This window comes from Panthera tigris, chromosome B2, assembly GCF_018350195.1.
Source record: "Panthera tigris isolate Pti1 chromosome B2, P.tigris_Pti1_mat1.1, whole genome shotgun sequence".
NCBI classification, from domain to species: domain Eukaryota; kingdom Metazoa; phylum Chordata; class Mammalia; order Carnivora; family Felidae; genus Panthera; species Panthera tigris.
The window spans coordinates 55,154,660-55,226,748 of NC_056664.1; the positions used below are offsets into that span (position 1 = coordinate 55,154,660).

Sequence of the window (72,089 nt, forward strand, 5' to 3'; positions counted from 1 at the left end):
GGGGAAAAACTCAGGGTTCCCCCTGAGATCAGGAACACGACAGGGATGTCCACACTCATTGCTGTTGTTTAACATAGTGTTGGAAGTGCTAGCGTCAGCTATCAGACAACAAAAGGAAATCAAAGCCATCAAAATTGGCAAAGATGAAGTTTTCACTTTTTGCAGATGACATGATAATATACATGGAAAATCCAATAGACTCCACCAAAAGTCTGCTAGAACTGATACATGAATTCAGCAAAGTCACAGGATACAAAATCAATGTACAGAAATCAGTTGCATTCTTATACACTAATAATGAAGCAACAGAAAGACAAATAAAGAAACTGATCCCATTCACAATTGCACCAAGAAGCATAAAATACCTAGGAATAAATCTAACCAAAGATGTACAAGATCTGTATGCTCGAAACTACAGAAAGCTTATGAAGGAAATTGAAGAAGATACAAAGAAATGGAAAAACATTCTGTGCTCATGGGTTGGAAGAATAAATATTGTTAAAATGTCAATACTTCCCAAAGCTAACTACACATTCATTGCAATCCCAATCAAAATTGCACCAGCATTCTTCTCGAAGCTAGAAGAAGCAATCCTAAAATTCATATGGAACCACAAAAGGCCCTGAATAGCCAAAGTAATTTTGAAGAAGACCAAAGCAGGAGGCATCCCAATTCCAGACTTTAGCCTCTACTACAAAGCTGTAATCATCAAGACAGCATGGTATTGGCACAAAAACAGACACATAGACCAATGGAATAGAATAGAAACCCCAGAAATAGACCCACAAAAGTATGGCCAACTCATCTTTGACAAAGCAGGAAAGAATATCCAATGGAAAAAAGACAGTCTCTTTAACAAATGGTGCTGGGAGAACTGGATAGCAACATGCAGAAGACTTAAACTAGACCCCTTTCTTACACCATTCACAAAAATAAACTCAAAATGGATAAAGGACCTGAATGTGAGACAGGAAACCATCAAAACCTTAGAGGAGAAAGCAGGAAAAGACCTCTCTGACCTCAGCCACAGCAATTTCCTACTTGACACATCCCAAAAGGCAAGGGAATTAAAAGCAAAAATGAACTAATGGGACCTCATGAAGATAAAAAGCTTCTGCACAGTAAAGGAAACAATCAACAAAAGTAAAAGGTAACCAACGGAATGGGAAAAGATATTTGCAAATGACATATCGGACAAAGGGCTAGTATCCAAAATCTATAAAGAGCTGACCAAACTCCACACCCAAAAAACAAATAATCCAGTGAAGAAATTGGTGGAAAAAACAAATAGACACTTCTCTAAAGAAGACATCCAGATGGCCAACAGGCACATGAAAAGATGCTCAACATCGCTCCTCATCAGGGAAATACAAATCAAAACCACACTCAGATATCACCTCACACCAGTCAGAGTGGCCAAAATGAACAAATCAGGAGACTATAGATGCTGGAGAGGATGTGGAGAAACGGGAACCCTCTTGCACTGTTGGTGGGAATGCAAACTGGTGCAGCCACTCTGGAAAACAGTGTGGAGGTTCCTCAAAAAATTAAAAATAGACCTACCCTATGACCCAGCAGTAGCACTGCTAGGAAATTACCCAAGGGATACAGGAATACTGATGCATAGGGGCACTTGTACCTCAATGTTTATAGTAGCACTCTCAACAATAGCCAAATTGTGGAAAAAGCCTAAATGTCCATCAACTGATGAATGGATAAAGAAATTGTGGTTTATATACACAATGGAGTACTATGCGGCAATGAGAAAGAATGAAATATGGCCCTTTGTAGCAACGTGGATGGAACTGGAGAGTGTGATGCTAAGTGAAATAAGTCATACAGAGAAAGACAGATACCATATGGTTTCACTCTTATGTGGATCCTGAGAAACTTAACAGAAACCCATGGGGGAGGGGAAGGAAAAAAAAAAAAAAAAAGAGGTTAGAGTGGGAGAGAGCCAAAGCATAAGAGACTCTTAAAAACTGAGAACAAACTGAGGGGTTGATGGGGGGTGGGAGGGAGGGGGGTAGGTGATGGGCATTGAAGAGGGCATCTTTTGGGATGAGCACTGGGTGTTGTATGGAAACAAATTTTACAATAAATTTCCTGTATTAAAAAAAATAAAAAATAAAACATTAAAAATTATTAAAAAATTAAAATAATAAAAAGGGGGTAATAATACTATTTATGTCATACAATTATTGAGGGGAAGAAATGATCTCATAAATATAAAGGACTTGGTACGGTGAGTGGCACATAATAAATAAAAAGTTGTAGCAACTGCTCTTATTAGGAGGCTTTTCAGATTATTTATGATCTTTATTTAGTTTTCATCACAGACAGAAACAAAAGAATGAAAAATTTTTGTAGAGTATTATGCCAAATATACAAATATAGTGAATGTTCTACAAAACTAACACAGATTCTCAGAGATAGACAATTTTAGGGAAAACATTATTTTGAAATTCACCACTAAAGCATTATTATAAACTTCAATGAAAGATTATCCGCCCTATTAAAACATTTTTCAGTATTCTCCCCACTCTGATAGCCATGGATGGAGAAGTGTTAATGGCATATTGTATGACCTTTTCTTATATTCAGATATAGTTTATTCCTGGGAAAATATTAACTGTTTAGGCAAATTCAGCAAAAGCTAGTGACTAGAGGGAATAAAACTAATGCATACATTAAATAGAATATCCTAGTATTTCCTTGATTCGTTCAAATGGGAGAAACCATGTAATTTTTTTGAAAAGTTCAATTTATATGAAAATGTAATTTCTAGACATTCAGCAGCCCATTTTCAGGGTAAAAAACTGTTGTCATAAATCCCCCAAAAAATGCAATTTTACATTTTTGTGACTATTTATCAAAATGAAATATTTTTCTGTAGGCACGATAGGCAACTTATTATTATACATTTGGGATTTTAAAGATTCATATTTTGTTTTCCAAAAGACTATTATTTCCGACTGCTTTGGGTTTTAAAGCCAATATTGTCATTAGCAAAGAAGCATACCAGGTTACATAAGCAAAAACAAAAATCAAGCCATATTTGAACAGCACCTCAGTAGTTTCTCAAGAAGTCATTTAAGTAATTTAAAATGTATTTTTTTCTCTGATGCTCTGATATTCTACATATAGATAAAGTTTAATTGCCCTTGGTTTATTATTTTTAAAAGAATCTCAAAGCTAAATCTTAATCCCTTAATTTGTAAGAACCTCACATTGTGCCCCTTGTGATCATCTGGTTTACCTTCTCTTTGCTAATGAATCCTAGAGAAGTTCTTCTAAGTATTCCTATGTATTTCATATACAAGTATCTGCTATTGATGGTATATTGAAAGAACCATTGTATAGTTATAGGGGCCACATGCCTCACCCACAATTTTTTCTTTGAAAAATCTTCCTCCTCTATGTGATTGAACACTTAACAGCCATTTTTTATCACATGATCCCCACCCTCTGAATCAAGGTTCCGCTAATAAGATTCTCTTTCCAATTATTTGAGTTTCTGAGCCAGTAGCCAGTTGCAGGCTTCATTGGCTGAGTGTTTCATTTTGGGGAAGCACTGGTCTATAACATCCTTAAAAAGAGATATTTTTCAGAGAGAGAGAAACAGTGGACAGATTATGCAGAGAGAAGCAAGCTCAAGTTCATGACGTCCCTATAAATCAAAGAGAAGTAATTTTGTTTTCTAATACTTTTCAGTTGCTAGTTCCAGACCCTCATGAGAACCACTTATCAAGGAGTTTCGTAAGATTTTCTTGTGTCCTTATAAAAATTTTTACTTTGTTGAAGTAGTTTGTGTGAGCTTTTGTTATTTGCAACCAAAGGACCTCTACTCTACTAAGGAGGTAATTCCAATCTGTGGCCTTGTGTAGGGAAAAAAGTGATGGTCATGGTGGTGGAATTCTTTTCCTATGAAATTGTACAAGTCTGAATATATACACCTTGTTAAAGCATTGAAAATCATCAGCAGCATAAGATATGAAAAGCGTGTGTAATTTTAGGAATTCTTATCCATTGACAAAAAGTAAAACATGATTACTTCCTAGGCCAGGAATGCTTCTTCAGCATCTTTGAGGAATAATTTATAAACCATGAATCAAAAACTACCCAGGGATTTCCAAGAGTAATTTTTACAGTCAGGAATTTTTGCCTCTGATTTACACTCTTACTCCATCCACTGTACGTATTATCAGAGAAAATTTAGTAATTCTCCTAAAGTCATAGTAGATGTATGTCAGAACTGAGATCAGTTCCAAGACAAATGTTCTCAGCTACTCTGCTGTTCTGCTTCCTGAGGTGATGCTAAAATTCAGAGGTGCCAAGCTTAACTCTTCCAGGAAGTACATTTTGCAACTAGTGAGATGTACAAAACAAAATCATACTCCTTATCTACATCCCTTACTCCTTCTAGATGTTCATCTTCTACCTAGCTCTGCCCATTTTCCGGCCCAAGCCCACAAGAGAGGTTAAAATGCTTGGATATTACTATTATTTAGTAGCATGCACCCACCAATAACCCATCTTTACTGCCCCTGCCTGGATTTTTCTTGTGATTTTGTAGGATTAGGAGTCATATTTGAGATCTTATAATGCAGGATATTGGCATGGAGAATCTTCCAAAGAAAATAGGCCTCCACTGGAAGATATTTGCTTCTTTATATTCTAAGTAATGGCTTTAAGTATTACTGTAGGTGAATGACCACCTCGGTCAGCTATCACAATTTAAAATTGGGCCCTAAAGACCCAATAGTTCTTATTACTTTGAATAAAGCTGATAGCATCAGATGATTCTAGTATAATTTTATTTTAAGTGTGTTTAGGTGGCTATCTATAGTTGACAGTGACAAATGAGTATAGCTTAAGGCTCTTTTCATATGCATTGATCCATGCTAAAAAGACCAATACAGCTCTTACTGCAATATGTTGTGAGTCTGAGAAACAATAGACAAATTTATGATGAGTCAGTTACCTAACTATAGCAAAATACATTAGCCCTTTTTTTGTGATGAATGTAACAATAAACACTATAGCTCCTATAATGACTAAAAACATCTCTGATAGAATTACTGTAATTTTCTTCACCTAGAGAAATCCCATGCCATGTGAGTTTGGGGTTATACTTATAGTGCCAGAGATTGGTTTAGGTGGAGAGATAACAAGCAAGTTGCTTAAGTTATTATTGCTCCTACAAGTTTAGCAGCAAAAAGGAAAAACATTAAGAATAATTGATAGTGAAGGGATGAGGGAGATAAAAAGAGATGGACTGGGAAGAATTTAATGACTCTTTGTGGCTTTACATCTGTCACAGTTTTTGTGCTACATTAAAGTTTCATTATTTTCACATTTCGTGTTTTCATATTTTTCTGTCCCCTTCTTTCTGCTAAATTTACCAAGTAATACAATGTAGATAATGGAGAACTATTTCTACAAATGTCATTGAATGTGTTACTGAAAATGAATAAAGTGTTTCACTGATGCATTTCCTTCAAAATACATTTTCAATTAGTAGCAGAGGATTTGTGTACAAAACATGCTCTTTTAAAAATTACATAAAAAATAAACCATCATATGAAAAAAATGAAAGCCTAAAATCATGAATATTTGTATTTTTGTTCAATTTTAGTGGGCCAAATGGTTGTGTCAACTTGCTATTACAAACTTCACTTTCTTATAATATTTTGTGTTTACATAGAAATGCACTGTACCTCTCAGTTACTTGACCTTTCGCTTACCATAGGATACATTTTAAAAGTAATTTCTGTTAATTTTACCGATGAGTTAAACATATTTTATATGCAAATATCTGAGAGCATTGATTGAAATGATTTTCCTAATCCTGTATTAGCATAATAATTTTTTAAAGTAATTCTTCACTCAGAGTTAAGTAAGAAACCATGGCTGTATTCCCTCTCCATGACTGAATCATCATGTGACCTCTTGCAAGAACTTGTATTTTTGGTGCTTTAATTGAGCACCAAATTAATTAAAAGTGAAAAGACTTTTAATACTTGCCCTAAGCATATACATTCCATGGATGTGTGGAGGAGGGCTATAACTCAAGATGCCACTATTTCAACCTGACACTGAACTTCTGTATCAGTGTTGCAGAAAGACAGGACAAAGGATCATGTTTTCATTCACCATATATTTCTTTCACTCCCTATTTTGCCATGAACACAACTAAGCTTAACTTTGGAAATCATATAAGATAGTGTCTTCAGGTGATTATAGTCATTCTTCATGAATCTTCATTCTCCCCTCCTGGCTGGCATAGGGAATGTGCTTGTCAATGCTTGTTAAATGTGTTTTGAACACCACATGTCTTGAATTCAAATCTCTTTGCTTGTCTTCATGCAAGAAATTCTAAAAGAGCACCAGCCACACAGTGTGCATGTTGTTGTTGCTAGTAACAATGTAAGAATCCCCCTGATTCCACTGCCATTTTTATTACTGAACTAGATCAATATCTCTTCCTTACTTATCCATGTTTTGTGGAATGAGAGATGGAGATAGAGTCTTATGGAATTGATGGAAAAAGCTATGGCATTCTTATTGGGGGTTGAATTTGTCCTCAGCAGGAAATATCGCTGAATTAACATCATCACTCTTAGTATATTGTTCTATTTTGGGGTCACTTTTCATTTAGAGATCATTCTTTTATTTTTTTTGACTGCAATAATGTTTTGTAATAAGCAGTATTGATTGTTAGCACCAAGTCAGCCTCCTTTAGGAAAACTAAGTTGTACACAATGCATTTATGGTTATATGTGGGCAAGTTAGAGAACAGTTAAGAATAGAAATGTTTTCATTGACATCTATTTGGAGTTTCATGTTGCATGATGTGAGAAAGAATGTTATATAATATCAAGACAGTTTGCTGTATTCATATACTTTAGTTCATTCAGTAAAAACTTATTATAACATTTCTTTGTGCTGCTTAAGTTTTGTGTAAGATGATAAAACCATGGCTAGAGCTGCCAAAGTTTAAGTGTGCCCTGTGGCTACCACCTTCATGTACATGGTCACAATCATGTGTACCTGTGCTTGAACTTTCTAGGCAGTTCTTGTTAATGATGAGGAGATGTAGGCTTAGAGCTAGGAAACTTGAGTTCAAATCTAGGCTTTGACTCTTTATGGCTTTATAGTTTTGATTAATCTCATTTTCTTTCCTGAGCCTTAATTTCTCCTTATGTCAAAAATAGGCAAATTGTGTGAGATAATGCATGAAAGCATTTGTAAACTCTAGAGAGGCTCCTAAATTTAAAATGTTGGAATTATTATAAAATATGTAGGCAGGTATTACTACAGAGCAAATGAAAAGCACTTTCAATGAAAATGTCATGCCAGCAGGGACTTTGCCAGAATATCTTTACCCAGGGCTTCTTTGAAAGCTGGACTCAGATCCTTGATTGGCAGTAGCATGCTTGGAGCACTACATGGCCCTGCTTCAGTGCTCCCACTGTGTTTTCACAAAGCTTGCTCATTGTTAATTAAACTGAGCCAAGAGTGTCAGCATTTATTAGGCTAGACTCTGGACAAGCATGGAACTGTGAAAGCAAAAAAGAATTTAAAATTTGAGAAAGGTTATTGAAACTATATAGGTTTTAGATTTACATTCCTTGCCTTCTTGTATATTATAATTTAAAATAGGCATCTGTACCCAAACAAGGAAAATGCAAAAGAAATGTCCAGCTTTGCTAATGCTGATGAACGTCTGGATCTTTTAGTGCCATTGAAGCATTTAGATTTTTATCCTCAAGAGGTCTGCAGTCTTCACTCAGCTGGAACAAGTGGAAAAGGATCTCAGAGATAACAATGTTATATCTAGAATGTCTAGAGTCATTTTCATCTGGATGATGCATTTTACCTTCTACATCTTTAAAATAGAAAGAAAAAAGAGCCTCGTTCTTTTTTTTTCTTTCTTTCTTTCTTTCTTTTTTTTTTTTTTTGTAACTGAGTAGCATAGCTCACATCTTGAAAAGCTATTGACAGACTCCAATTTCTCTGATATATTTAACCAGAAGGAGCTCTTGATGATGAGCGATCATTTACAGGTACTTTTAAAGGCAGGAGATAATGGAAGTGAGAATAAAGGGAGAAATTATTCCTATTCTTTACTGTGTCTTCCAGTTAAAAGATTTTTAGTCTTGTCGGAAGGAAACCTGCCACATTCACCTGCCTGGTGATTATCGATGAATACTGACTTACATCTTTACCACACCAGCATTAACGTGTCCTGTTTTTTCTTTATCTTGAGAATACTTCCTTCTTTGAGTCATTAAAGTCAGATCTAAAAGGGTTTTCTCCCACTCTACTTTAAATAAGAGCATAGTCGATTTTGAGGAGTGTGTGTAGAAATAAATTGTACTTTGGTGTTTCTCTACTAACCAAAAGAAAAAAATGGGACAGTGTCCTTGGAATTAAAGAGAGATGTGCTCACATTTACCAATATTTATATGGAACCAAATGATTCTTAAATAGATTAATACTAGTCAGTGACCTATAAGCATATCCACTTTATCTGAAATCATGGCCAGGTACTCCTGTCTGTGTCACTGTGTGAAGGCATTACTATCAGTTACACAATTTTGCCTGTCAGCAGCTCCGATTTGTACAAATTTTTATGCATATTTATCAGAAGACTTGATGAATATATAAAATGTATTTTTTTAATATATGAAATTTATTGTCAAATTGGTTTCCATACAACACCCAGTGCTCATCCCAAAAGATGCCCTCTTCAATGCCCATCACCTACCCTTTCCTCACTCCCACCCCCCCATCAACCCTCAGTTTGTCCTCAGTTTTTAAGAGTCTCTTGTGCTTTGTCTCTCTCCCACTCTAACCTCATAAAATGTATTTTTTAACATATTAGATTGTTGCTTACTACAAGTAAAAAATTATAATGAGTGAATTGGTACACGTTAAAAGAAATTTAAAATAATCTCCTTTAAAAATAGAAACAAACACTACATAATTGTTTTACAGTTTTTGCTTAATTTTGTCATAAATTAATTTGAGATAATTCTCTTACATTTGTTTTCCTGCCTTACATAGACCAGACAGGAGATCAGTTCTTTTCAGTGTTTCTAAATTTCAAAGTGGTTAAAATTTCATATTTCAGTGTAATGATTTTTAACTACTCAACCTATTTATAATAATCAATGAGAGAAATAAAATGAATCTAATGAAGAAACAATCATTAATGAGCAAGTATATGGGGATTAGAAAAGTCTGCCTGAATCACAAGGCAGAGATGGCATTTAGTATCCAAGTCCACTTCTAGACAGAATTAGCAAAGGCTGCAGTGAAGTTAAAGCCTGCTGGTTGCAAAATTGGAAATTGGTTTCCTGGGGCTCTCTGTAAACTCTTCATTACTTTACTCAATCATGGTTCATTAGCAAGTTAACAGACAGAAGACCAGTGTACATTGGGATATATGTAGAGCCAATCCTTCCATCTCCTTGAGCATCACTTAAAACTTGAATGTCACAGCAGATTAGACATTGCATCAAGCTGTATTTTCATACAATGCTGTACATGGTCAGCCCACAGATCATATCCATTTAATCTCTAAATATTGTTAAGTGTTTTTGGTTTATCACACATTCATAGGGCAGCAAAGGTTTTAATTCAAAGTGACTCTGGTGGAACAAAAAAAAATCTCAAAAGACATCTGAAAAAGAAACAGCTTGAAGAAACTCAGTTAAGAGATTTGACTAAAGTAGATTTAATGGTTCCCATTAACTTGGATCTAATTCACTGGAGGGGAAAAAAATCCATAGGGACATTAGGGCATTTAAATGTGCTTCTGAAAATGGTTGGACAAACTGTCTCTTGGCTCATGAAATAGTTTTGCTCAACCTAAGCAAATGGCTTTGACTTTTAGCCCAAAAATAATTCATTTTATGAAGTTCATATTGCAAGGAGGTATTTTTGTAGTGTTGTGACTCTTGAAAAACACTAAGTAGAGAATGTACATAACTCCCTAGGACCCACTAGAAGTTATGGTATATTTCTGTTTTGGTCTCAGAAGCATTTGTTTGTGTTACTCAGAGGATCTGTTGTTAGTTGCTGTCTAGACTGTCCATTACTCAAATACTGTGTGTATTTTCATATTCTGAGAGTATTTCATATTCAGGGAGTAGGCCTATCAGATGAGTTAAAGTGGGATGGATATTCAGTTTAAGAAGGATTGGATTTATAAGACACAAATGCCCACTCTCACCACTGTTACTCAACATAGAACTGGAAGTCCTAGCCAGAACAATTAGGCAAGAAAAAGAATAAAAGACATCCAAATTGGAAAGAAAGAAGTGAAAATGTTCTATCTGCAGATGATACGGTATTATATATAGAAAACCCTACAAACTCTGCCAAAACACTGTTAGAACTAATAAATTCAGTAAAGTTGCAGGATACAAAATTAATGTACCAAGGTCAGTTGAATTTCTATACACCAATAATGAAGCAGCAGAAAGAGAAATTAATAAAAACTCATTTATAATTACATCAAAAAGAATAAAATATTTAGGAATAAATTTAACCAAAGAGATAGAAGACCTCTACACTTAAAACTATAAGACATTGTCAAAAGAAATGGAAGAAGAGTCAAAAAATGGAAACATTTCATACCCATGGATTGGAAGAATTACCGTTGTTAAAATGTCCATTCTACCCAAAGAAGTTTACAGATTCAGTGCAATCCCTTTAGAACTTTCAACATCATTTTTCAAGAAATAAACAATTCTAAAATTTGTATGGAACCACAAAAGACCCCAAGTAGCCAAAGCAATCTAAGAAAAAACAAAGCTGGAGGCATCATGCTTCCTGATTTCAAAGTCTACTACAAAGCTATAGTAGTTAAATCAGCTAGTATCTGCATAAAAACAGACATACAGATCAATAGAACAGAATAGAATGCCCGTAAGTAAACCTAATTAATTTATAACAAAAGAACCAAACAAATACAATAGGGAAGGGATAGTCTCTTCAAAAAAGAATGTTGGGAAAACTGGACAACCACACACAAAAGAATAAAACCAGACCACTACCTAACACCTTGCACAAAACACAACTCCAAATGGATTAAAGACTTTAGTGTAAGACCTGAAACCTTAAAATTCCTAGAAGAAAACTTGAGTAGTAAGCTCATTGATAATGATCTTGGTGGTGATTTTTTTTGGAGTGACCTTAAAAGCAAAGCAACAAAAACAAATATAAACAAATGGGACTACATCAAACTAAAAACCTTCTGCACAGCAAAGGAAACAGATGAAATGAAAAGGCACCCTAACTGAATAGCAGAAGATATTTACAAATCATTTGTCTCATAAGGGGTTAATATCCAAAATATATAGAGAACTGCTATAATTCCGTAACACACACACACACCCAAAACAAACAAACAAACAAACAAACAGAAACAATCCAGTTAAAAAATGGACAGAGGATCTGAATAGACACTTTTCCAAAGAAGTTGTACAAATGGCTAACTGGTACATGAAAAGATATGCAATATTACTACTCATCAGAGAAATGCAAATCAAAACCACAATGAGATAATCACCTCATACCTGTTAGAACAGCTATCATCAAAAAGACGAGAGACAACAAGTGTTATGAGGATATGGAGAGGAAAGCCTTGTGTGTACCATCAGGGGCAACGGAAATTGGTGCATCCATTATGGAAAAGAGTATGGAGGTTTCTCAAAAAATTAAAACTAGAACTACTATATTATTCAGCAGTCTTACTTCTGGGGATATATCTAAAGGAAATGAAAAGGGGATTTTGAAGGAATTCTGCACTCCCATGTTCATTGTAGCATTATTCACAGTAGCCAAACTATAAAAACAACCTAAGTGTCCATCAGTAGATGAATGGATAAAGAAGATGTGATACACACACACACACACACACACACACACACACACACACAGGAATATTATTTAGCCATGACAAAGAAGGAAATCCTGCCATTTGCAACAACATGAATGGACCTGGAGGGCATTATGCTAAGTGAAATGAGTCAGAGAAAAACAAATACTGCATGGTATCAATTATATGTGGAATCTGAAAAACAATGTTCAGTAGAAACAGAGTAGAAAAGTGGCTGCCAGAGACTGGGGGTGAGTGGGTAAAAGAGAGAGGTTGGTAAAGATATTGGTAATATTCAGCTATAAAATGAATAAGGTCTGAAGATTTAATGTAAAATGCAGTTAACACTGTGTTGTATAATTGAAATTTGCTTAAAGAATACAACTTAAATTCTGTTTCACAAAAATAAAAGATAAAATATGTGAGGTAGAGGATGTTAATCAACCAAATAGTGGGAATTCTTTTACATGTATGTATGTATCAAATCATTACAATGTACAATTTAAATACTTTGCATTTGTAAAAAGGAAAAAAAAAGGATTGGATTTGCTAGAAAGAAAATAAAAACCTAAGGGTGGCTTGTATATTTGTTAAAAGGTCATTCTTGAAAAAAGTTCATTCTTCAGCCACAAGTAACAAAGCAAAAGTGGTATTTTATTTTCTTTAATACTTTATACAGGAAGAAAAAAGAGGACATTGATATATCTTGGCTTAAATTTTGTCCTTTTCAGTAGAGGAGTTTCCATTTTTTTCCATTTTCTTTTCAGTTTTAGGTTTCTTGCATTTATTTAACAATTTCTAGGTCAGCCTTCCTAACATTGTGTTCTTATTTGTTTTCATATAAAAGTAGACTTTTATGAAATGCAGCCTGTATGCTGACAGGTGAGGGCCCAGTTATCTGATCATCACAGTTTAGTGCTGCCTGATAGATGCAGATGTATTGACTGGAACGAGAGGTTCATCATAATTTTTAAAATCCTAGTAAAGTTTGATTTAATAAAAAGCAATTAAGTATATGTTTATATTCAGGCTACAAAATTTCATTGTCTTTTATTCTTTCTTGATACTAAAATATGGATAAAACAAGTCCCTCTGTAGAAATTTATAGAGAAACCTTATTGTAAGGTAAAAATTGCTCTGTCCTTGGCCTCCAGAAAATTAGACTGATTTTGGTTTAAATTACAGAGAGCAGATCTGGCTCAGAAGGAGTCCATATTTGTGAGATATTTGGGAGTCTGAGAATATATGGACCAGTTTGGGCTGTTAGACCTCTTCTGGTTTATGCCTCGTGGGACACATGGGGATTTTATACTGGCCTCACATTTTAGCCTCAGTTCTAAGAGTATGATACAGGTTCAGGAGGGAGAAAGTTTTGAATTGGCCTCAAGGCCTGCATTCTTGAATGTATTTGCCTTATTTTGTTAGGCCTTAACTCTAAGAAAGATACAGTATCATGATTGACTTTCTGTCCTTTTCTTTTTTTGGAATCTTATCGGTGTATAACTTGTTATTCCCAATTGTCCTCTCCTTTACACTCTCTTTCCCTAAGGGCATTCAATAGCACTGTATTGTGACTTGAAAATATTCCCAAATAGTAAACTAACAAAACTATTACAAAAAAATCTCCCTTGCAAAAATCAGACTTTTTAAAGTTTATGCCTTTGGTGCTATTATTTTAGATCATAAACACTTTGCAAGCAAGGGTGGTGTAAGGTTTGGTTAACTTTTGTCAAGTGCCATGTGATTAAACCTTAATATATGTTGACTATTTTTACTCATTAACATAATTTTGTTTACTCAGATGCATTATTTTCTTTTTAATTTCCTTAATATATCAGATTATGTATAATAGGAAACAAGTAGGATTCAATAGGAAAACATTTTTTCTTGCACTTAATTTTTGGAGAATTCTGATTTTATCAGTATTTGCCCTCTCTTTTTTCATTCTTAGGCAAAGACAAATATTTTCTCCAGTAGCAAGGACACTGCTTCATTTTCTTCAGCAGAATTCTCTCTCAGGTTGCCTTTTGGTTGTTAGCTGCTTTGTTTACAGTCATCTCAAGAAATACCATTCCTCTCCTTCAGGAGTGCACAGTCCTTACCTTACAACTCAGTGCCTGAGAGAATTGAAGAATATGAATACCGTTGCCCTGAAATTTCATAACATAATAAGTTTATCAGTGTGTATATCCCATTTGTGGGGCTGTGCCACACTTTGATGAAGTTTGTTCTGATTTCTTCAGTGGCGACCAATTTTCAGAGAAATATTTTTGTTCTTTTTCTTTGAGTGCAGCTACCTAATGAAACATTTAATCACCTTTCCAATCAAATGCAAAACTTTCAATTAACAAGGCTGAAGAAATAGAAGTTATAGGTGCTATATCCTGAGTAGGAAAGTGAGTGAGGTATAGATGTAGTCAAACTCATTGCGTAGGCATTGGTGATAATAATGTTTCAAAGAGAGGAATCAAGCTGGCATTCAGAGTAAAGGCTGGACTTGAATCATCAGGGTGGAATGGAGAATAGTGTGAGAAGTTTTTCATATACAGCTTTTCCTGTGTGGGATGCAGAAAGGGATGAGAAATTCTATATATATTGCATCCTTTCTTTGTTTTAAGAGAGCCTGTGGTCTCAAGATGCAATGGTCTAAAACACTAAATTTTATCATAATTCCTGAACTTTCTGGGACCTATAAGTGCTTTTTTTCTCATTATTAGTAGGTGGACATCTGTTACTTGTTTCAGCTCCCCAATGACAGGAGAGCACTCTCCAGTGTGTCTGTCTGTAGAGTTCTCGTAGAGTCAGGTAGGGGAACTGAAGGCTAAGAGACAGAAATAGGATAGAGGAAGTGCAAGTCTTGGTAAAGAAGGTGGCTTGGGGAGGTAGAGGATTGGAGGTGGGAGTGGGTCACAGATAAAAGGTCAGTTTCAGACACAAGAGTAGAAGCAAGAATCATGGACTATAGACTTGTACTAGGGTGAGCACTGTAGGATTTCAGAAGGTGCACTGGACTGGGACCCAAGGACCTAGTTCTGGGCTTGGTCTTGTGACAAATTATTTATATGACTTTAGGTATATCTTTTAACTTTACTGGTTTTCCATTTTGTCATCTGTAAAATGAATGGAAGTACCATGTAGTTTCTAAGTTCCATCACAATTGTAAAATCTGTGATTCTATGGTATTTCTTATTCTGAGCCATAATACTGTCAAAAAGGAATGAAGCTGCTCAGAGAACATTAGAATTAAGTTGAAAATGAGCACTCTAGATCAATCCATTTGACACTGATGGTTAGTTAGCAATTTAACAACCATAGTTAGCAAATGAATTCGTGAAAAAGATAAAGAGAACATTCACCAAATACTCTCTATTAAGAAACACTTTCTGTTTTATGTGCTGACAGTAACAATAGATTAGAAAAGTTACTTAAAGAAGTAACTCGTGTATTTAAAAAAAGTTATTTAACAGAGGAATGCACTGATTATAGATTTCATTTCCTTGCTATTATTAAAAAGCTATGCTTGCACATAAACAAAAATGCTTAGAACAAAAGCACTAAAAACTTTAAATTTTACTTTTACCTGCAGAAGAAATTATGTTGAAATCATATTGAAATTCTATTGAATGTGAATATGGTACTTGTATACCATCTCTGAAGGCATGCATTGGAATGCAGACTATCTAGACACAAATCTCCTAGGTATTTAAGCAAAATATGAATACAGAGAAAACAGGAATTACTCAGAGGAAAAACTGAAAGACAACTTGTACTATATAGCACTGAGATAGCAGAAACAGCTGCACACCAGCTTAATCCTTGTGACAAGCCCAGAACTCTACAATAATGGCTGGCACTGTCTGATGAAATTGCCAAGGAGCCAGATGCCACAGCTGGGAACATTATCCTCGCATTTCTGATGAAAGTGATACAGCAAATGGTACTCCATTTTTAACTCCTTGCAATCCGTATGATTTTTCTACAAGGAATTGAGATCTCTTATAAAGGGTAAGTTCTAAAGGGTAATGAGGAGGATGAATGACAAGGATAATAATTTTATTAGAAAAAGAAACTGAAGAAGAGACTGCAAATATTGCTCCAAGCAGAAAAAGTAGAAAACAAGAAGTGATTTTTAAATGGCAAACTATAGAGAGTTGTGACAATATCAGATTGACAAGTGCTGTAACAATTACAGGACTATTTACATTTTCTCTAATGTCAATAGTATTTTTGCCAGAGACGATGAGAAAAACAATGGGGAATATTTGACCTAAAAAGATGATGAAGAATTTTTTCATGATAACATGCTAAATAATAGATAAATGTTAACGTTCACAACGTTCTTGACTCTGTGTTAATAACTACATAGACCTCAAAGAGTCTATAGTAGAGAATAGTATACTCTACGGTATAGTCTGTATACAATGTATGATGTAATAGGTTTTGTACAAAGTATAAGACCCATGGATTACTGGATGGCTTGAGTCTATGGTATACTCTCATCTATAAATATACTATGTTTTATGTGATAGAATGATAACACCCATGTCCTCACTATAGTAAATTAAAACTCTAATTCCTGGAACATAGGAATATATTACCTTACATTGCAAAAGGGACTTTGTAGATGTGATTAAGAGTATGAAATTTGAGATGGGGAGCTATCCCAAATTATTTGGGTGGGCCCAATCTAATTAAATCTGTACTTAAAAGGAGAAAACTTCTGTGGTTGGATCAGAGAGATGAGATAGAAGGAGAGTTTGAAGCATGAGAGAGATTCAACTCATCATGGCTGGTTTGAAGATGGAGTAAGGAGGGTGAGTCAAGGAATGTAGGTGGCCTCTAGAAATGGAGAATGGGCTTCACCTGAAAGATAGCAAGGATTTCAGTCCCACAACCATGAGGAAATGAATTCTGTCAACCAACTTAATGAACGAGGAAATAGGTTCTTCTCTATACTGTACACAAGAGAATGCAGCCCTGGTAACACTTTGATTTTTGCCTTATGAGACCTGTGTAATACTTCTGAATAATAGGACTATAAAATAATAAATTTGTGTTGTTTTAAGCTGTAAAGTTTATAATGATTTGTTATTGAAGCCATGAAAAACAAATGTAATCTGTGTTATTAAATGCATAGTAAGTTATAAATACAAAGGTAAAGTAGCAATTTGAATAGCAATATGTTCAAATGATCAAGTCTCTGATTATCCACTGAGTAATTAAAAAGAACACATTTTTTTTTTGAGATCATGTAGATCTTGGATGGAGGAGATTTTGTAGGAAACAGATTAAAACAGAATTAAAAGGATATGTAGACTTCATTGAAAATAAAACGAAGTCTATAAATGTGTGGGAGAATGACGAAGAAAATTTTTATTTGTAGGAAAAATATGAGATGTATTTGGAAGAAACGGGTGAGTGTCTTGGTTGTTTATATATAAGAATCATACAACAGTAGGGAAAGTGGATTTGCGAAAGATGGTAGAAGATATTTGGGTCTTATAATGCCAAAGTGAAGTTTGCGTATGTATGTATGTACGTACGTACGTATGTATGTATGTATGTATGTATGTATGTATGTATGTATGTATGTATCCAGTAGTGGATTACATCCTAAATGTATCCTGCGACCTTACTGAATTCATTTATCAGTTCTAATACTTTTCTGGTGGAGCCTTTAGGTTTTTTTATATATAGTATCATGTCAACTACAAATGGTGAGAGTTTTACTTCTTCCTGACCAATTTGGATGCCCTTTCTTTCTTTTTGTTGTCTGATAGCTGTGGTTAGGACTTCTAGTAGTATCTTGAATAAAATTGGTGAGAGTGGAAATCCTTGTCTTATTCCTGACCTTTGGGGAAAAGCTCTCAGTTTTCATCATTAAGTATGCTATTAACTGTAGATTTTTTATATATGGTCTTTACTATGTTAAGATATGTCCTTGTAAAATTACTTTCTTTAAGCGTTTTTATTATGAATGGATGATGTACTTTGTCAAATACGTTTTCTTCATCTATTGAAATGATCATGTGGTTTTCATCTTTCTCTTGTTGATGTATCACTTTGATTTGTGAATACTGAACCACCCTTGTATCCCAGGAATAAATGCCACTTGATTGTGATGAATGATTTTTTAAGTATGTTGTTGGATTCAGCTTGCTAATATTTTGTTGATGATTTTTGCACTTATGTTCATCAGAGATATTGGCCTGTAGTTCTTGTTTTTTGTAGTGTCTTTATCTTGTTTTATCATGGTAATGCTGACCTTATAGAATAAATTTGGAAGTATTCCTTCCTCTTCTATTTTTTGGAATAGTTTGATAAGCATAGGTCTTAATTCTTCTTTAAATGTTTGGTAGAATTTACCTGTGAATCCATCTGGTCATGGACTTTTGCTTCTTGGGAATTTTTTGATTATTGATTAAATTTCATTGCTGATAACCAGTGTGTTCAAAATTTCTATTTTTTCCTGGTTCACTTTTGGGAGGTTATGTTTCTAGGAATTTATCCATTTCTCCTAGGTTGTCCAGTTTGTTGGCATATAATTTTTCATAGTATTCCCTTATGATCCTTTATATTTCTGTGGTGTGGTTGTGATTTATTCTCTTTCATTTCTAATTTTATTTGAGTCCTCATTCTTTCTCTTTTTCTCTGTATGTCTCTCTCTCTCTCTCTCTCTCTCTGTCTCTTTACTGATGATCTGGCTAAAGTGTTACCAATTTTGTTGATCTTTTCAAAGAACCAGCTCCTGGTTTCATTGATCTGTTCTGTTGTTTCTTTTAGATTCTATTTCATTTATTTCTATTCTTATCTTTATTATTTTCTTTCTTCTACTGCTTTTGGGTTTCATTTGTTCTCTTTCCAACTCCTCTAGGTTTAAGTTTAGGTGGTTTTTGAAGATGTTTCTTGCTTCTTGAGGTAAGCCTGCATTGCTATAAACTTCCCTCTTAGAACAGTTTTTGCTGCAGGATGCAGTTTTTGCTGCATCCTGAAAATTTTGGTTTGTTGTGTTTTCATTTTCATTGGTCTCTGTGTATTTTTTCATTTCGTCTTTGATTTCTTCATTGACTCATTCATTGTTTAGTAGCATATATTTAAACTCCATTTATTTGTGGTCTTTCCAGATTTTTTCTTATTTGATTTCTACTTTCATAGCATTGTAGTTGGAAAAGACGCATGGTATGACTTCAGTCTTTTTTAATTAGTTAAGACTTGTTTTGTGACCTAACATGTGATCTGTTCTGGAGAATTTTCCATGTGCACTTGGAAAGAATATGTAGCCATTTGCAAAACAACATGGATGGAATTAGAGGGAATTATGCTAAGTGAAATTAGAGAAAGACAAATATCATGACTTCACTCATATGTGGAATTTAAGATACAAAACAGATGAAAAGAGGGGAAGGGAAGCAAAAATAATATAAAAACAGGGAGGGGCCAAACATAAGAGACTCTTCCCTTCCCCCCCCCCCCCCCCGCCAATCTGTGTCTGTTTGTATGTGTTAGGCAAGTCAGCTATGACTCCTGCTCTGAAAAGTAGTGGCATTATGAAGAAGAGGTCCTATAATAACCTGCAGTGCAGTGTCCCCTGTTCATCAAAACCTGGTGCTTTAGGAATGTCTCCTATGTGTGTTGCATGCACCCTGCTGTTGTCACTGAGCCACATTTACCTTCAGTCCTGTCATCTGCAATGGCTCCTTTGCCTGCTGTGGCCAGAGTTTTTGGTTCCTGTCTTGTTGGTGAGCCAGTCTTGGACCACTTTTGGCTTGTATTCGGCCAGACCAGGAATTTGCCACAGCTGTGGTAGCACCAAATTATAGAGTTCTTTCCTTGTGTTCTCCTCTGAAAAGCTTTTGTTGTTGTATGGGACCTGCAGTCAGACCAGATTTCTGTCCTCAGCCCACTGCTGAGGCCACAATTGGATGGGTGTGTGTGATTTTCTTTTCCCAGAGGCCAGAGTCACTTTGGAGTGGTGCTGACCTCTGTCAGAGCTACTTGAACACTGCCAAACTTGTGACTGCCACTTTGGCTTGACTCCTGTGAAGGCCGGTTGGAGGTAGTGGGTTTAGCGGGACAATGCCTGGGTGAGGTATGAGATGTTCACAAGCGAGGTGGAACACTCTTGCTGAGTATCAGGTGGAGTGCGAGCTCTGCAGAAGGGCACATGGGTAGCAAGCTAGATGGAGAGTGTTGGTGCTGTGCTGGTTCCAATAGGTGTCTATGTATCTATGTTGGGAGGCAGGGGAGGGAAATGGTACCATTTATCTCTTCTGGTCTGGGAGAAGTCTCCCAAAGATACTTGCCCCTCAAGCACATGTACTGAGATTAGTAAATAGATCTTTCCATACACCCCAGGTGGTTTTCAAACTGCTGCTTCTGTTTCTCATTGGGGTTGTTTCTTTAGGGGCAGGGACTTGGTTTTCTATTGCCCTTCAGCTCTCCCAGAGCCAATGCTGATTTTTAAATTTCTAGGTATTTAGCCCTACTGATTGTAAGAACTCACAAAGTTAGGCCCTCTGGTTTTCAAACCAAATGTTACAGGGATTCATCTTCCCAGTGTGGGTTCCTCCATGCCTGGGGTAACTGGTATGGGGTCTGCTTTTCTTCCTCTTCTCACCTGCAGTGTCCTTCATTCATATGACAGTCTTGGCGTCTATTTGGCTCCTGACTGTGTCTCTACCCTTCCTACCGTCTTTGATGTGGCCTCTTCTGTACTATTAGCTCTGGAGAGTCTCTTTTCCCAGTCTTTGTGTCATGTTCTGAGTTTTTTACACTGATATGGGTGTTATCTAGGTGTCTATGAGATGCAGTGAACCTAGGATCCTCCTACTCTGCCATCTTCCCCAGAAGTCAAAAGCTTTTTATTTTTGAGGATATACATGTAAGTGTATCTGTGTCTCATAAAATATAGAATTATGCATTTTAACTATACCATAGAGGTTCAGCATTACTATGAAATAGATATATAATAGCGTAATTTTTGCTGGTATTAAATTATCATTAAGGCATAGGAAGACTTTTACATTCTTTATTTTATCTTAGTATCTGTCATGCCTACTTCTGGATTGCTGTTTCTTTCTCATGCTCTTGGGAACTCTTTTGATATGTAACCTTTTCTGTAAGGCTCCCAATTTTGTGTTTCTGATCTATGTTGTATATGCCTATATTACAGCTCTTACTATTGCCACATTTTAATTACTTGTTAGTGTCAATCTTCCTAACTCATCTCTATTTTCCTTAGAGTTTAACAAAGGTACAATAATAGTTGTTATTATTTAAACATTTGTTAGGATAAGGTATTTTACACATATTTAATCTTTACAACTCTATGTAGCTGAGGTTTTTAAAGAATTTATTTTTATGTACACCTGAAACTAAAGTAACATTGTATGTCAACCATACTCAAATTAAAAAAAAGACAATTTTTTAGAGCAGTTTTAGGTTATAGAAAAATTAAGCAGATACAAAGATTTCTGATATATTCTCTGTGCCCTCACAAGTATGGCTTTAATGAACATCCTCCGCCACAGTGGTACATTTGTCACAATTGATGAACCTATTTTGACACATTGCAATCTTCCAAAGCCCATAGTTTATATTAGGGTTCACTCTTAGTGTTGTACATTCTATGGATTTGGACAAATGTGTAATGACACATAACTCTCATTATAGTAGCATGCAGAGTTTTTCACAGGTCCTAAAAATTCACTGTGCTATGAGTGGAATCATATAGTAATTAACCATTTCAGCAATTGCACTCCCTAATATTTACCCAAAGGTGTTGAAAACTAATGTACACCTGCACATGGATGTTTATAGCAGCTTTATTCACAATTGCTAAAACTTAGAGGCAACCAAGTTGTCCTACAACGGGCAAATGTATAAACTGTGGTACATCTAGGTGATGGAATATTATTTAGTGTTAAAAAGAAATGATCTATCAAGCCATGAGAATACATGGACAAATCTTAAATTCATATTACTAAGTGAAAGAATCAAAGTTTTCAATTTTTCATTCTCTTATATCAAAGTAATAATGAATATTGTAGGAATAATTTTGAATCCAATGTAAGTTATACTGAAATGGGACAGTCCTCCAACCTGCTTATGTACCCTGCAGCTCTATGCTCAGAAGGCACTTTTTGAACTATTTTGCTTTTAGGTTCTTAGGTTGTTGACTTCATATAGCTTAATAATGTGCCTTGAAGTCCATGTATTGATTAATCAAGCTTAGGCTTTATTTATTGGTCATATACTGTGAAAGATGCAGATTGTTAACTTCCCAATTTTAAATCATTTGCTTATACAGTAAAACCTTGGATTGTGAGTTTCTTCTGAGAGTGTTCCATAAGACAAGAAAACATTTCTAATAAGTTTTAACTTGGTAATTGCAATATGAGTTTTGCAATGTCTTGCAATATGACTAATACATGATGCTGAATGTCACATGATCACAACTGAGCCAATGGTTCTTTTCTGTCTCTCGCTGTGGGATTATGGGTGATCGTCTCCCACACTCAGTCTCAGGCTGCAGTGTTTGGCAGAAATAAGTGATTTTTCAGAACATTAGAAGGTGCCCACAACTGGTACTAGTGTATTTTTTGTCACTTCAAAGCACCTCTGGACAGTCCTTCGCTTTTCCATACAAGAGTAAGCTTAGGAATGCTTTGTTTCATTCTAGGTCAGGCTGCCTGCAGATATAGACCCTTTACTCTGCTGCTGTATTGCCAATTACATTAAATCCAGTATATGACAAGAGTTTATTAATACTGTACTGTAGTCAACATCTGTGTGAGTGTATACAATGGCCCCCATGCAGAAAAAGATTCCATTGAGCTAGTAGATCACAGTGATTCCATTAGTGATAGTGAAAGTCATCTACACAACAACCCTCCTCTCTTGTTTCCCTCATACCAGCCGTGAAGGTTTTCAAAGGTGAATTCAGGTTCATTTGTTTACTTTTCTTTCTTTTTTGTATTTTATTTATTATTTTGTATTACATTACAGTGTTGTAATCATTTTTATATGAATATTTTGGGGTTGTAGAATGAATCATCTGAGTTTCCATTATTTCTTATGGGGAAATTCACTTTGATGTACAAGTGCTTTGGATTACAAGCATGTTTCTGGAACAAATTATGCTCACAAACCAAGGTTTTACTGTACTTCTATTTTCTGTTCCAATATATGTAGGCAAATATTCCATACCCTTTTAGAAGAGATGAGAATCTGAGTGTCACAACCTTCCCTCTACCTTATCTCTCCACTTTCACCTTCCAGCTTGTTAGCTACATTTTTACTTTGTCAATGAACTCTCCTCTGTCTTTTAGGAATTGAAAAAATATAATTGAGTAGAAACAGTTCAGGGCCTGCTTGGGATTCTCTCTCTCTCCCTCTCTGCTCCTCCCCTGCTTGTGTGCACATTCTCACTTTCTCTCTCAAAATAAATAAATAAAACTTAAAAAAGAAAACAGTTCATTTGAAGGGCTGGGCAGTGAGGTTGGAAGAATTCCCCCAGAAAGTAGAGCAAAAAGACAGCGACAATAAAAGTGAAACAAAACAGATCACACAGTGGCTGATCCAGGCAGTCTTTTATCTATCCAGTAGGAATCTAAAAGAGATAATGTTGAAAATAAGTCTACTACACTTTACTCATAGACTTATTTTTAAAAGCTGATAACAGTAAACAGTTACTACAGTATGTAGACAGTAAATATCGTTTACTGGAGAACTATTTTTTTTCTTAAAGTGACTCATGTCCTAACCCTTGAAGAATAACATTGCTAGCATGGAGGTGAAATGAGCCTTCATTATATTCTCAAAGACTTTTATTTTATTTATTTAGATTTTTCATTGTTTTATAAACTTTACTGAGTAATAATTGACAAATATAATTTTGTATATTTAAAGTATATAGGGAGATGTTTCGATACCTGTTTATATTGTACAATGATTACTGAGATCAAGGTAATTAACACATCTGTCACCTCACATAATTAACATAGTTTATTCTTTTTTTTCAAGTTTATTGATTCATGTTGAAGTGGTGGGGGCTCAGAGAGAGGAGAGAGAGAATCTCAAGCTCAAACTGACAAACTGTTAGATCATGACCTGAGCCAAAGTGCATAGTGAGATGCTTAACTGACTGAGCCACCCAGGTGCCCCCATAGTTAACTCCTTTTGTGTTTGTGTGTGGTAATGCCTGTGTCTACTCAGCAACTTTCAAGTATATTTAAACCCTAGTCTTTTAACCATTTCAGTCATACTGGCAATTGCAAGGATTCCCCTTTTGATTTTTGCAGACGCCTCACCAGGACCTTTTAATCTCATGCTCAGTCTGTGTGGTTCCCCGGCTTCTGGTCGTTCAGAACTTCTGCTTGCTACTCCCAGCATTGAGTTTACTCTTTCCTGAATTCCACTTCTACTGTTTTTTTTGCTTTACTCCTTCCTTGGCTTCTAAAGACTTCAAGTAGTTGCCTAAGAAAGGACGAGGATGGGGATTAGAGGAGAAGGTTAACATTCTGGAGTTTATAAATACTTGAAATGTTTTTATTTTTCACTTAATTTTCATGGATATACCTGCATATTGAATTTTAGGTTCCAATATATTTTCTCTCAGAAGTTGAAAACTATCTTTCCATTGCTTTATGAGATGCAGTTTACTGAGATACATTATGTTAAAATGATGCCCATTTCTTTGTCACAGCTTTTTTTTTTCCTTCTTGAAAACATTTAGAACTTTATCTTTGAGGTTCAAAATTGTTATAAGGGCTAGATATGGTCATATCTAGTCATATAAGGTCATTAATTGCTCTGGAGATTTTTGAGTCTAAAACTTGTAGATGGCAGGTCTTTAACTCTTTTATCATCTCTTCCTTTAGCCTTTTCCTATTTTTTCCTTTTATTCTATTTACTATCTGGATACCTATTGGTGAAAAGTTGAATGATCCCTAGAGTAAAACTCAAAAACAGTAAAAAAAAAAAAAAATTGTAAGAGTAAAAGTAAAGACAGGCAAAGATAGAAAATCAAACAAACAAACAAAAAAGCAATTGTGATACTATTAATTTCAAACAAAATAGAGTTAAAATATAATATTTAGGAAGAGCATAATACATAATAAAGCCATGATCATGTATTTATATGCACAGGAAAAGGTGCATATGTCTAAAATATATATATAAAAGGAGAAATAGAAAACACAGTTTTCTATTTCTACAGTTGTGGAAAACAACATGTAGCTTTTTTGATTGTACAACTATAGTCCAGGCTAAGAGTTTTATATGCGTTAATATTTAATCCTACAACAATGCTGAGGCAGATACTATTTTCCCTCATTTTATATGGAAGCAAACGATGTTAGATATTTTAAGTAATGTGCCAGAGGTTAAATAACTAGGAAGTATGTAGTAGAATTAGATTTCAAATGCAGGTTTATCTGATTCTGGTGTCTGGGGTTCTAATATTCTGCATTTTGCCTTCTTTCACTCCCTTTTATAGAGGAAGCAAAAAAACTCAATAACATAGGGATTGTGAATGATGTTTGTTTGATTTGAAAGATACATGTGTCAAACTTCCAGCTCAGTGAAGTGCTAATGCAGCTAGATTCTTTTGTTACAGTTATTCTTTGTACTGTAAAGTTCTAGGTTTGATAAACAGTGTCATGTATCCCTCACTATAGTACCATACACAAAAGTTTTGTAGCCCTAAAAAGTCCCCCGTGCTTCACCTGTTTAACTTCCCACCTCCTCAAGCCATGACAAGCACTGATATGTTTTCTGCCTTCATACTTTTGTCTTTGTCAGAATTTCATGCGTCATATAGTATATATCTTTCTGAAACTTCCTGCTTTCTTTTAGACAGCATCTGTTTAAGCAATAGCATATAACATTTATTCATGTTATCACGTAGATTAACAATTTATTCCATAGTAACAATATTCCATAGTATGAATGTGCCACAGTATGTTTATTCATTTGTCCATTGAAGGCCATCTTGGTTGCTTAGTTTTGGGTGTATCCTGATTTTGAAAGGTTAATAGTGAATATTCACATTTATAGGTGCTAAGTTGAAGATATGACAGGACTTGTCGTAATATACTATCTATCACTGGGTGTATTTAATATTTTAAATTATAAATGAAAAATGACTCAGGTCATTTAGTATGCATTTTAAAGATGCAATAAATCATCCTTTGTTACTAAATAAGGAAGTATGAAAATAAATGAACTGAACACTCAGGTAAAGAAATTAGAAATAGAGAAATACACAAGCCAATAGAAAGATGAAAAAAAGGGATGATAAAAACAAAGATAGACATTAATAAGTTGGGAAATACAAAATAGTAGAAATAATAAATAATTTAAAGATATTTTTACTTGGAGTAAATCCTATTACATACAACTTTAATATGTTTGATCAAGAAAAAGGACAAAATTTTAAATGATATTATAAAAAATTATAGAATATTAGAATGAAAAAGATGTATGCCATGTAAGTGGTTTCAGAGTATAAACAAGTCTATAAGTTATCCAGATACATTTTATAAAGACAAAAGAATACTAATACTAATATCTCCTATAGACCTTCCCCCAACTATATAATAATCTATGTTTGCAAAGAAGACTAAAAGCTTACTAGCAAATTAACTTCAACTAGCTATTAAAAGAAATGGACACAACTTAGTATGTTTTGTCCCAGGAATGCAAGTACTAAAAAATATGTATTTGAATATGTTAAAAGAAATAAAAATTATAATTTTGAAAGGTTTTCTTGAAGATATTAATAATAATTACTAGCCTTATTAAGTTATAATAATTTCTAAATATTGAATGCTTAAATTGCCACCACTGTTCCAAGTTCTCTGTACACCTTACCTCACTGAATTCTCAAACCTACAAAAAAATAAGAACTGTTATCTCATTTTACCAGTTTGACAAAAAAGAAAATCAAGGCATAGATACTTTAAATAACTTACCCAAGACTGCACAACTAAGAAATAGCAAAACCAGAACATGAACCCGGGAGATACGACTCTAGAACTGTGCTCTTATCCACTGGCATACAGATTCATAGAACTTATTTCTGATTAAAAACAACTATGAAAACCATAAAACAACAACCATTACCAATGAATCCCACCACCACTCACTACGTACCACAACATAAAATTCAGAGTAGAAATTTAACATATTTTTTTTTAATTTTTTTTCAACGTTTTTAATTTATTTTTGGGACAGAGAGAGGCAGAGCATGAACGGTGGAGGAGCAGAGAGAGAGGGAGACACAGAATCGGAAGCAGGCTCCAGGCTCCGAGCCATCAGCCCAGAGCCTGACGCGGGGCTTGAACTCACGGACCGTGAGATCGTGACCTGGCTGAAGTCGGACGCTTAACCGACTGCGCCACCCAGGCGCCCCGAAATTTAACATATTTAAGAGGATCTCTTTCAACCTAAAAGTGAACATTTTGGTAAGCGATGAAACACCAAAAGAAGGGCAAGTAATGCCTCTACTCATATTATTTTACACACTTCCATAAATTCTAGGCAATTGAATAAGAAATGAAACCATTACACAAAGAAGTATATCTTTTGGAAAAGAAACATTTAATTGTCATAATTTTCATATGATTAAATAATCTATCTAGGAAACCCAAGAGAATTATTGGAAAACCTGTTAGAAGTAATAAGAAAGATGAATACATTACCCAGATAGGAAAAAACTCAAAAAGTTCAATTTGTTATTTGGCAATTTTAATGGAAGAAAAAAAGCTATCCCAATAGGTAATAAATTATAAACTACCTAAGAATAATATATAAGGTCAAAATAAATTCAGCTACACAACTCTGCTGGTATTTTTAAAAAGGAAGATATAAAATACATAATATTGGATGGCATGACTAAATATCATAAATTATTCCAGTGGTACACTGGCAAATTGACTTTTTGTGAAGTCAGAGTGTGGGAGCCATGATTTGTAGCATTTGCTGATTTCCATGGTGTAAAAAACCCCACCATGGCTGATTTCAAGATACCAAGAGTTTAAAACCACCTGGAAAAATTCTTAAATTATTAAATAATTGGCTTTTCCCAAGTTGATAAGAGTTGGTTCTAAAACACAACTGAATTACTACCAATTTAATTTGTATGTTTAATGTAATTACACTATGAGCTTCATTAGTATGTTTTTTGAAGCTAGAAAAAAGTAATGAGCAGGATGCAGTATTATATAGGAAAGTATGTTATAAAACTACAGTAAGAAATGACGTGTGTAGGCACAAAAATCAACAGATTCACGGCTCACAATAGGCAAGGAACAGATTCTAGCATATGTAAAAAATCACTGTGTGATAATATCTAGCTACTTTTAGTTGTAGAACTACAAACTCATACAATGAGGTATGACTTTTATAACTGATGTTAAGAGATGATGTGGTAAAATGAGCACTTCTACATTATATATGGTTATAATTTTTTTAACCTTCCTGGAAATCCATTTATTAATAGATATCAAGAACTTTAAAGAATATATACACTTAATGTATAGTCCATCCTCATTCATATATACACACACACACACACACACACACACACACACACACACATATACATTACATACATTTTTAGGTGAGTGAAAAATTAGAAACAACCTAAATATCTCTTCTCATTTTGGGTCATTTTGCTTCATGCATCTTAAACCCACTGCAGCTAGCTGAAGAAATGGGGGAACGTGATTTGAACAGGCATTCACAGATATTTTATGGACCTAAGAGTAGGAAGTGCAACTGCTTCCATGAAAGCCCAAACAGAAAACTAAAAAAAAAAAAAAAAAAAAAAAAAAAGCCATCAGTATCCAGGACAGCTATGTTCTTTATTTTGGTCTTTGATGCTTCATGATCTCTTGTCTATGCTTGGTTTTTGTGGGGCTGTAACGAAAATATTTTTTGTGTTTCTACAATTAAGGATTTTTCTGAACAAATTTTACTGAAAGCTGGGACCTGGCTAAAAAAGTGGATGGTAACCTGGGACCTGGCTACAAAAGTAGAAGGTAATTTAAAACTGTGAGAACTTCAGAGAGATTTACCTACCTCAAAGATATGCATTTGGATTTCAGGGCATGAGGAGAGATCTGGAATGTGGAGACATCCTTAGATTGTAAAGCTGAGGACAATGGTTTTTATCTTTCCTCTAAATAAATGTATTTGCATTCCAGAACTTTAGAATGGGAACCCAGGATCCTTCCCAAGAAGCAAGTCTTCTTTTTCTACTGAAGGGAAAGGGATAGTATGTTTTAACACTTGGACTCATTTTTTTTTGGCTTTCTTGCCTATGATACATACCTCATGTTTGTGTTGGATGATGTCTAGCTTCTATTGCATTGCTCTAAGAAATTGAAGCACAAAGAATCACAAGGTTATTTGTTGTAAAGTAAATGATAATTTTACTACTCTGCTCCTCAAACATGTATGTGTATTCAAAGTAATATCAATAAATATGGATATTAAAAACTTAAGACCTTTTTTGATCCATTCTCCAGGTTCTCTCTGCACCTTTGCTTATCAGCACATGGAGCTCTAAAATGGCTGCTCCCTAGGCTCCTGAAAGGCCTAGCAACCAAGGTAAGTAATTTATTTTTCCTAGTCTCTCAGTTACAAATTCCCTGGAGAGAGGATCAAATTGGGATCTGCCTTACTACACAAGGAGTACATAGACTTCTGAACGGAAAAGAAGAGGAAATGAGTGACGTCTTTAGGACAAGACGTCAATAGTTTCCTCCAATAGTAGGAAAAAGGATTAAGGTATACCTAATATAATAGATTATTATGCAGTTACTAAAACTGAACTTTTGAAGAATGTTTAATGATTCTGGAATATGTTCATGATACATGTTTTTTTCTCTTGAGGGATAGTAGTCTATATTTTTCTTTTCTTATAATGTGTCTGGTTTTGGTATTAGAGTAATATTGACCTCAGAAAATGAATCTTACATCCACTTGTAGTTTTCGGGAAAAGAATGTAGAATTGAAGCCATTTCTTCCTTAAATATGTGGTAGAATTCACCAGTGAAGCCATCTGAGCCTAGAGTTTTATTTGATGTAAGATTTTTAACTACATATTTAATTTTTTAATAGATATATGACTATTTGTATTATGTATTTCATCTTGAGTTTTAACAATTTTGTCTTTCAAGGAATTGGTACTTTATGGATGTTTTTAAAGGGAAACAACTCTAGATAAAACTCTAGAATAAACTCTAGAATAAAATTAGGTATTATTCTTACAAATTTTTAACTTTTCCTTTAAAAGTATATTTTAATACTATATTCAATAGAATTTTCTTTTGTAAATTTTTTGTGCCTAGACTACCAAGATTCACAAAGTGTCAAAGCAGCTGATATTTTCTTATCTCTCAATTATGGCAGTGGGATTTTCAGCTAAGGAATTGTTCTTTCAGTCACTTCTTCTTTAGTTTATAAAGGTATTGTCTATTTCAGTTCTATCCCACCAGATGGGCTTCTAATGTCTTTTGCATTAGGAAGAAAGAAAAGTGAATGGGGGAGTGCATGTTGCTTCTGTGAGAGTAAAAAAACTAACAAACCACTACCACCACCAAAGTTATGTCTAATATTTCTCTTAAATACTAGTGACACAATTTTTTCACGTTATTCTTGGATGGAAGAACTCTTCTTCTTTTGCCTTTCAGTTTAGGTACTTGTTTAAATTAATTATTATGAAGTGCTTAATTAGTTGACTGGCTCCAGTGATCAAGTTTGCCTTCGTAACATTTAACAATTGACATTTTTAATCTAAATGTAAGCTAAAGTTAAGCTTTAGCTCAACATATCCCATAATCCAAAATAGAATATTTTGGTTAGAAATTTGGATTTTCAAAATCAAAGTTTAAAATATTTCCATCACACTTACTGTGAATTTAACTTTAATCTTAGTCATTTGAACAACCGGAATTGTAAGGAATTTGATGGATTTTTTAACCAAATTTTTCTTGGACGGTTTATTTCTTTTATTTTGTAAGTCAGGTTTATTGAAGTATAACTTATGAACTACAAATTCACCCTTTTTGTATACAGTTTTGTGGGTTTTGACAAACATACTTGGTTTGTGGAGTTGTCTTATTCCCATCCTTTTTCCTCCTACCTATTACCCTTCCTTACCCTACCCAACACTTTTGAGAATATTTGAAGTAAATGGATAGGTGTTCTTACAAATTTCATAGCATTATACTCAATATGAAAATAAAATGTTCCTTGGTAGACATAAAGATCCTAGCTGTGAACTTAAAACTTTATTATTAGTCTTGAATATGTGGAGCCTTTTCCTTTGGATTTGTTGGAAACAGTAGCATTTCTTCTTAATGTTTATACTATAATCCCTGAAGCTGCTATATTTTATGTGATTTAGTGACCTGTGAGTTGCAATTCAGACATAGCTACCTCAGATGCGTGTGGTTCTTATATACTGTGAATCCTAGAGTTCATCTGTCAGTAGAGGATATGGGGAAGACTTCTGTTCTTATTTTCTAATGATAGTGATATTTTCTTCTTTTCTTCTATGACTTTTTCCTTTCCTTTATAGAGACTTTCAGAATTTCTCCCCAGTGATTTTCTGAGGGCCTCTTTCAAATAGTCCTCTAAACCACACTGTCCCTCAGTAAATTTGTTTCATGGCCATGGTATGTATATGACTCCAAAGTGAAAAGAGTAACAAAGTAAAAATATATATATTGATATGTGCATTTAAAGGAGAAATTAAAAATGTGCCATATAGTGAATATTTTGTGCATGCATTGCCCTTCCTATTAAGCTAAACTCAAGCTTATCTTAAGCTAGACTTGTAGAATTGCTGGATCAAAGGGTATTAAGGTTTTTAATATATAACCTCAAATTTGTCCTCCTGAGAGACTTTGATGTAAAGTTCCCATCAGTATGGATGAGAAAAATATTTCTCAACTTTCTTTCATTTCTTTGCTTCATGTTTGAAACTTCCACACTTATATAGCTCTGATTTGCAGTAGCTAAGGATGAATGTTTGCTAAACCAAGTTGAACTAACAATATCTCTGCCAAGGACAAAGATATGTAATTTAAGCTAAGTATGCTTCCATTACTAAGTTAAAAGAATAGACAACTTCAAAATGAGATGGAGATTATCTTCCAACTGGTTACTATACTATACGATAATGAAAAAATGCTTAAAATGAAAATTTGGCATCTCATACTGTGCTGATAAAGATAATATAATTTTGAATAAAGTGATATCTATAAAATATTGAGATGATAATTCCCATACAAGAATAAGAGTCTGGCACCATTTTACAAAAATAATTGCTCAGACTCTGCCAGTCCACTTTTCTGTTCATTATCTCAGATGTCAATTCTCATTTATTTCTCTATTACATATATTTGGAGATATTTTTCTAACAACTGATATCATTGTATTATTCAGTGCATTAGTATTTCTCATAAACACACAGTCACCATAAAAGCTGTATCCTAAAAAGAAAAGATATGTAACAAAAATCATAAGGACTGTGGAACATTCTGAGAGTTTGCAGATTTTATGAGCAGTTGACTGAGGACAAATATATTTGGTCACATTGGTGTAGGTAGAAGGAAGTAGTTTCTGCAGCCTGCCTAACCTTACCTGCTAATTATACCAACTAAATGAGATTCCTGTTAAGAAAGACTGGGAAGCAAATCCATAACTGTGGAGATGACTAAATTATCTCTGATAAAATGAGGTAATTTTATCCAACGGGGAAAATCATTATAGATTTTAAAATTCAACTGTGATTCTGACTTTAGTTGCGTAATTGCATATATCATTTAAAATGAAAAATTGATCCAAATATCCTGAAAATTGGAACCCTCAAATGTTTCTTTTTAAATCACTAAGGTAAATTCATGTGAATACTGGCATTTAGTGCCAGTTTATTGGATACTTGCTTCAGTGCTTACATTGTGTACATATATACAGAAAACTAGAGTATTGTAAAGTATAATGGCTTTATTTAAAGAATGGTTTAATATGGAAAGAAGTGAAAAGGGGCTTTTGTGGAAAGTCCAGTGTTTTAAAGAAAATCTGTGTGCAGTAACTAAGGTGAAACAGATTTTAAAGTCTACTTGCTTCTGTGGCTTGAGCCAAAAAAGAATAAAAATCAGAGGTAAGAAGCATTAAGACTCCTTTTTTAATGGTCAACCAATCTTAAGTGTGGTTCTCTGTTCAGCTTGATAACGGAAATCATCTTTGCTTTTGCTTATTCCAGACACCTAGCAGGAATTTCCCTTTGGAATGCCCTAATCTCACTTTTGTGCATTCTTTTCTGTACATTGCTTGTTTGGAACAGTTATCTTTCTTCTTTGTAACCAGGTAACTTCCCTTAGGTACTTTTATAAGCATAGCTATTCTGTGAATCTATTCCAGTGACAACCCATCAGAAAAAAGACTGATGTTAAGCCAAGACTGAACAGTTTAAAAAAAAAATCAAGAAACCATGGACCCCTTGAGATATAACCTCTTTACCTCAACTATGGCTATTAAATCCATTTTATATTTTATTCAGATCCAAACTTCCAGGGGAGAAACAGCCACACTTGAAGAGTGCTTTAAAAAATAAATCGGAAATGCACAAAACATTGGCTTGTGCGTTTGTTGCTATTTTCAGCAATGTAAACAATTTTATAAATCATTTTACTTTTGTTCCTAAGAAACATTGGATCCACATAGCACATTTCACTGCCTTCATTATTTATGTTCATTCTTTTATCTAAATTAAAAAGCACATGAATGGTGTGCTTTTTAATTTTTTTTAATTTTTTAATGTTTATTTTTGAGAGAGAGAGAGCTCATGCATGCCAGCATGAGTGGGGGAGAGGCAGGCTCCAGGCTCTGAGCTGTCAGCACAGAGCCCTATGTGGGGCTCGAACTCTCCAGCTGCAAGATCATGATCTGAGCCAAAGTCAGAGGCCACCCAGGTGCACCTGTTTATTTATTTTTGAGGGAGAGAGACAGAGCATGAGTGGGGGGAGGGGCAGAGAGAGAGAGGGAGACACAGAATCCCAAGCAGTCTCCAGACTCTGAGCTGTCAGCACAGAGCCCGACATGGGGCTCAAACCCATAAACTGTGAGATCATGACCTGAGCCAAAGTCAGGTGCTTAACCGAATGAGCCACGTAGGCACCTAAATGAGACATGTAGGCTTTTTAACAGAACACAGAAGGGTTGGTTATGAACATCAGTAATTCCTGAATATACCCATTTCCACCCATTCCCATCTAGGTCTTCTCCCAAGGAGTCAAAGACTCGATTTCCCCCGTTCCCCATGTAGTTTACTCACACCATTCTTTCTTTTTTTTTTTTTTTTTTTTTAAATTTTTTTTTTAACGTTTATTTATTTTTGAGACAGAGAGAGACAGAGCATGAATGGGGGAGGGTCAGAGAGAGAGGGAGACACAGAATCGGAAGCAGGCTCCAGGCTCTGAGCTGTCAGCACAGAGCCCGACGCGGGGCTCGAACTCACGGACCGTGAGATCATGACCTGAGCCGAAGTCAGACGCTTAACCGACCGAGCCACCCAGGCGCCCCCACACCATTCTTTCTTATCAGCTGTAGACATTGTCATCTTCCCATAATAACACATTAGATTTAGTTCATTTTCCAATCCCTCCAACTTTATTTATCTACCTTGCTTAATATTGTAATGCTAGTTCCTCAGTTGTTTACCTGTGCAATCAATAATACATATAATATACACTTAACTTCAATCTTTTGTTCCATTAACTATTGACTCCTCAGTTTGTTGGAAGAGAAAATTAGTGCCTTTACCTGTACTTTGGCCTGTTTTCCTCCTTCCACTTTCCACTCCTGTCAATCTAGTTTTATTTTTAAATTGACAAGTTTGAAAACATTTGATGTTTTGGAACCACAATTAATATTTCCATGTTTTGTTGTTGGTTGCTTCTCAAAGTTGAAAGCTGGTAGTGGACATTTATCTTATTATGACTATGAGAATATTCCTCATTGCAAAACCAAGTGGTGTGCTAGGTTTCCTTTTGTTTCTTATATGGTTCTGGTATTGTGACTTCTGTTTCACTTAAAGATGATTGTTCAGATGGGTTCTTTTCCATACTCCACGCACCATTCCATGTTATAGTTTACCCAGTATGTGGACTGTGTCTACTTTTACAGTCCCTTTTGCCCTGGAAGCCTAGGCTGGGGTTTATAAGTTCTGTTCACCAAAACTTAATGCCTTCAGTTTCTTGCTCATTTTGGCTCTTGCTTAAAATCCAGGGCAATTTTATTCTTGACACACATTGATTTTCTTGGAATTTGGATTAAATGCTGCTTCATATTTCAAATGTAATTTTATAATTTTTTTTTAATGTTTATTTTTGAGACAGAGAGAGAGTGAGCTCTGGAGGGGCAGAGAGAGAAGGTGACACAGAATCAGAAGCAGGCTCCAGGCTCTGAGCTGTCAGCACAGAGCCTGACACGGGGCTGAAACTCACCGTGAGATCATAACCTGAGTGAAATCAAGAGTCATGATGTTTAACAGACTGAGCCACCCGGATGCCTCTTTCAGATGTAATTTTATTTCAGTGTTTGGTTTTCTCATAATTGAGTTTTTCCCCTAGCATTTCGTGCTTTTTAAAATATCCTTCAGTTTCCAGGTTATCATTCATACCATATAATCTCGGTTTTTCCCTTTTTGCACCTCTTCCTCCAGAGTCTTTTGCTTTCATGCCCTTGTCTGGACCATGGTGCTGCCAGCTGTCATTTCGGTTCTGTCCTTTGCTGCTCATCTAGTTTGCCTCCTCTGTTTTCTGAATCCCATATTTTCCTCTTATGTTTCACTTCCTTGTTTTGCCTGAGGGCATTCTCAAGAACTTCATCAAAAGGAATTCTGAAGTCATGTGTATTTGAAAATGTCTTTAGTTTAAGTTGCACTAAATAGATTCAGTAGCTAAAGGGATTTGAAAGCCAGAAGCATCCTCCCTCAAAATGTGGACAGAATCTCTCCATTGCTCACCCTGTCCCCGCCTCCTTTACGCTTCATCGTTTCTTTCCTCTGAATCTAAGCCCTCTGTAAGGATCTGTAGGTGAAGCTGGCTCCACCCTCCTCCCCACCCTTATCCTCTTCTTTGTGTGTTATAAATAGCCCATAGTTTCCTCTCTTCAGCTTATTCTGTCAATCTTCTTCCATTTACTTTCTATATTTAGAAACCTCAAAACTGACAACTCCCCTCTCATCTTATTTTCTCTTGGGAGTTTCAGCCTTAAAAAAAAATCATTTACTATCATTTTGGGGAGGAAAGAAGAAATAAACATATATATTTAGTCATCCATCTTGAACCCCAAATCTCTATCTAGATTTTTAAACACTTAAATTTTAAGATTTTAATATTAATATTTAATGATTAGTATATTGTTTTATATTTTTATCTTTAAACCTCAGAACAACTCTGAAATATTTTCCTCAGATATTAGATGTGGAAACTGGGGAATGGATAGGTTATATAATTTGCTCAGGTTTCTTTCTCTGGTAGTGGTGGGTGATATTTACAAATTTAGGGGTACCTGATTGTAAATACCATGCTCATTCACTCTGCCTCACAGGTTCTTATGCTGTTCTTATATTAGTAACTAAATTTGTCTCTGGGAACCCTTTAAGAAATATATGTTGCATCAGCACGGATTTCTCCAAGTGGAAAAGAGAAAGCAAAGCAAAAACCCTTAATCACCTTCACACAAATTTCAATTCCTCAGGTAGATTAAAGACAGTTAGAATATAGTTGGATGCATTGTTGCATCACTATGGTTTAGAATTATTTTTTTAGTTTTTATTTTTTTTAAATATTTATTTATTTTGAGAGAGAAAGAGAGCACGAGAGCACATGCGTGCTTGGGGGAGGAGCAGAGAGAGAAGGAGGGAGACAATCCTAAGCAGGCTCCATGCTCGGCACAGAGCTGGACACAGGGCTTGATCTCACAACTGTGAAATGACCTCGGCCAAAATCAAGAGTTAGAAGCTTAACCAACTGAGCCACCCTGGTTTAGAGTTATTTTAGATTTCGAGATGACTGTCCAGATCCCCTCAAAATATAAATATTGTTGCAGATGCTCTAATTAATCAGTATGTATCAAATACTTCCTAAGGGTGAAACATTATACCAGGTGCTATACTAAGTACAAAGATGAGCAAGATATAATCTTTGTCATTTTTTAAAAGAAAGATAAATATAAAAATAATCATAATGGAAAAAAGATACAAGCAGTATAAGAAAAGCATAATATGCTATGGAAATTAAAGAAGGAGGGGATAAGCAAGGGTCACCAAAGGATAGGATGGAGAATAGAAGAAGAATATTTATGAAAGGCTTTGTAGAGAAGATTTTGAAATAAGCTTTTTTAGATGGATAGGTTTTTTTTTTTTAAATATATGAAGTTTATTGTCAAATTGGTTTCCATACAACGCCCAGTGCTCATCCCAAAAGGTGCCCTCCTCAATACCCATCACCCACCCTTCCCTCCCTCCCACCCCCCATCAGCCCTCAGTTCTCAGTTGTTTTTTTTTTTTTTTTAATTTTTTTTTTCAACGTTTTTTTTTTTTTTATTTTTGGGACAGAGAGAGACAGAGCATGAACGGGGGAGGGGCAGAGAGAGAGGGAGACACAGAATCGGAAACAGGCTCCAGGCTCCGAGCTGTCAGCACAGAGCCTGATGCGGGGCTCGAACTCACGGACCGCGAGATCGTGACCTGGCTGAAGTCGGACGCTTAACCGACTGCGCCACCCAGGCGCCCCTAGTTCTCAGTTTTTAAGAGCCTCTTATGCTTTGGCTCTCTCCCACTCTAACCTCCTGTTTTTTTTTTTTCTTCCCCTCCCCCATGGGTTTCTGTTAAGTTTCTCAGGATCCACATAAGAGTGAAAACATATGGTATCTATCTTTCTCTGTACGGCTTATTTCACTTAGCATCACACTCTCCAGTTCCATCCACGTTGCTACAAAAGGCCATATTTCATTCTTTCTCATTGCCACGTAGTACTCCATTGTGTATGTAAACCACAATTTCTTTATCTGTTCATCAGTTGATGGACATAGATGGATAGGTTTTTAACAGAAGGTAGTGTATTCCATGGGGCGCCTGGGTGGCTCAGTTGGTTGAGCGGCCGACTTTGGCTCAGGTCACAATCTTGCGGTCTGTGAGTTTGAGCCCGCGTCGGGCTCTGTGCTGACAGCCTGGAGCCTGTTTCGGATTCTGTGTCTCCCTCTCTCTGACCCTCCCCCGTTCATGCTCTGTCTCTCTCTGTCTCAAAAATAAATAAATGTTAAAAAAAAAAAAAGAAGGTAGTGTATTCCAGTCTGAGGGAAAAATAAAAGCAGTAGTAAACCATGAACGTATTCAGGAAAGAGAGGGATATCCAGGTTTCTTGATCACTTGGAAAATGCACAACATAAAAAAATCAGTGTGTCTTGCATAGAGTAGGCAATCATTCGGTAAGGAATTATTTAGTCCCTACCGTGTAGAAGAATTGATGGATGTAACAGTGAATCGAAATAACATGGTCACTGCTCTTACCGAACTCACTATCACACAAAGTACACCAAAGGAGTAAACACACAAAATGAGTGCACTTTGTACCACATGCTCTGGGAAGGAATAATGCTGATCTTATAGAGTTGTTGTGTAGATTATATGTGCCAATATATGTAAAGTACCTGGTGTCCTACCATTATTACTTTCATGATCATTTAAAAAATATTATTAAGAAATAAGTAAACAAAGTGTATTACAAATAATAATAGGGACTGTCAACTTTAAATACAGGAGTTAAAAAAAAAGTTTTTCTGCTAAAGTGGTATTTATTAACTTGATATAAGATAAGAAACCAAGCCATGCAAATAATTGCTGTGGGGCAGGGGAGGGAGAGTGATTCAGTATAAAGAATCGAGGAGTAAATCCCACAAGGCAGAATGTTTTAAGGGAGATTATAGGAAATGAATATTGACTTGTTTGGCTGGAGCAATTAGGGCAGGGACTTAGGAGAGTTAAAGAGGCAGGAGAACTATACTACATATATATACAAGTATACTGCATATCTATGTAGGCCGTCATAATATTTTATCAAGATTTGTTGAATGGATGAAGAAATGAAAGTTTAAAGATTTATTGAACGTGCCACGGTAGCCATGTCTAGAGAAGCATGTGGAGGCCAAAAAACCCTGAATGCTGGTCTAGAATGAGTATCATTGGATTAATAGAAAATGAAAATGTGCTGTTCATTTTCCAAACAAGGGAGCATATGGTTAGGACTGTCTACATAATTTGTGGAGTTCACTGAAAAATAAACGTGTGTAACTCCTTGTTTATAAATTAAGAATTTCAAGAGGGTGACCGCAGAACATTAAACAAAATATAGCCCTTCTCAGCAAAATGTCCTATGCAATTGTATAGGTCTCATACCCTTCAAACTTGATCTGGACGTGGCTAATAATCTTTAAGAATTGTCTTTCAGGATACAGTGTGAAGACAGGGAGACTGTCTAATGAACAATTCAAACAGTCTTTGAACAGAGAATGGGAGGAAGCTGAATGGTGACAGTGAGAAAGACAAGAAGGGGACCAATGGAAAAACTGGCAGAAATAGGCTATATAAATAGCGATATTAGTTAGAGGGTATAGAATTAGAAAAGGAAAATTCTAAGATGATTTTCATGTTAAGCCAGTGACCAAGGGGAATGAGAACCACTGTTTGTTAAACTGTTTCCTGTATGCCAGAATCTCCTAGATACTTTACCAAAATTTAATGCCCTAAACAACATGTTTGTGACAGTTGTCATTATTACAATATTAAGGATAAAGCTGTTTAAAGAGTTTAAATGAGTTGCCTCAGGTATTTGTATATGGATTTCAAATTTAAGTCTGATTCTATAGCCTATGCTCTTTTTGCTGTATTATATGGCCTTCTTCCAGCCAGGACATAAACTATGGTGTTCCCAGTTTGAGATAACAGCAATTTAAGTGAGTATTCTCTGGATCTGATTTCATTATCTTTCATTTATTCAACACATATTTAAATTATTTTTTTTAATTTACTTTGAGAGACAAAGAGACAGACAGAGTATGTGAGCAGGGTGGAGTGCAGAAAGGGAGAGAGGATCCCAAACAGGCTCCCTACTCTCGTTGCAGAGCCCTATGCGGGGCTGGAGCCCACAAGCCGTGAGACCATGACCTGAGCTGAAATCAAGAGTTGGAAGCTTAGCCAACGGAGTCACCCAGACGCCCCTCAATATGCATTTAATGAGTGCTAACTATGTGCCCATGCTTATGCTCAATGTTGGCAATAAAAAGATGAAAGAGTATTTTTGCAATTCCTAAGTAATGAAGAACTCAATAGTGGTGTCCCTCAAAAATGTAAATCATTCTAAAATGTCTTCTCTTTAGTATGATTTTGTTTCTGGATCTTATTGATGGCGGATATATAGTACTGATCAGAATTACTAATCCTAACCTATTTTATTACTTTATACATACATATATTGATAGCAGCACAATATAATAGTTACTATTATATAGCCTAATTCTTTAGCATTTACTAGCTACATGACTGTGTGAAAATTGACTGGACTTTCCATATTTCAGTTTCCCCCAAAATGGGGATAATAAAAATGCCTACCTTGAAGGGCTGTTAAGAGGACTAATGAGTGGGGCACCTGGGTGGCTCAGTCGGTTAAGCGTCTGACTTTGACCCAGGTCACGATCCTGTGCTTTGTGGGTTCGAGTCCCGCGTCGTGCTCTGTGCTGACAGCTCAGAGCCTGGAGCTTGCTTCAGATTCTGTGTCTCCCTCTCTCTATGCCCCTTCCCAACTCTATCTCTCTGTCTCCCAAAAATAAATAGACATTAAAAAAATTATTAAGAGGACTAATGAGTAAAAACATTACCTTGAACAGTGCCTTGCACATAGTTAGTATTCAATAAAGGTTAACTCTTACCATTACCTGTGGCCCACAATCTTATTTCATATTAAGTCCTAGATTTCAAGTCAGTGAATTTTATGGCCACAATAAAGAAAAGAGTAGATGGAAAAGCACAAGAAAAAACAAGTCTGTGATTTTCTATCCATTATTGGAACTAATGCAAGGAACTTTGAATGGAGGTATGGTAAGAAAAAGTAAATCATTATTTTTAGACCAGTAAATCTTAAACAACCAATGTCTAGTTTGTTAGCAATTATTCCACTAGGCATTATCATGCTCTTATCAGTTAGTCAAATATTCTACATATATATTGTATGGGTTCACACCTGTACATGTACATAAAAGTGCAGACATATATTTGGTTACTAAGCCAGCAGTGTAGTAAGTGATGATAATGATTATACACATAATATTCTCAAGAATTTTTCACGTAAAATAAAATTTGAGAAATATTAGTAATTAAGTCATAAGCCTGTGCTTGTAAACTTTATTGGAGTCATACAATATGTACTTGGCAGTTTTATATTTTTTTGGCATTTTATCTGCCTACTCAAAATCAGACTGTTTTGGTAAGATCAAGTTAGTGGTAGCATTATATGGCTCCTAAAAGTAGTACAGTAGTATTTTTCTTTTTAGATCCCTTAAGTTGAAAAAAAAAAGGTTCATTTGCATTATGAACTTATTTCATTGATTTTATCACAAAGAATAAAAATAATTAATTACATCTTTTAACAGTATTGCTAGTGAGTCGTTTTAGAAAACAGAATATTCAGGATCTGTGGACTATTTCTTGACTAATTTTATTTTAGCTCTGATACTTTATTTTTTGATCTCTATTATTAATTCATGAATAAAGCCACCAAAACTGAGTTTCCTTACCCCATTTTCCTCTCACTGAGTCCCCTTTTCCTGGCGTGTCCTGCCCTTTCTTCTCTGTAACCTTAAACATTTCCTTAATTACTTTATTCTGAAACAGTTTATTCTTTTTTTTTTTTTTTGTACTTCCCAAATACTTTCTTTGTGTTTTTCTTGTAGCACTTATCACTTTGTATCCTGTATATGTTTTTGGTGGTAAAGGCCAAACTATATTTATATACTAGATGCTGTCAATTTTGCCTAACTGAGGGTCTACTCTAAGGCTCATGGAAGTTCTTTGCAGCCTGTAAAGCAAATCTAAGGCATGAATTGTTAATATAAGTGAGTCAGGGGATTCTTTCTAAGTTCTGTAACTTGGGGGATGAATAAAGGATAACAAAATGTCAAATAGGCTTTCATATGACAAGTACTAAACAAAGCAAAACAAAAACAACCTAGTTTCAAGATAGCAACTGTGGATCCCCCAAATGCTCTCTTCCTATTATTAAAAAAATGATATTCCCTGGCAAGATACAAATTGATACAGACCTGCTTGAAATGAGAAATTGAATAAGCTAGTGGGAAGTAAGTACTTCTGGAGCCATCATCTTGGTGAGCCTTCAGCAATGAGGAATAGGTGGAATGTGCTTGAGATTGCAGTGGTGGGCAAGGGTAACAATGCATGCAAGAGGAATGGGCCCTGACTATGGGACTATGAATGTGTCAGCACTCAACTCCACCTCCTTGCTTCTGCCTTTTAAGCAAGCTCCTGGAAGTCAGGGCCAAGAGGAGACAAATTGTGTGTCAAGGGGAGTTAGTAAGAGCACACACATCATCACCTTAAATGAGAGAACACCCATCAGTAGGGTGTTTAAACCTAAAGTTTAGGGGAGGAACAACTAGGATTATTATTTTCCCTTTTGTTTATTGCTCTCAGTTAAACAGAGCTTGCTTCATTCTCTATTGAGAGTATGATGTACTAAGAGCGCTCTTTATGAGTAACTTTAATCCTCATGGATTGATTAAATAAACTTTTTACCCCATTCTTTAAATCTTCTAATTCAGGGGCCAGATTGAACAAGTAGGAGAAGAAGGGACAGAGGGTTATTGGGTAGAGAACATCTCTAGAAACTGTGACAGAAAAGAAATAGCTGAATAAACTGGTTGTTTAATCTGGAAAAGAGAGGATTTAGGGGGTGTCTTGATAACTTTTCAAATTATAAAACCTTCATATAGGACATCTATATATTTTGTGTGTGTCAACAGAGCAAGCAGACCTAAGATTAATGAAAATCCTAAACGAGAAGGTAGATTTTAGCTTGGTGGAAGGGAAAACCAGTCAATCAGCTGCCAGCCAACAAGTAAACACAAAATTTTACCACAAGAGAAAAAAAATTGCTTTTTCATGAAGTAATGAGTTTTGGGTCATTGGAGGTGTTCAAGCAGAGATTGAATGACCACTTTTAGGGAGTAGTACAGAAAAGAGTCCAACAACTAATAATGGTTGGGTTAAATGACCTGTAAGGTTCCTCTGAAATCTAACATTTTATGTTTTTAAGAATATACCAGATTTTATGCTTTAGATATAAGGTTCAGGAAGCCATATTATTTCTAGGCAATTTCTCATGTCCCACTTAGTAAAAACTAAAGAAACAAACTAGTTCTGGAATAAGAAAGGAATAGAACTGAGACCTTATGTTTTTCTGGATAAAAGAGGCCTTCAATATATTTTGTTCTATGGAACCTAAGAAAATAATGCACTAAATTTTAACACTTTCTCTTTTTAATATTTCCTTTTGTGAAAGTTAGTTTAATTTCTTACCTTGCAAAGAAGGAGTCAGCTCTGAGGCTTACCATCTTTTATGATTGCTTTATCTCAGAGATCAAGGCAACATTTAATTCAGACTAACCTGTGGTACTTGTTTAAAATTTGGATTGCTAGGGTGCCTGGGTGGCTCAGTCGGTGTCTGACTTCGGCTCAGGTCATGATCTGATAGCTCATGTGTTCAAGCCCCATGTCAGGCTCTGTGCTGACAGCTCAGAGGCTGGAGCCTGCTTTGGATTCTGTGTTTCCCTTTTTCTATGTCCCTCCCCCACTCACGCTCTGTCTCTCTCTCTCCTTCAAAAATAAACAAACATTAAAAACAAAATGGGATTCCTAATCTTACTCTGGCATGACTGATTGGAATCTTTGGGATGTACCCTTTGAGTCCTTATATTTAACAAATACATTTACGTGATTCCTGTGCATATTAAAGTTCAAGGATGTATTCAGTAGATCTTCATGATAGGTTTTAGTACATAAACGTGGTTTATTTTCATACTATCATATATCAAACACACACACACACACACACACACACACACACCCTCCTCTTCTTGTGCAATACCTGGGGCAAAACTTTGACAAGAATACTTATCCTCTAGCAATCTTTTTCTTTTAAAATTTTTCATTTAAAAAAAAATTAAAATTTAGGTACAGTTGACATACAATGTTACATTAGTTTCAGGTTTGCAGCATAGTGATTCAAATTCTCTTTACATTATGCTATGCTCACCACAAGCCTAAGCTACCATCTGTCACCATAGAATGCTGTTACAATATCAGTGCCTATATCCCACCGCTGTGCCTTTTATTTCTGTTACTTGTTCATTCCATAACTGAAAGCCTGTGTCTCCTACTCCCTTTTACCCATTTTGCTCATTTCCTCTCCCCCTCACCTCTGGCAATTATCAGTCTGTTCTCTGTATTTATAGGTCTGATTCCACCTTTTGTTTATTCATTTGTTTTGTTTTTTAGATTTCACACATGAGTGAAATCATATGGTACTTGTCTTTCTCTGACTTATTTTACTTAACATAATACCATCAAGCTCAATCCATGTTGTTGCAAATGGCATGATCTCATCCTTTCTATGGCTGCATAATATTTCACTGTGTGTGTGTGTGTGTGTGTGTGTGTGTGTGTGTGTGTGTCTGTGTGTTTATGCCACATCTTCCTTATCCATTCATCTATTGATGGACAGTTATGTTGCTTCCTTATCTTGACAATTGTGAATAATATTGCAATAAACATAGGGGTACATATTTCTTGTCAAATTAGTGTTTTTGTTTACTTTGGGTAAATACCCAGCAATAAAATTACTGGATCATATGGTAATTCTGTTTTTAATGTACCTTGATACTGTCTTCCACAGTGGCTACACCAACTGGCATTCCTACAAATAGCACACAGCATGTCTTTTTCTCCACATCCTTGCCAATACATGTTATAAAAATACATTACTTGGGGTGCCTGGGTGATTTAGTCAGCGACGCGTCCGATTTTGGTTCAGGTCATGATCTCACAGTTCGTGGGGTCCAGCCCCACATCGGGCTCTGTGCTGACAGCTCAGAGCCTGGAGGCTGCTTTGGATTCTGTATCTCCCTCTCTCTCTCTCTGCCCCTCCCCTGCTCATGCTGTGTCTCTCTCTCTCAATGATAAAATAAACATTAGAAACATTTTTAAAAATACTTTTCTTGATGTAGCCTTCTCATTTGCTTAGTTTAATTCATAAACTTAACTGTAAGAGAAACCATAACATACTCATTTTTGCATATGTTCATATTATTTTAATATAATAGGAGAACTGTGCCAGAGGATTTCAGAAAGAAGGAAAAATTTTTCATTGTTCCTGTAAAAAAGTTGGTGGTGGATTAGCTTATTATCCACAACACCATGCTACTTAATTCAAAGATATAAGTTATTATAATAACTTATCTCCTATGTGGTGGCAAAGATGGCTAGCGTCAAATCTAAGCTTATATCATTCTTACATCTTGTAGTCCAGGAGAAAAGAAAGTGCATTTCTCTAAATTCTCTAAATTCTCCATCCAAGAAGTCCTAGGGATGACCTTCCTTGGCCCAGACTGAGTCACACTCCTATTCTTGATTTCATCACAGTGACCAGTGGGATGAAATACATGGAGTGCTCAATTTGTCAGTTCCTGGGCCATACATCCAACTTTGGAACCAAGGTTTGTATCACCCTATGGGCATGTGAAGATATGTGTTAGTCTGGGAATGGTTCCCCCAAAGGAGGTGATGCTGAGCAAAAGAAAATAGCTGATGTCCTCCAATGGGACCACTTATTAAGTCCTTCTTTCAACCGATATTTATTAATCATAAAGTATTGGAGATACAGAGGGGACCCCATGCTGATTTCCACATCTTACGCTCAGTCCAGTAGATGGGATTAATCTTTAACCATTGCTACATATAGTGGAAAGGACTATGGTGAGGAAACAGTGAAGTTCTGAGGGAGCCAAGAGGAGTGTGTAACTAAGCGGGATTCAGTTAATTAAAGAGAAAACAGTAGAGGTGGCAACTGGATCTGGAGAATGAGTGGGGGCCTTAAAGTAGATGAAGTGGGAAAGGCAGCCCAGGAAGAAGGAACTGCAGGTACAAAAGCACGTACTTTGAAAAGGAAAGTAAGAGTATCATCTCATATGATAGCTAGCATTTATATTATAATCAAAATTGACTTTCCAAACAAGCAAATTGAAAAAAAATCCTGGTTTGGTAAAATTTGAGTTGTTTGTCCATTTTGGCTGAGAGCCAGTGCAACTTACACTAGATAACTCAATTTCTGTTAAACTGAACTGTGTTTCCACTTGTAAGAAAACCCTATAGTGGAAATAAAGATTTTTTTTAGATCAAGTTGTTAAGATTAAATGTTAGAAAGCTCTTAAAGGCAATTGCAGTGAAGTTTAACACTTTACTTCTTACTGAAGGAAAAAAAATAATATGGCAGCAATTTAGAAAAGCCATGCTTAAAATTCAGTAAAATGTAGAAGCAGTAGAAGTTAAAATTGAAACTTTTAAAAAATTTTTTTTTTAACATTTATTTATTTTTGAGACAGAGAGAGACAGAGCATGAACAGGGGAGGGGCAGAGAGAGAGGGAGACACAGAATCTGAAACAGGCTCCAGGCTCTGAGCTGTCAGCACAGAGCCCGACGCGGAGCTTGAACTCACAGACCGTGAGATCATGACCTGAGCCGAAGTCGGACGCTTAACTGACCAAGCCACCCAGGTGCCCCGAAACTTTTTTTTTAATAGATTGCAGTTTTTAAGGATGACAAGTCTACCTATTGATTCTGTGTGTCATTGGTGATGATTCAAGCGTGGAATATTCTACATATAATATTAGTTCAAAAAGTAAAGATAAAAGTGATTTCAAATATTTTGACGTGGGATGGAGAAAAGAGAAGCTAGGGAAGAGAATGTAGGAAAAGGTGGCACAATAAAAAAATGATGTTTATATCCAGCTTCTCACAGTGATTCTGTAGGCATTAGGTTCAATAATATAGTCTGCTTTAGAGAGAGCAATTATATAATGATGCAGGTGCTGATAATAAGAGTACTGTTTTAAACCCTATATCTGTATTGTTGAATTTAATCCTTAAAGTGACCCTTCAATGTAGGCTCACTATCATCTCCATTTTCAAGATAAGGGAACAAGGCACAGAGAGGTTGAGTAGCATGGCCAAGGTTAGGAAGTTGGTGTTAGACCCAGGATCCTGACTCATATAGAGTGACACTGGAGTCCAACTTTGGATAGTAACAGCTAATTTTAATTTAACATCTCTGATGAGCCCAGTATTATACTTGCTTCATCTATTCTTCACAGATGTCCTAAGAATAGATACTATTTTAAACCCATTTTGCAGGTGAAGAAGAGCTTGAGATGCTGAGAAAATTATTCAAGTTAATAGATGCCCAAACCTGGACTTAAAAATGGATCTTCTGAACTTCATAGACTGTATTCCAGTCACTGCTCTATATGATCACTGTCTTGGACTGGATATGTGATCATCATGAGCAAGGAAATCCAGTTTTTCGTTATCTTTCATGAATCCATAGCAAATGCCCATTTAATGACAAGATGTTACTCTGCTGATACCTTAATAATAAAAAATCACTAAAGAATTAAATGTGGTGGTCACAAAAATAGATAATTTTAAACTAACTTGAATCTGTGCTATAAAGACTATGTATAATCATTTAGGATTTAAATTTATTTGTGAAAACTACGTTAAAATATGTTTCATATACTGATTCTTAATACTTCTTAGAATTTTTCTCTTATTTTTAAAATACTTCTTTGACTTTTGGTACTGATTTCAGTTATAAAACTGTTACATTTCTGTTAAGTATACCTGGTATATTTAAGAGGTTAGAAATTTTAGTACAGGATTATGTTTTAATATGGTAGGTTGAATATATGCTATCTATTACCTTGCTCCAAAACTCATAGTAATAGGAATAAAAATGTGGAAATAGGGAGGGAAAGTCAATGGTTTGTGAAAGTTTTATCAAATCTAATGAAAAGTAGAGAATGGGTGAAAGATACTGGTTCAAAAGGGTAGATGAAACCACAGCTTAGAAAATGCCCAAAGAGGGGTACCTTACAAACCCTGGGGGCTGCATGCAATTTGTAATCTACAGGTAGAGTAGTCAAAAGTGAGTGTAACCTTGAAAAGAAGGGGGTAAATTGTATTGGAAAGCTTATAGCTGGATAATACTTCTTACACATTTTCCTTTCCTTTGGACACAAACCTCAAAGCCAAAAATTACCTTTAAACTAAAAGTAAAAATTAAATAAAAATGGACCCAGAAAATGAAAGCAGTGGTTAACAGGGGCTTGAGAGATGGGAGGATGGGAGCTTATTGTTAATGGGTACAGAGTTTTGGTATGGGATGATGAAAAAGTTTTGTAGATGGATAGTGGTGATGGTTGTACAACAGTGTGAATGTACTTAATACTGCTGAACTGTACAGTTAGAAATGGTTAAAATTGTAAAGTTTATGGTGTGTATATTTACTATAGTAAAAAAAAGAAAGGAGATGTCTTATCTATAGAAATGAAGAAGACCAGTGAAACTAAGATAGTTTCTGTGGGAATTGGCATCCTAGAGTGAAGTCTTCAACACTTCAGCCATTCATAGTGGTTGATATGCCACTGGCTCCACATGAGATGAAATATTCAAGTTAGCACACTTGATCATCAATACAGGGTACTCAGATAGATCTTCTGTTGTCTTAACCTTAAATTCAGGCAGACAGTTGAGGAGGACCAGACAAATGAGGAATGTCAAAGAGAAAGAGCCAGATTAATAATTTGCAACAATGGCCAGAGAGGGAGTCGTTATTCCAGGTAACAGAATAACTACTATAATTTAAAATTGTCTTTTTTCCTAGTATCTTTAGAGATATTTTAGAGGATGTTACATTTATTAACTTAATAACAGTATGCTATGAAAGAAGGAACGTCATGTAACCAATGAAAAAAATCTGTATAGGGTAAAGAAAAAAAAAACAAGTAAATCTCTTGGAAATAGAATAAAAAGAATAGAAAACAGGAAAGGGAAATATAAGAATAAAAATTAAAGACATTAGGATCAATCCAAGGTTTGCTACCTAAATAGTGGAAGTTCCTGAAAGAGAAAAAAGAGGACAATATATGATCAAAGAAATAATAAAGGAGGCAACCTGTGCAAATTATGTGTCTTCATGTTGGAAGGATTTTCCATGTGCCCCTCGAAATGAAGAAAAGATAATTGTTTAGATGTGTTATTGTGGAAATTCAGAATACCAAAGATAAAAAGAAGATGCTAAAGTTTCAGAAAAGAAAACAACAAAGGTTACCTTACAATTCAACAATAAGACAACCCAAATAAAAAATGGACAAAGGATTTGTGCAAACCTCCCAAAAAGATAAACAAATGACCAACAAGAACATGAGAAGATACTCAGCGTATGTCTGTGATCAAAAAGACAGATAATAACAAGTGTTGGTGAGAATATGGATGACCTGAAACCCTCATATGTTGCTGGTGGGAATGTGGAATCGTATACCACTTTAGAAAACAGTCTGATAGTTTCTCAAAAGGTTAAACAGAGTTATCATATATATGACCCAACATTTCCACTCCTAGGTATGTAGTCAAGAGAAATGAAAAAAAATATCTACACAAAACATTTTGTATAAATGTTCATAATGATACTGTTCGTAATAACCCCAAAGTGGAAACAAACCAACTGATAAATGGATAAAATGTAGTATATGCATACAATGAAATATTATCTGGCCACAAAAAGGAATGAAGGACTGATACATGTCCCAATATGGATGAACTTTGGCAATAGCATGCTAAGTGGAAGAAGTCAGTCACAGAAGATCACATATTTGATCTTTTAGGGGCACCTAGATAATAGGTTCCTAGGTGCCTAGATAATAGGTGCCTCAGTAAATTGAGAGTCCCGACTCTTGATTTTGGCTCAGGTAATGATCTCACAGTAATGGGATCAGGCTCTGTGTCGGGCTCCATACTGCATGGTGCCTGCTTTAGATTTTCTCTCTCTCTCCTCTGTCCCTCTCTCCTGCTCGTGTGCTCTCTCTATATATAAAAAAGAAAAAAAAATCCTTTTAAATGATATAACCAGATGTGACCAGAATAAGCATATCTATAGAGATAGAAAGTAGATTAGTGGTTGCATAGGGATGTGGGGTTGGGGGAAAATGAGGAGTGACTGTTTAGTAGGTATAGGATATGAAAATATTCTACAGTTTTATGGAGATGCTTGCACTGCTCTGTGACTATACAGAGCCATCAACTTGTACACTCTAGGTGGATGAATTGTATGTTATGTGCAAATTATATCCCAATAAAGCTAATTTTTTTAAAGGCATATTGTCATCAGGCCCCTTAGCAGCATTGGATTCTAGAAGTCTGTATACAATGTGGAAAAAAACAAAGACCACCCAGATGAGAATATGCAAATAGTATTTAGACAGAGCTTTTTATAAGAAGGGAGTTAGCCACTATCACCCGGTCTTGGCAGAAACTCAAAGGCAGGCAAAGGAAAGTTCTATAGTGGAAAAAAGGAGAGGCTTTAGGTGTTCTCTGATTGGAGGCTATTGGCATAGGGAAAGTGTAGGTAGGCTAAATGGTTGGGAGTGTATATTTGGCTTTCTCTGGTTGCTACTAAACTGAAAGGGATAACAAAAATTAGAGAAGCCGTCAGTTACTAATCAAGTTTTGGCCATTCGGGGCCAATTTTTTCAGGGTTTATTGTTTGTTGGAGATTGTGATCTGACTTCCTACACGTAGATTGGCTTCTTGGAATGATTACTGTAGATAATAAGTTGGTTTCCTAGGCTGGTTGCTGCAGATTGTTGGTCAGAGTTCTATTTTTATATATGATGTGGCCATTGTCCATTTGTAGATTCAGTTTCTCAATAAAATTGCTTTCAAAATTATGAAGGAATGAAAAAATACATGAAAAAGTATACCCAAAGAATAAATTCAAGGAATCATTAACTTTACTTCCTAAGCACCTTTTCTTAGGAAGTTAAATGAAGACATATAACAAAAAATAAGGAAGAAAGGGAAAGATAGGACACCCAGAAAGAGGAGAGAGATATAACCCATAAGAGCAGAGACCTGAAGTTCCAGGTAAAGCGTGGTTTGGCACATCCAGAAAATATCTGCTCAGGGTCGAGTGCAAGTTCTAAAGATGCCAACAGGGAGTTGAATTCTGTGTCGGGAGGGGTGGGAGAGGGTTTCTAAACCCCTTGATGTGAAGGACTGTTTTCACAGGAAACAAAGGATAAGTAGGGGAAAAGGAGGCAATTTAAAAAGGTATTAGTTACTCCAGTACTCCAGGAAGAACGATAATACAGTGTGTGCAGTTTTGGCGTTTGAATTATTGTTCACAGCAGAGTCTGTAATTACAAAGCACATAATAACACAAACACTGTTGTTCCTCAGTAAACACAAAATGTAAAATAATTGATTGTAGTTATAAAACAGGACATAAATATTGTCATCCCTGATGCAGTAAAAGTATAGGTGGCAGAAGTGGTGAGATGGAAAGTGGGGAAAAGGTGAAAGGCAGGCAGCACATCATTATGAGAGATACTGTCTATAGTTGATGGAACAAGAAATAAAAGTGTCAGTTTATTACTGAGGGAAATAATGGTATTCATGTGCTTTCACACACCAGCATAGAAGTAAAAATTTTCACCTGAAATTTTCCTTAATAATATAAACATTTTCTATGGTGATAGATAACATGATATACCTTATCATTTGTAACTGCTCTGTGGTATAAATATTTTGTTATCCCATACCCACATTCATAGATTTTGCATTGTTTCTAATTATTCACTGTTATAAACGGTGCTACAACAATGTTAGTTTGTATACATTTATGCAACTTATCTATTTTTTCTTTTTAATAATTTTTTAAAAACGCAACTCTACATCTAAAGTTATCTGTATTTGAAAATTTTAATCTGTGTCCAGGTTGGTTTACAGGAATGTTTATTGACTTAAACTCTCAACTCCACAATATATGATATTTCCTGTGTCCATTCATCCTTACCAATAAATAAATAAATATAAATAAATCAAATTTTTTTATAACTGTCACCTGCTATTTGTATTTCAGTCTTTTCTTACCTTTGCATACAGGGTAATATTTCTTTTATTCATAATTAGGATTTATATATAAGAAGTTTTGAAAATTGATTTAAAGAATTTATTACAAATATTTAAAAAATTGTTTTGTTTTGATTTTAACCTTGTTCATGCTGCTTAAAATTTTGAAGTAGGCAACTCTCGTAAACATTTTTACTTAGGGTGTTTTGACGTTGGGTTCATACTTAGCAAGTCCTTTCTACTTCAGGATTATAAAGATATGCACCTACATATTATTATAGAATTGCTTTTTTTTCTTCACATTTATTTTGTTCACTTGTTATTTATTTTGATGTCAAATGAGACAATGTTTTCCAACCAACTTTTCTCGTAAATGGCTAGTTGTTTCTCACATCACCACTACATTTTTTTCACTTGTTGAACATCACTGTATCCGCTACATAAATGTTTTTTCCTAGTATTTGTTTTATCTTCTTTGATCTATATGCATGAGTACAAAGGTGTTGTGATTCCTCATATTTTATTTTCCCCTTCAGCCTCTATTGGGAAAATATCCTTTCTTGGTTCTCTTTTTCATATTATTTGTGCCTATTATTTCATAATTATACTATTTTTAATTGAAAATTCTTCAGTCAAAATTTTAAAATGACTTATAAGTTATGATTAAAATTGCAAAAAAATTAAGGACACATGGGACAGGTTTGCTCCCATCAGAGAAACACTGCTTCACAAAATTCACACAATTCTCTTGAATGTTTTCACCCTATGTTCACAAGCACAAACCTTAAATGGACGCTCCACAATGTTCAGTAACCCTACCAAGTTGTCTTTCTGAATTTCTGGAGAGCTAGTAATTTTATCAAGATATATTATATATTGGTAAATTTTCAGAAATTCTGCTCATCATGAATTCAGTTCTCTGCATGTAATTTCTACTACGTGCTGTTAATGCTGTTAAAGATTATTTCTGTCACAGTGTACGCTTCTCAGTATGTTGTCTTTCCAGTGCATTTTGTGTGTTTTATTTAATTTACTTGATAATGTAAAAGAATTGTTGTCTCAAATATTCTTTTATCATAGAGGTCAACTTTCAAATGTATATTCTTCATTTTTCTTTTGTGCTTTTTTTTCTTTTGTGTTAAGTTTGCATTATTTTGTTTTCCTTTGATTTTAAAAAATTCATCAGTCTTAGTAAAGTTGTTTTCATTTAATTATGGGAAGAATTTGCCCCAAAATGAAACAGAAGGGTTTCCCCTGCATTGTTTACCTACTTACCTCAGCACTATTCCAGAATGTTTGTTGGAACGAAAGAGTGGAGCTTTATATTTCCAGTTAGGCAGGACCGCTGCATATGGTTGGACATCTCATGCATTCACAAGGATACCCACCTGGGGGTATGAGTGGTGATGGACATTCTGCTCAATAGGCCCTGTGCCCAAGTGCCCAGTGGTGTTTTGTTAGAAGGAAAGGCTCCATCTTCTTCACACAGACAGTTCACTCACCCAGCCATGTGTCCATAGAGCAGTCTGCCTCCTGGGAAACAGGAAAAACCTTCTTCTTAATCTCACAAACACAAACCCCTACCTCTACATCTCTGTGTATCTGTCTGCCTGCCCTCTGAGCCACCTGTGCTGTACTTCTGAGGCCAGCTCTTCCAGTGTGTCCTCTAGGCCACTGCCAGATGGGGGTGAAGTGAAGAGCACATTATTCTCTGGTACTGCCCTCCAGGAAATCCCTCTCTACACTTTAAAAGCTCTCATTTCATTTTAAGAAGTCCACTGTGCTGATTGTTGCTAACAGGGTACATTTAAGGGGCTGGAGTTGGTACGAAGGATTTACTTACATTGTACTTGATCCTGCTGAAATAAATCTGCAGCTCACAATGAAAGAGGACAGAAACTGTCATGTGATGCTTCTCCTCAAGCTCATTATGGGTTTTGGATTTGTTTTGAGTATTTTTTCTTTTCCCTTTTTTCCCCTTTATGACCTTTGCGACTTTGGGATTACCCAGTGAACTCTTCACCATGAATGTAACTCTACAGACTTTGCTGCTGTTGGTGGTGGTGTGGTTATTTAATTTGTGTGACAGGGAAACAAATTCTTTTGAATAAACATAAAATAAGAAAGAAAGAAATTTTACTGAGCCAAAATACTGTGACGATTTTTGGACCTTCAAACTTCTTTGAAGCAGTGGCAGTGAGGTTCAGCAATTTCTCCCTATCTTCTGCATCATAAAATGTCCTCTCAGCTACAAGAACAATCCCATGAGCATAATTTCTTTGTCATGAGCATGCTCTGAAGGTGCACATATGAGTTGTGTCTTTCCATACTGTCAGCTTTAGTCAATCATAAAGCAAAGTTAATCACAATTATAATGCATGTTCAGGATTCCGAACTCAACGACAGACATTTCACCCTGTGAATTAAACTTGGCTTCTCACACAGCACACGGGGCAGGACTTCGGACAAACCACACAACGAACAAGATAACAGAAGGGTGTAGGAAGTTAAGGAAACAAACCCAAAGTCAGTCTGTGGGCGCACAGTTGAGATAAGGCCTTGGTCCAGTCAGCTCTCTCCGTATACTGCTTATTATGTTTAAGCAGTGAAGGATCTCAGTTCTCTTCAGAGATCAATTGGGCAGAGCCTTCGGCGGCAGATGCCTTTTTTAAGTGGCCATAGAGGGGTCATGGCTGAAGAGTCTGACGATTTCCAAAAATCCTCCCTTTTTAAAGGGATTCAGTCAGTCTGGGGCCCCTACAGACTTCCTCTGTTTCAGCTTATTATCAGCTAATGCTGGCCTTGGTGATATTTCGTGTTGCACTACCCTTAACTGTTTACGTCATTGCTTGACACAGGTTCCCTACTTGACATGGGCTCCTGCTTGACCTGAGAGACTCCATTTTGCTCCCCACATTTTTATACCTAAATAAAGGCTCTCTTCTCCCTACATGCTGCTCCATCTACTGTCCCGAGGGTTCCCTGATGTTCTTCAGATTTCTGTTCCAATTCACTTTCTCAGTAAGGCATTTTCTGACCACCTTTCTTTTAAATTGCTGTCTCCTTCTTAGCACTCTATCCCCTTCCCTAAATTAATTTTCTTCATAGCACTATAACCATCTCATATATTATAAATATTGTTTCGTTTCAACTCTTTTAAGGCATAAGCCTAGATCAAACTCTATATTGGCATTTTCTAGAGCATGCCCCCAAACCATTATTTCAGCCAGATTTAAAAGGGTTATTGTGATATGATTTATAATAAAAAATCTTTCTTTGACCTGTTCCTGGCAGAGAGCTCCAAAACCCTTGGAATTTCCTGTGATAAGAACTATAAAGGTGTCTTTTGTTATGTTAGTGAGGTGACTTTGGAAAAGCCCTTAGGTAAACTAAGGTTGGGGGGTGTAGGTTAGGGGAAGCAATTTTATGATTGGAGGGTTGGAACTTTAAGTAACACCACCCACTTCCACCCCCTCCCCTGACAACCTCAGGGGAAGGGAGAGGGGCTGGAGGTTGAATCAATAACGGTGGTGCCAATGATTGAATCAATCAGGCCTATGTAGTGAATCCTCCGTAAAACCCCAAAGGACAGGGTTCAGAGAGTTCCAGGTTGTTGAACATACGGAGGTGCTGGGAGAGTGCCACACTTGGACCACGGATACTCTAGGCCCCTTCTCCATGCCTTGCCCTCTATCTTTTTATAATAAACCAGCAATCTGGTAAGTTAACAGATTCTGAGTTCTGCCAGCTGCTCTAACAAATTAATGGACCCCAGGGAAGGGTCATGGGAACCTCTGATTTATAGCCAGTTGATCTGGAGTGGAGGTAACAACTTGGACTTGATTGAGACTAGTATCCTGAATTGGTGGGGGTCATTGGAACCTCCAGTCTGTATCCACTTGGTCAAAAGCACAGGTCAAAAGCAACAGCCTGGGCTTGTAATTGGCATCTGGAGTGGGGACTTGGAGGAGGGAGTCTTGTAGCACTGAGCACTCAACCCGTGGAATCTGATGCTGTGTCCTGGTAGATAGTGTCAGAATTGAGTTGAATCCTCAGACATTCTGCTAGGGTCTAGGAAATGCTTGGTGTTGCCAACACACTCGCAACACACATGTTGGAATTGGGTTCGGGAACCTAGTTTTCTATTACCTTGTCACAGAGTTAAATTTACCATTAGAGTATTGAAGCTTACGCTTCAGGCCCCTTCTAAAGACCAGTGAGAATATAGGAAGTTGCTGAGAGTTATGGTATTCGAGCTGGAAGGAGAAGAAAGGTTACCACCAGGAACATTTCTAAGGGAGCATTTCTGGCATATTGCCTATAGAGAGCTCAGAAGAAAAAAGGTATAAATGTCTAAGAAATTTAAAGTGATGTTTAAATAAATATATACTATGTCATTAACTTTATATTTTATTTTGTATTATTTTCATAAAGATGGCTCCCAAATTGTAAAATCTTTAGGCTCCATAGAACCTACAGTCAGCCCTGCTTAGTAAAATAAGTTTGCTAAACATAGAACTAGAGAAAATGGAAAAGGTTTCCTTGATGCAGAATTTTGGAGGTACATGCCATGCAAATCTGCAATGTAAATCTCTTAGAGAAAGTTGAGATATACCATATTTCTAAAATGTACACATCCACTGTTTCATAAAGCATCTTAAGCAATCAGTATGGTGGAAAATACTTTGGAAAGCTCTACTCTGGAAACTTGCCCACTCTCTGCTTCCTATTTCATTTCTATCAGAAAGGGTGAGCATTTCTTTAACAACTTCACTAACCCACTTTAAGTGGCTGGAATGTCACTTAATGAATTTTATATTTGAAGGAAATATGAAGTAGATCCTTTCTGAGATTGATTGAACCCTGTGTGGCTAGCATGACTCTGGATGAAATAAGAAGAAAAGTAAAAACCTTGAACACAATCTAACCTGCCTACAGTAGTCACCATCTTAACCCTGATCAGTCTCCCACTGATGAAGGAGATGGTAGCTGTTTTTCTGAAAAAAGATTACCTGTGCCATGATCATATTTTCGGATTTAATCTGCATTTCCAAATTGCACTGTCCCTCTCAAGACTGACAGGTACCTAAAATAGTAATCTGAATGATACCTGAAAGGCATTTCACTGCAATTGCCAGTTGAAAACTATTGCAACCCTCTAAGAATAGTTTTTAAATAATTTCAAAATGTTTTAAGTTTCTAAATATAGAAAAGAATCATGACTCTTCATAATAGAATTAAACTAGATGAAACTCATTCTGAACTTTAGACACTAGATTAAACAGTTTAAATAGTTCTGTGTTAGAATAAAAAGTGTCTCACATAGTGGAAATGAAATTGTACTTTATCCACACCAGATGGCATTTTAAATAATATTTCCCATGAGAAACTGAGTGATAAATGTGTATGTGAGTGTGTGCATGTGAGTGTATGTGTGTGTGAGTGTGTGTGTGTGTGTGTGTGTGTGAGAGAGAGAGAGAGAGAGAGAGAGAGAGAGAGTTTATTAGAATCTCATGCCTTCGTATTTGGCTTTCTTCTGATGTACCATCCATTTTTTCTAACTTTTCATTTGAGTTCTATCACATTTCCAGCATCTGCATTCACAAGATTACTCACTTCCGTAGCTCAGATTTCATGGCATTTAACAACTATAATTATACTTTTCAAGTGCTGTACCAATCTTCAGTATTACATTCACTGACAGGGATATTAGCTTTCAAAAATGCTGAAAAGATCATAGACATTTCATTTGTAAAGATGGGCTGTACTTAATTTTGATGACAGTTATCTTGTTCATAACCACACTAAAAAGATCAATTTCATTAAAAGTATATTACAATTGGCAAATCTAAATGTGATAGGCTAAATTCTATCATCAAATTTGTAGAAATGGTCTTAGATATGTGTTACCTGGAGTTTTAAGAGGAGGGGTGATAAAAATGAAATTTTCCTACTTTTCTGGGTAAATATTGTTCAAGATTTAAAGATAAGGGGGCACCTGGATGGCTCAGTTGGTTAAGCATCAGACTTTGCCTTAGGTCATGATCTCATAGCTTGGTGAGTTCGAGCCCACATCAGGCTCTTGGCTCTTACAGCTCAGAGCCTGGACCCTGCCTCAGGTTCTGTGTCTCCCCCTTTCTCTGCCCCCCCAAAAACATTTAAAAAAACATTTCAAAAATAATAAAAGATAGGGTAAAATACATCCTGGTTTGCCTAATATAACCCAATTTATGCCTGTTGGTTTAGCTTAATTATTACTATCATCCCCTTTCACTCTCAAAAATGTCTGGGTATAGATGATAAATGATATAGTCATCCTATTTACAAATAGTGACAATTCGAAATAATTCATTCAATTCTTTTTCCTACCTTCTTCTGATGCCTACTGTGTTACAAAGCTTGGATGGATTTAAAATAATAGTTTTTTTTTTACATGTATACAATAAGATATGAAAAGTCAATTTTTAGTTTTACTTAAGTGTGTATGTCCTTAAGATAGAATAAAGTACATAGAGTCACAAGGCAGATGACTGCATGTTATTTTTACACACTGCATCACCTTCACACATCAGATAGAATGTGTATATATCATATCTTGCTTATTATACCATCATGGATTTTAGGGCATCAGTAAAGACAAAATTTCCTGCTTTCTAAATTAAGAAAAATCTGTATAATGTAAAACTTGCTATAACTTTTTTTGCTGAGAAAAGTAAGATTGTTCAGTAAGGACAATTGAAATTTAAATCAAAACAGCTATTCTGTTGTTTTGTTGTTGCAAATTTGATGTAATGATAATGTTTCAGCAGCACTAACAGCACTAACATAGTGTGATTGCAGACTAGTAAGTGGTTTATAATTATTCTCCTTTCACAATCACTTCCTTGATTAATGATGATAGAATTCTTGGTCTCTGTGTCATAGTTTATTTTTCCATTTTTTAAAACATAGAAATATAAAAAATAATATCTAAATGGTTCATATTTCCACCAACCAGATAACTAATACCTCTTAATATTTAAATATCTCACACACATTAAAATTACATTTTTATATGTGGTATATTTGTTATTATTGTAATATAACACATTATTGCATAAAATGTTAGCAGCTTAAAACACAGACTTTTATTATTTCCCAGTTCTGGGGTCAGGAATTAAGAAGTGGCTTAGCTGGTTGGTTCTGGCTCAGGATCTCTCATAAGGTTGCAGAGAATCTATAGGCCAGAGAGCTGTGGTCATCTAAAGGCTTTACTAGGACTGTAAGACATTTTCAACATGGCTTCCTCATATGCTGTTGGGCAGACGCCTTAATTCCTTGCTGTTTGCTGGCAGTAGGCCTTTATTCCTTGCCATGGGACTTCTTAATAGGACTGGTTGAATGTCTTTAAGATGAGTAAGAGACTTTCCCTAGAGCAAGGGATCCAAGAGATCCAAGAATACTGTAAAATGCCTTGTGTTACCTAGTCTTAGAAGTTACACAACATCATTTCTGTAATATTCTATTAATTAGAAAGAACGCACTAAATCCAGCCCACACTCAGTGGCAGAGGACTTAATCTTGACCTCTTGAAGTGAGGAATATCAAAGGATTTATGGACATATTTAAAAACCACCATATATGGTAAAAATGTAGGAAGCTACTGCAAAGTGGAAACTGGATGGAAACCATGAAACATTGCTGTGAGAAATTAAAGAAGATCTAAGCAAATGGAAAGTTATACTATATTCAGAGATTGGACACTCAATACTGTTATGATTTTAATTTGAAATAGTTTTATATATCTAATGTTATCACAATAAAAACCCAGTAATCTTTCTTATAGAAATTGACAAGATGACTCCTAAATTATGATGGAAATGCAAAAGGCCTATCACAGCAAGATTAACCAAGAATAAAATTGGAAAACACAACACTAATACACTTCAAGATTTAATATGTAGTTATATTAACTAGGACAAGAGTGTTCTCAACGTAAAGAGAGAGAAATAATTCAGTAAAACAGAACACAAAGTCTAGAAAGAGACAAGTATAATATCACTTAATTTTTAGTGAAAGTGCCAAGTAATTTAATTTTTGTTTCCTGGATTCTTAACTATTATTATAAGTATTTTCCATGCTGTTACTAATTATTTAAACATATTTTATTGATGGTATAATATAATTTCATGTGAATGTTCCAAAATTTGTCAGATTCTTTTCTACCTGAAAGCATAGGTGGCTTCCAATCATGTGCTATTAGGGATAATACTGTGCAAGCCACTTGACTTATAAAGGTGTACGTGTTTGTATGTGCATTTGTGTGTATTCCTTCCCCTATTTATTATTTTGCATTGTGATTATTTCCATATTTGGTTAAAGGGATTTAGTTTTATGGTACTTATAACACATTGACAAATTGTTTTATGGATTTTTCAAATTTTCATTGCCATGGGTAATGTAAGAGAATGAGTTTCTCTTGTAACTCTTCTTAGTTTTCATCGTTCATATTTGCATGACTTAATAACGTGTGCTTGAATATTTCTTCACGTCAGTTATCAAGCTAGTTTTAAAAATATGTATTCATGACTTTAAAAAAACACACAATACAATTTTATTGATTTTAGTCACCCTGCTGAAATTAGCATTTCCATGACCCATTCATTTTACAATTGGAAGTTTGTACCTCTTGATTCCCCTCCTCCCACCCATTTTGCCTACCTCCCATCACCTTCCCCTCTGGCAATCACCAGTCTTCTCTCTGTTTCTACAGATTTGGTTTTGTTGGCTTATTTTCTTTTTTAGATTCTATGTATAAGTGAATATATGGTATTTGTCTTTCTCTGTCTGATTTATTTCGCTTTACATCATACTTTTAAGGTCCATCCATGTTGTCCCAAATAGCAGATTTCATTCTTTTTATGGCTGAATGTATACCACATCTTCTTTATTCATCCATTTATGGACTTAATTTATTATCCATTTATGGTTGCCTCCATATCTTATTTATTGTAAACAATGCTGTGGTGAACATAGGGTTCATAATTATTTTTAAATTAGTGTTTTTGTTTTCTTTGGATGAATACCTGAAAGTGGGATTTCTGGATTACATGGTATTTCTACCTTTAATTTTTTGAGGAAACTCCATACTGCTATCTATAATGGCTACATCAATTTAGATTTCAACCAATAGTGCATGAGGGTTCATTTTTCTCCACATTCTTTTCACAGATGGCTATTTCTTGTATTTTTGATGATAACCATTCTGATGGGTGTGAGGGTGATATATCACATTATGGTTTTGATTTACATTTCCTTGAGTATTTGTGATGTTGAGCATCTTTTCATGTGCCTGTTGGTCATCTGTATGTCTTCTTTAGAAAAATGTCTATTCCAATCTTCTGCCATTTTTATATTGGATTGTTTCCTTTTTTTCCTTTGATAAAGAGTTGTGGGAGTTCTTTATATGTTTTAGATATTAACCCCTAAATGTATATATGATTTTCAAATACCTTCTTTTTTGTCTTTTATTTTGTCCATGGTTTCCTTTACTGTGAAGAAGCTTTTTAGTTTGGTGTAGTTCCATTTATTTATTTTTGTTTTTATCGCCTTTGCCTTTGGAATGATATCCAAACAGTCATCACAAAGATTGATGTCAATCTATGTTTTCTTCCATGAGTTTTATGGTTTTAGGTATTACATTCAAGCACTTAATCCCCTTTAAGTAATTTTTGTGTATGGTGTCAGATAATGTTCCAGTATCCAAACAATCATCACAAAGATTGATGTCCACCTATGTTTTCTTCCATGAGTTTTATGGTTTTAGGTATTACATTCAAGCACTTAATCCTAACCTTTAAGTAATTTTTGTGTATGGTGTCAGATAATGTTCCAGTTGCATTCTTTTGTGTGTGGCTGTTCAGTTTTTCTATTAGCATTCATTGAAGACACTGTCCTTTTGCCATTTTGTAGTCTTTATTCCTTTGTCATAAATTAATACCATATATGTGTAGGAATATTTCTGGGCTTTCTGTTCTGTTCCACTGATCTATGTGTTTGTTTTTATACAGTATGATACTACTTTTATTACTATAGCTTTGTAACATAGTTAATTTTTTTAATGTTTATTTATTTTTGAGAGAGAGAGAGATTGCAAGCAGACAAGGGCAGAGAGAGAGGGAGATACAGAATCTGAAGTAGGCTCCAGGCTCTGTGTGCACATCTCAGAGCCTAACACAGGCTTGAACCCATGAACCGTGGGATCATGACCTGAGCCGAAGTTGGACACTTAACTGACCGAGCCACCCAGACATAGTAATGTAGTTTAAAACCAGGAAGCATGATGCCTCCAGCTTTGTTCTTTTTTAAGATTGCTTTGGCTATTCAGTATCTCTCATGGTTTTATGCATCTTTTCAGTTTGTTCTATTTCTGTGAAAAATGCCATTGGAATTGTGATATTGTATTGAACCTGTAGTTTGGTTTGGGTAATACAGACATTTTGACAATATTAATTCTTCTAATCAGTTAGCATGGAATACGTTTCCGTTTATTTTTGTCTTGTTCAGTTTCTTTCATCATTGTCATAGTTTTCAGTATACAGGTCTTTCACCTTCTTTGTTAAATTTATTCTGAAGAATTTTATTATTTTCGGTGCAATTGTAAATGGGATTATTTTCTTTTTTTTAATTTTCTTTTTTTATTTTTTTAAATTTACATCCAAATTAGTTAGCATATAGTACAACAATGATTTCAGGAATAGATTCCTTAGTGCCCCTTACCCATTTAGAACATCCCCCTTCCACAACCCCTTCAGTAACCCTGTTTGTTCTCCATATTTATGGGTCTCTTCTGTTTTGTCCCCCTTCCTGTTTTTATATTATTTTTGTTTCCCTTCCCTATGTTCATCTGTTTTTCTCTTAAAGTCTTCATATGAGGGAAGTCATATAATTTTTGTCTTTCTCTGACTAATTTCACTTAACATAATACCCTCCAGTTCGATCCACATAGTTGCAAATGGCAAGATTTCATTCTTTTTCATTGCCAAGTAAAACTCCATTGTATATATATATATACCACATCTTCTTTATCAATTCATCCATCTCCGGACATTTGGGCTCTTTCCATACTTTGGCTGTTGTTGAGAGTGCTGCTATAAACACGGGGGTGCATGTGTCCCTTCGAACCAGCACACCTGTATCCCTTGGATAAATGCCTAGTAGTGCAATTGCTGGGTCATAGGGTAGTTCTATTTTTAGTTTTCTGAGGAACCTCCATACCTTTTTCCAGAGTGGCTGCACCAGCTTGCATTGCCACCAACAATGCAAAAGAGATCCTCTTTCTCCACATCCTCACCAACATCTGTTGCTGTTAATGTTAGCCATTCTGACAGGTGTGAGGTGGTATCTCATTGTGGTTTTGATTTGTATTTCCCCGATGATGAGTGATGTTGAGCATTTTTTCATGTGTCGGTTGGCCATCTGGATGTCTTCTTTGGAGAAGTGCCTCTTCATGTCTTTTGCCCATTTCTTCACTGGATTATTTGTTTTTTGGGTGTTGAGTTTGATCGGTTCTTTATAGATTTTGAATACCAACCCTTTATCTGATATGTCATTTGCAAATATCTTCTCCCATTCTGTCGGTTGCCTTTTAGTTTTGCGGACTGTTTCCTTCTGTGCAGAAGCTTTTTATTTTGATGAGGTCCCAGTAGTTCATTTTTGCTTTTGTTTCCCTTGCCTCCGGAGACGTGCTGAGTAAGAAGTTGCTGCGGCCAAGATCAAAGAGGTTTTTGCCTGCTTTCTCCTCGAGGATTTTGATGGCTTGCTGTCTTGCATTTAGGTCTTTCATCCATTTTGAGTTTATTTTTGTGTCTGGTGTAAGAAAGTGGTCCAGGTTTATTCTTCTACATGTCACTGTCCAGCTTTCCCAGCACCACTTGCTGAAGAGATTCCATTGGATATTCTTTCCTGCTTTGTCAAAGATTAGTTGGCCATACGTTTGTGGGTCCATTTCTGGGTTCTCTATTCTGTTCCATTGATCCAAGTATCTGTTTTTGTGCCAGTACCTTACTGTCTTGATGATTACAGCTTTGTAGTATACTTTGAAGTCTGGGATTGTGATGACTCCTGCTTTGGTTTTCTTTTTCAAGATTGCTTTGGCTATTTGGGGTCTTTTCTGGTTCCATACCAATTTTAAGATTATTTGTTCTAGCTCTGTGAAGAATGCTGGTGTTATTTTGATAGGGATTGCATTGAATATGTAGATTGCTTTGGATAGTATCGACATTTTAACAATATTTTTTCTTCCTATCCAGGAGCATGGAATCTTTTTCCATTTTTTTTTTTTGTGCCTTCTTCAATTTCTTTCATAAGCTTTCTATAGTTTTCAGTGTATAGGTTTTTCACCTCTTTGGTTAGATTTATTCCTAGGTATTTTATGGGTTTTGGTGCCACTGTACATGGGATCGATTCCTTGATTTCTCTTTCTGTCGCTTCATTGTTGGTGTATAGGAATGCAACCAATTTCTGTGCATTGATTTTATATCCTGCAACTTTGCTGAATTCATGAATCAGTTCTAGTAGTTTTTTGGTGGAATCTTTTGGGTTTTCCATATAGAGTATCATGTCATCTGTGAAGACTGAAAGTTTGACCTCCTCCTGGCCAATTTGGATGCTTTTTATTTCTTTGTGTTGTCTGATTTCAGAGGATAAGACTTCCAATACTATGTTGAATAACAGTGGCGAGAGTGGGCATACTGTCTTGTTCCTGACCTTAAGGGGAAAGCTCTCAGCTTTTCCCCATTGAGGATGATATTAGCATTGGGTCGTTCATATATGGCTTTTATGATCTTGAGGTTAGCTCCTTCTGTCCCTACTTTCTTGAGGGGTTTTATCAACAAAGGATGCTGTATTTTGTCAAATGCTTTCTCTGCAACTATTGAGAGGATCATATGGTTCTTGTCCTTTCTTTTGTTGATGAGATGAATAACATTAATTGTTTTGCGGATATTGAACCAGCCCTGCATCCCAGGTATAAATCCCACTTGGTTGTGGTGAATAATTTTTTTAATGTATTGTTGGAGCTGGTTGGCTAGTATCTTGTTGAGTATTTTTGCATCCATGTTCATCAGGGAAATTGGTCTGTAGTTCTCCTTTTTCGTGGAGTCTTTGTCTAGTTTTGGAATCAAGGTGATGCTAGCTTCATAGAAAGAGTTTGGAAGTTTTCCTTCCATTTCTACTTTTTGGAACACCTTCAAGAGAATAGGTGTTAACTCTTCCTTAAATGTTTGGCAGAATTCCCCTGGAAAGCCATCTGGCCCTGGACTCGTATTTTGGCAGATTTTTGATTACTAAGTCGATTTCCTTGCTGCTTATAGGTCTGTTCAAATTTTCTATTTCTTCCTGTTTCATTTTTGGTAGTGTATATGTTTCTAGGAATTTGTCCATTTCTTCCAGATTGCCCATTTTATTGGCATATAATTGCTCATAATATTCTCTTATTATTGTTTATATTTCTGCTGTGTTGGTTGTGATCTCTACTCTTTCATTCTGGATTTTATTTATTTGGGTCCTTACCTTTTTCTTTTTGATCAAACTGGCTAGTGGCTTATGACTTTTGTTAATTCTTTCAAAGAGCCAGCTTCTGGTTTCACTGATCTGTTCTACTGGTTTTTTTTTTTTTGGTTTTGATAGCATTAATTTCTGCTCTAATCTTTATTATATCCTGTCTTCTGCTGGTTTTTAGTTTTATTTGCTGTTCTTTTTCCAGCTCCTTAAGGTGTAAGGTTAGGTTGTGTGTCTGAGATCTTTCTTCCTTCTTTAGGAAGGCCTGGATTGCTATATACTTTCCTCTTATGACCACCTTTGCTGCGTCCCAGAGGTTTTGGGTTGTGGTGTTATCATTTTCATTGGCTTCATATACTTCTTAATTTCCTCTTTAACTTCTTGGTTAGCCCATTCATTCTTTAGTAGGATGTTCTTCAGTCTCCAAGTATTTGTTACCTTTCCAAATTTTTTCTTGTGGTTGATTTTGAGTTTCATAGTGTTGTAGTCTGAAAATATGCACGGTATGATCTTGATTTTTTGTACTTACTTAGGGCTGATTTGTGTCCCAGTATCTGGTCTATTGTGAAGAATGTTCCATGTGCGCTGGAGAAGAATGTATATTCTGCTGCTTTAGGATGAAATGTTCTGAATATATCTGTTAAGTCCATCTGGTCCAGTGTGTGGTCCAGAGCCATTGTTTCCTTGTTGATTTTCTGATTAGATGATCTGTCCATTGCTGTGAGTGGGGTGTTGAAGTCTCCTACTATAATGGTATTACTGTGGATGAGTTTCTTAATGTTTGTGATTAATTGATTTATATATTTGGGTTCTCTCACATTTGGTGCATAAATATTTACAATTGTTAGGTCTTGGTGGATAGACCCCTTGATTATGACATAATGCCCTTCTGCATCTCTTGATACAGCCTTTATTTTAAAGTCTAATATAAGTATGGCTACTCTGGCTTTCTTTTGTTGACAATTAGCATGATAGATGGTTCTCCATTCCCTTACTTTCAATCTGAAGGTGTCTTTCGGTCTAAAGTGGGTCTCTTGTCAACAGCATATAGATGGATCTTGTTTTCTTCTCCATTCTGTTACCCTATGTCTTTTGATTGGAGCATTGAGTCCATTGATGTTTAGAGTGAGTATTGAAAGTTATGAATTTATTGCCATTATGATACTTGTAGAGTTGGAGTTTGGTGATGTTCTCTGGTCCTTTCTAATCTTTGTTGCCTTCCATATATATATATATGTATATATATATATATATATTTTTTTTTTTTCATCTTTTCTCGCCTCAGAGAGTCCCCCTTAAAATTTCTTGCAGGGCTGGCTTAGTGGTCACAAACTCCTTTAATTTTTGTTTGTCTGCGAAACTTTTAGTCTCTCCTTCTATTTTGAATGCCAGCCTTGCTGGATAAAGAATTCTTGGCTGCATATTTTTCTGATTCAGCACACTGGATATATCCTGCCACTCCTTTCTGCCTGCCAAGTTTCTGTGGATAGGTCTGCTGCAAACCTGATCTGTCTTCGCTTGTAGGTTAGGGACTTTTTTTTTCCCTTGCTGCGTTCATGATTCTCTCCTTGCCTGAGTATTTTGTGAATTTGACTATGATATGCCTTGTTGATGGTCGGTTTTTGTTGAATCTAATGGGGTCCTCTGTGCTTCCTGGATTTTGATGTCTGTGTCTTTCCCCAGGTTAGGAAAGTTTTCTGCTATGATTTGCTCACATAACCCTTCTAACCTTATTTCTCTCTCTTCCTCTTCTGGGACCCCTATGATTCTGATGTTGTTCCTTTTAATGAGTCACTGATTTCTCTAATTCTTAAATCGTGCTCTTTTGCCTCAATCTCCCTCTTTTTTTTCTGCTTCATTATTCTCTGTAAGTCTGTCCTCTATATCGCTGATTCTCTGTTCTGCCTCATCCATCCTTGCCGCCGCTGCATCCATACATGATTGCAGCTCAGCTATAGCATTTTTAATTTCATTGTGACTATTTTTTACTTCTTTTATCTCTGCAGAAAGGGATTCTAATCTACTTTTGACTCCAGCTAGTATTCTTATCGTGATTCTAAATTGTGTTTCATACATCTTGTTTGTATCTGTGTTGGTTAATTCCCTGGCTGTCGTTTCTTCGTGCTGTTTGTTTTGGGGTGCATTACTTCATTTTGTCATTTTGAAGGGAGAAAAGGATTAATGAGGTAGGAAAAATAAAATAAAATAATTAATATAAAAAATTAAAATTAAAAAATTAAAAACACACACAGACACACAAAAAATTGAATAAATGATGCTGGATCCTAGGTGTGGTTTAGTCTGGGTGTTGAAAGTGGTTTGACAGATTAGAGAATACAAAAGGGGGAGAGGAAAAAAAGGAAATTGTTTGAGAATTTGAAAAAATGAGTACACTGAAATAGACTATAATGAGATGATTGGAGTAAAATAGTATTTGAAAAAATATACACAAACAATATAGTAGAAAAAAAATAAAGAAAATATTTTTAATAAAAATTAAAAATAAAAATGAATTTTTTCTTTTTCTGTATTCAGGAAAAAGAAAAGAAACAAAAGAGAGAAGAAGGATAAAAGTAAAGAAGAAATAAAGTAAATCCTTTGAAAATTTGAAAAAGCTAAACACTGTAGTAGACTAAAATAAAATGATGGAAGTAAAATTTGAAAAAATTTACATAAAAATATAATAATAAAAATTAAGGAAAAATATTTTCAATAAAAACTGAAAATAAAAATGAATGTTTTCTCTTTCTGTATTCAAGAAAAGAAGTGTAAAAGAGAAAAAAAAGAAGAAAGAAAATTTAATAGATGGACCTGCTGAAGTAGGACTGAAATTACTTCGTTTTCCCCTAGAAGTCAGACTATTTAGTGCTTTATAGTCCATAAACCAATCAGGTGGTGAGACATGTTCTTTTTTTTTAATGTTTACTTATTCTGGAGAGAGAGAAAGAGCATGAGCAGGGGAGGGGCAGAGAGAGAGGGAGACACAGAATCTGAAGCAGGATCCAGGTTTTGAGCTGTCAGCACAGAGCCTGATGTGGGGCCCGAACTCATGAACCATGAGATCATGACCTGAGCTGAAGCAGGAAGCCCAACCAACTGAGCCACTCAGGTGCCCTGAGATTTATGTTGTTGAAGAGAGAAGTTGGCCCAGTTGAGTGGGGCTCAGTGCAATGCCTCTGTTCTCCACTAGATGGTGCTGGTAGCCTACTGGGGTAGAGTGTTGCATGGTTTGTAGGTGCCTATGCACATGCACGGGAGAGGTGAAAATGGCACCACCCTACTACCCAGTCTCTGGTTTTGGAACTCTTCTCCTGGATCAGCAATCGCATACCTGTCCTCTGTCTTCAGCTCTCGTCCACTCCCCACGTTTCCACTCTCCGTGGCCAGGCCCCAAGCAGTACCACTCTCCGAGTTTTGTCTCAGATGCTGCTGTTTTCCCTGGCCCCTTACTTCTGAAGGACTGTGGCTTTGACCTGTTCTGCCTCTCTGCAGGAGGGTCTCACCGGGCAATGGCCAAATGCCAGCTGCACCCAGGAATGCCTGCTGGACCCTGCTGCTGCCGGTGCCCAGAAACTGAGGCCAGTTGCAAGCCTGCCCCAGAAAAAGTTCGTGAGATAGTGTAACAGCAGCGTTTCAAGGATTATTGAAAATCACAGCATACATCTGGCACCAGACTTCACCCTTAACGACCTTGTTCCAGCACCAGCGAATGTGGCTGTTTTCTGGGGTCTCCTGGGACCAGGTGGCTTCAACAGTCTATCAAATGTCCTTCCAGCAGTGGAACTGCTTTTCCCTGTGTGGCCCAAGAACCTCCTGGACCCCACTCTCCTCCTGGGAATTCGCCCTTCCCACCAGAGCACTGCCAGGTATCGAGCTACAGAGTTGCAGACTCTGCACTCCTCTTGTTTACAGTCTTAATGGAATTTAAACCCTCTCCTTTCTCCTTTCTCCCTTTTTAGTTTAGTCTCTGTGGCTGTTTCCACTTTCTCTCCAGCTGCTTTTGGGGAGGGGTGCTTTTCCCATATTCTCCCCCTACCCCAGTCTCCGTCCTCTCTTTGCTCACAAAAACACCTCCCTTCCTGCTCCTTCTCGCTCCCCAAGTTCACCTCTCCACACCACATACCTGCTGAATATTGTTGTTCAGGTTGTGCAGATTCTTTTGTTAATCCTCCAATCCATTTTCTTGGTGTGTAGGAGGGTTTAGTGTTGGTCTGGCTCTATTTCATGGATGCAAGACACACCAAAAAACTTCCATGCTGTTCTGACATCTTGGTTTCTCCAAATGGGATTATTTTCTCAATTTCTCTTTCTGATAGTTAGTTCATTGTTGATGTATAGAAATGCAACTGATCTTTGTATAGTGATTTTGTGGGTTTTTAAATTTTTTTTCTTTTCTCTCTCTCTCTCTCTCTCTTTTTTTAAAGAGAGAGAGAGAAGGAGAGAGAGAGAGCATGCAAGTTAGGGAAAGGGGCAGAGGGAGAGAGAGAGAGAGAGAGAGAGAAAGAATCCTAATGGGGCTGCATGCTCAGTGCAGAGCCCAAAGCAGGCCATGATCCCATGACTCTGGGATCATGAACAAAGCCAAAATCAAGAATCAGACACTCAACCAACTGAGCCACCCAGGCACCCTGTTGTATATTGATTTAGCACTCTGCAACATTACTGAAAATATTTATTAGTTCTCATAGTTTTTTGATAGAGTCTTTAGGATTTTGTATACATAAAATCATGTCCACACAAGGTGACAATTTTACATCTTCTTTTCAAATATGAGATCTTTTATTTCTTTTGTTGTGCAATTGTTGTTCCTGGGACTTCAATATTGTGTTGAATGAAAATTGCTGGAATGGGCATTCTTATCTTGTTTCTAATCTTAAAGAACAATATTATAGCTAGCTTTCACTCTTGAGTATGATGTTAGCTGTGGGTTTTTCATATATGGCCTTTAATGTATCCCTAACTAATTTTTGTAGTTACAGTTATTTTTACTACTTTTGTCTTTTCTTCATACTATCTGTATATGTGATTAATCCACTACCTTACCATATTTACCTTTACTTTCACATATTTTCTGTTAGTAATTAGTGCCCTTTTATTATCTTATTATCTTTATCATCTTAAAAAAGTCCCTGTAACATTTCTATAAGGCCCATTTAGTAGAGATGAATTCCTTTAGCTTATTTTGAATACTCTTTATCACTCCTTCAATTTTGAATGATTACCTTGATAGAGCATTCTTTGTTGGAACGTTTTGTTTCATCACTCTGAAATCAGTACTCCTTATCAGCAGGGGATATGTTCTAAGACCCCCAGTGGATGCCTGAAACCATGGATCATACCGAACTCTATGTATACTATTTTTTTACCTACATATAAATACCTGTGATAAAGTTAAATTATAAATTTGGCACAGTAAGAGATTAACAGCAATAACTAATAATAAAATGGAACATTTAACAATATAAGGTATGCGAATATGGTCTCTTTCTTTCTCTTGCAAGCAAAATATTTTACTCTGCTCACCCTTCTCTTGTCATGATGTGAGATGACAAAATGTCTATGTGATGAGATGAAGTGAGGTGAATGATCTAGGCTTTGTGACATAGTGTTAGGCTACTAATGACCTGATGATATGTCAGAAGGAAGATCACCCAGTTCCAGACTGGTTGACTTCAGGTAACTGAAAATGTAGAAAGTGAAATTGCAGGGAAGTGAGAAACTACTGTATCATGTCACATTTTTTGGCTTGCAAAATTTTTAGAGAATTCTGCTGATAGTCTTATGGGTGTTTCCTTGTATAGAACAAGTTATTTTCCTTTTGCTGCTTTTAAGATTCTTTCCTTAACTTTTGACATTTTAATTGCAAAATGTCTTGGTGTGGATCTTTTTGGATTATCTTGTTTGGAACTCTGAACTTTCTGGATCTGGATGTCTGTTTCCTTCTCAGGTCAGGGAACTTTTCAACCATTATCTCTTGAAGTAAATTTGCTAACCCTTTTCTCTCTCTTCCTTCTAGGATCCTTATAGTACAAATGTTATTCTGCTGGATGTTGTCTATTGGTCTCTTAGGCTATCTTTACTTATTTTTTTAAATTTTTAATGTTTATTTATTTTTGAGAGGGATGGGAGGGGCAGAGAGAGCAAGACACAGAATCCAAAGCAGGATCCAGACTCTGAGCTGTCAGCACATAGCCAGGCATGGGGCTCAAACCCATGAGCAGTGAGATCATGACCTGAAGTGAAGTCGGATGGTTAACCAACTGAACCACCCAGGTGCCCCTAGCCAACCTTACCTTTAAAAATTCGTTCTTTCTTTCTTTTTT

The 72,089-nt window shown here is 35.8% G+C and overlaps 1 long non-coding RNA gene across 1 annotated transcript; it reads right to left on the reverse strand.

Annotated features, from left to right (window-relative positions):
* Positions 1–24,098: 24,098 nt before the first annotated feature.
* LOC122238395 lies at positions 24,099–53,729 on the reverse strand. Its single transcript, XR_006217310.1, has 4 exons — positions 53,503–53,729; positions 29,231–29,273; positions 28,979–29,157; positions 24,099–24,370 (listed from the first exon to the last, which is right to left on the reverse strand). It is a non-coding gene; the product is annotated as an uncharacterized LOC122238395 (long non-coding RNA).
* Between the last annotated feature and the right edge of the window lie 18,360 nt (positions 53,730–72,089).